This window comes from Populus alba, chromosome 13 (assembly GCF_005239225.2).
Source record: "Populus alba chromosome 13, ASM523922v2, whole genome shotgun sequence".
NCBI classification, from domain to species: Eukaryota; Viridiplantae; Streptophyta; class Magnoliopsida; order Malpighiales; family Salicaceae; genus Populus; species Populus alba.
The window spans coordinates 13,516,430-13,579,386 of NC_133296.1; the positions used below are offsets into that span (position 1 = coordinate 13,516,430).

Here is a 62,957-nt window from a genome sequence, read left to right on the forward strand (position 1 = left end):
CAATTGATGATTGGATTCTTGATTCTAGTTATTCATTTTACTGTACACCACACCATGAAATGATGCAAAACTATGTTGCGGAGATCAAGGTGTAGTCTATCTGGCTGATGGACAACCAATGGATATTGTAGGTATAGAAGATGTGCAAATCAAGACGATGAATCGATCTATATGGAACTTACAAAATGTAAGACATGTTCCTAGATTAAAGAAGAAACTGATCTCCCTTGGACAACTTGACAATAGTGGTCATTCAATTCCTTTTTCTGGGGGCATATGGAAAGTATCAAAGGGAGTAATGGTTTTGGCTCGTGGAAAGAAAACTAGCACCTTGTATATGACCACAAGATTTGCAGACATCATTGCCTCCATTGAAGCAGAAAATCAGGCACAATTATGATACTGAAGACTCGGTCATATGAGTCAAAAAAGGATGAAGATACTTCAGTTAAAGGAAAAGCTGTCACAGTTATACCTGATTTTCTGCTTCAATAAAGGCAATGATGTTTGCAAATCTTCTGGTCATATACAAGGTGCCGATTTTCTTTCCACGAGTCAAAACCATTGCTCCCTTCAATACTTTCCACATACCCCCAGAAAAAAAGATTGAATGACCACTATCATTAAGTTGTCCAATGGAGATCAGTTTCTTCTTTAATCTAGGAACATGCCTTACATTTTGTAAATTCCATATAGATTCATTCATCGTCTTGATTAGCACATCTCAAATACCCACAATATCAATTAGTTGTCCATCAACCAGATAGACTACACTATGATCTTTGGCAACATAGTTTTGCATCATTTCATGGTGTGGTGTACAGTGAAATGAATCATCAGAATCAAGAATCCAATCATCAATTGGACTTTGTACAGCAAGAATCAAAGCATCTTGTGCCTCATCAGTGGTAACGTTCGCAGAGTCAGCCTCAGGTTTTGTGCAACTCATGTAATGACCAGGTTTGCCACAATTCCAACATTCAACTTGCTTTCTTGGTCCAAACTTGCTTTTACTTCTGTATCTTGATTTTGATCTGCCTTTGAATAAGCCTCTATCATGTCTCCTCCCTCGAGTGTTGATGTTGAGAGCTAAACTTGAATTTTCACCCATATCTTTTCTGCGCACTTCTTCAGCCAAAATCAAATCTTGTATGTCAACATATTTTAGTTTGGATTTTTCGCTTGAGTTACTCACAGCTGTTTTTATACCTTCCCAACTGCTTGGAAATGAAGCTAGCAAAATGAGTGCATGATTCTCATCAAACTCAATCTCAATAGATGATAATTGATTTGTGATGGTATTAAAGTTGTTGAGGTGTTGTGTAACAAATATGCCTTCTGTCATCTTCAAGTTGAACAACTTTTTCATCAAGCACACTTTGTTATTTGCTGATGGCTTCTCATACATCCTAAACAAGGCTTCCATTAATCTTGCAGTGGATTTTTCTTTTGTAACGTTGTGAGCAATTCTTCTAGATGAGGATAGCTGGATAATGCCCAAAACTTGTCTATCAAGAATTCGCCATTCTTCATCTTACATATTCTCTGCTTTGCTCCCCAACAGAGGAAGATGAAGTTTCTTCCTATATAGATAGTCTTCAATTTGCATTTTCCAATATCAAAAATCTGTCCCATCAAAATTTTCAATTCCAACAACCTTTATTTCATCTGCCATTTTAAATAATTTTAGAATTTGAATATGACTTCACGGTTGTGTCTAGAATGGCAAAAAATGTTGGAAACGACTCTGAAATCAGCCAAATCGAACTTTGGATGGCTCCGATCTAATCAATCAACTTTTGGACCAATCGACGGTATAGATAAGGTCGCATGTCAGATGAAATTGTATCTGCACCATATTGGATCAAAACCCAACAGATGATGAATCATCCATGTAAGCAAACCGGGCCCACCTTTAATGACGTGGAAGAATCGTGCGTAATTATTGCTAGATTATTGTCAGGTGGCATGCCAGATTATTATGCAGAATGGCTGCGCTGGTTGATGACATGGCGAGTCAACCCGGTTCAGTTACGGGTAGTCGGGTGAAGGAGGAGCATGGAACACGTACGACGTGTGGGCAGTCCTGGCATCGGCGTGTTCGGGCATGCAACACATCGGTTCTTCACTGAATTTTCACCAGTGGATTTATCTTGTCTTCCCCTACACGATGGTATGTTCAAAAACACGTTTTGAGAACTTTTATTTCTGGGTTTGGATCAAACACCCTCCTTTTTCAAGAACAAACTCTGATACCATTTGATAGGAAATTCCAGAAATCAAACACACAAATTAACATGATTTGGCAACTTGCTTACTCCACATAGCTACTGATTTGTATTAACTAATCTTTGATGCAATACAAACAAGGAGGAGAAAAAACTCTTCTCTACTCAACTCAACTCACTCTAGCTCTTTCTATCTTTTTCACTCTGTTACATTCTCAACTCTTTATTGAGTCTATTTATAGACCAAGCTGGGAGCAAGGGCCATAAATCACAACATGATTTATGCCTGTGATTTATGCCACCATTTATGCCTTAAATTAAGCCTCCACCTTGTGCTAAGTGGAGATGAGTTATTCCCATTAGCATATAGTGGAGATGGGCATTGTTTGTCTCTATTTTACTAACAGACACATGGATAAGATTCCATATGCCTCAGCTATCGGCTCTTTGATGTATGCTATGGTTTGTACCAGACTAGATATTGCCCATACAGTGGGAGTTGTAAGTCAATATATAAGCAATCTTGGAAAACAGCATTGGGAGGGAGTAAAATGGATCATAAGGTACTTAAAAGGTTTCTTGGAAACCTGTCTTAGTTTCACAGCTAGTGGTTTGAAACTTGAAGGGTTTGTAGACGTTGATCTAGTAGGAGATGTTAATAGCGGAAAGAGCACTACAGGATATATATATAGTCTAGGAGGTACTGCTGTTTCTTGGAGTTTTACCTTGCAAAAGATCGTCATTCTTTCAACAACAGAAACTGAATATGTTGCAGTCTCATAATCTGCAAAAGAGAGTATGGTTGCAGAGTTTTCTAAAAGAACTAAGCAAGATGAATGAAAAGGGTACTCTATATAGCGACAGTCAGAGTGCAATCTTCCTTGCCAAGAATCCAGATCAAATAATCGTTCTTTCACTCGAGGACTAAACACATTCAGATCAAATATCACTTCATTCGACAATTGCTGAACGATGAACAACTAATGCCAAAAAAGGTCTGAAGAAGCAAGAATTCAGCTGACATGTTAATCAAAGGAGTTACACTTGATAAACTGAAGTTGTGTAAAACTTCGATTGGTCTTCAAGGATAAAAGATAATTTCATTGTTTGTCTCCAAATGGGAGATTGGTAGTAAAATGGAGACAAACAATGCCCCACCTCCACTATATGCTAGTAGGAACAACTCATCTTCATTTAGCACAAGGTGAAGGCTTAATTTAAGACATAAATTGTGGTATAAATCCTGCCATGATTTATGGCCCTTGATCTCGGCTTGGTCTATAAATAGACTCAATAAAGAGCTGAGAATGTAAGAGAGTGAAGAAGATAGAGAGAGCTAGAGTGAGTTGAGTTGAGTAGAGTAGAGAAGAGTTTTTCTCCTCTTCCTTGTTTGTATTGTATCAAAGACTAGTTAATACAAATCAGTAACTCCGTGGAGTAGGCAAGTTGCCGAACCATGTAAATTTGTGTGTTTTTGAATTCTAGAATTTCCTAACACTTATGGCATAAAGAGGTCATCATGGATTGTAATATTTAGACAGAATGCAGGCAATCCTTGAAACATTAATATTCCGAAAAGTAATAGCAGCAACCCAGAAAAATCATGAAAGAATGCTGATCTTTCATTTGGACAACAGCCAATGCATAGCAAGGCTAAAAGAATAACTTCTCTTACCTTTCAATTTCCTAAATGTTAAAGGACAAGCTTGGTGACAGCTTTGGTGCGGTGGAAGTCAATGGTGTAAAATAATAAATCAAGAATCGATTAATCAATCAAGTTGAGCAATTACCTTAACAGCTTCCAAATTCAAGCAATAAATTTGAATCTAAACTAGAGGGTTGAAACTGTCTACAAATTACAACACTCCAAGGAACAAACTTACAAAAGAATAATCAGAAAAAGGAATGGCAATCAAATGCAAAAGCCTCTTGGATCCATACCCCCTTCTTAAGCTTTCTCTCGACTTCAACAAGTTTGCTTGTCTCTAGAGGCAAGCAATTGGACTACAACTATCCATCTGAACATTCTTGTTGTCTGAAAGGCGACTTCAAATAATAAAAAAGCAAATTATAAAATAGGAGAAAATATTACCACCAATACCTCCTTTCTTCATCTATTCTGACTATGTGGAGCAGCATCCAACCTTTTTCACAGCTGATACATCATCTTTGCCAACATTAATAGTCTGTCCCTTGGGCAAGGCTGCAGGGTCATCCCCAACATCAAGAGCCTTCCGGCTGACTACATGATAAATCTGAGTGAGCACTTCTGTGAATGCATTTTCAACATTCAAGGACTCCAGGGCGGAGGTCTCCATGAAAAAAGTGTTCTCTCTCTCAGCAAATGCAGTGGCATCTTCCGTAGTAACTGCACGCAAGTGACGCAAATCTGCCTTGTTTCCCACAAGCATAATCACGATGTTGGATTCGGTGTGATCACGAAGCTCCTTTAGCCATCTCTCCACGTTCTCAAAAGTGACATGTCGAGTGACATCGTAGACAAGCAAGGCACCAACAGCTCCTCGATAATATGCACTAGTAATTGCACGGTACCTGTATCAATGAATACAAAATACAATGAAAACTGCCTCCCGTATTATATAATGAGTGGAAATAACACGCGCGCGCGCGCACACACACACTTCCATTCTCTCCCTTTCTCTCTACTTGTGTCAACACAAATAATACAAGAGCAGATTGGATCATACTCCATCTCTCAAAATGATGTTTTTATCTCCTAGGGTGGATGCAAAATGAAGATAGAAAATAAACACAGAGATTAGATGAAAACACTGGACTATCATATTTCTTGTTCTCAATTTAGTCTTTTACAAATCCAAAAATGAAAACTAGCAGCAACTCAAAAACAGCTATTTGTTATCAAAGGTGCAAACCTTTGATCCCTTCTTCAGCAAATTCTAAATCTCCAAAATAGACCAATTCAGGTCGTTTCAGGTCCTACCATTTTTGGCATGGGAATCCCATTTTGATCTTTTTGTCCATAACGTACATTTTACATTCATGCAAAAGCAAAAACAAAATTACAGATTAAGGCCATTAACTACACTACACCTACAACCAGAGCATATCATAACGAACTTGATCTCAAGTAACCAATAAAATGCACATTATGGCAGTCTACTAACACCCTTTACCATCTTCAATATGCAAAAACACTAAAGCATCAAAAACCAAAATCAGAAAAGAAAGAAAAAACAAAACTTTATAGCATAAAGCCATAAACCGCTTAAAGGCATACAGATCTGATAAACTCAGATGCAGATTTCACAAAACAAGACAAAACCCGTGTTAGAAAACTAGAAAGATCCATGATTTGAGATTAAGAAAAAAAAGATTAGACCTTTCTTGGCCAGCAGTGTCCCAAATCTGAGCCTTGACAACTTTATCATCAACATGGATACTACGAGTGGCAAATTCAACACCAATAGTGGATTTGGATTCCAGACTGAATTCATTTTTCGTAAATCTTGACAAAAGATTGGATTTTCCAACACCAGAATCACCTATTAACACTACTTTGAATAGATAATCATAGTCATCATCAGCCCTGTAAGCACCCATCTGCTTCGCTAAATTTCTTGTTTTTGTTATACGGGAAAGGAAATGAAATGGAGAGTAATAAAGGTTTGGCTTTATTGTGTTGTGGGGTTATATGCGGATCTGTGTTGTAGAGTTTTTGAATTTTAAAATGTTGAACATTCTTTGCTTTTTCTTTGAGGGAGGGAGGGAGCGAGGGAGGGACTTGTGTGTTTTGTATAGAAAAATGATAGATTTGAGAGAGAAAGAGAGACTCAAAGCTTTAACAACAAAATACTAAGGTTGAATTTTCCTTTTTTTTTTTTTTTTTTTTTCTTTTTATAATTATAATAATTTATTTTTTTATTTTAAATTAGTTTAGAATATATTTGAAATTATGGTAGTAATTTTTTTTGCATGAAAATATATGGAAATAATATTTTTTTTAAAAAAATTATTTTTTAACATCAACATATCAAAATAATTTTAAAATATAAAAAAATTAATTTAAAATAAAAAAAAAAACAAATAGACTCTAATTATAAATTTACATAACAATATAACAATATAGTTAACATTAAAATGGAAAAAAGTTTCATTAACTAATAACTAGTTACTGTTACTATATATTAAAATTATTTTCATAAATTTTCTTTTGGTTTTTACCATGAAATGGAGTATACAAAAACAAAAACAAAATTATTTTCTTTCCAATTCTTGTGAAACTTAAATTTGGAATGATAAACATGAAGGGTAAAGTCACTTATCAATTATACTAGAGTTTTCAAATAAAATAACTCCACCATAAAATAGTCTTGAAATTATAATGATTTTCAAAAAATAAAAATAAAAATAAAGTGTAAATTTGTTCACATTATATTTAATATCTCACAAGCAACCCGTGTCCATCAGAGTCATGCCTTCCTGTTAAAATATTTTTAAAATTAATATATATATATTATATATCATCAAATTAATAATAAAAAAAGAAAAAAAAATCTGAGGGCATATAATATTTTCTCCTAAAAGTTGCTTCACCACAATTCAAAAGAGACAGCGTCGTAAGATGAACAGTAAAATATAAAAAGATAGTTTTTTTTTTAACATTGTTTCTGATTTCTATGCATTCATTAATTTTATTTATTATTTATAATTATATTTCTTTTCTGGTCAATTTTTGAAAGTTCTTGATAAAATTTACAACTTACCTTAAATTAACCACTTGGCTTCGAGCCTTCTAGATATTTGAAAAGTTATAGCACAGAATGGCGGAATCAATCAACATACAGTATGAACATGGATTTATTTAATCACACCAAATAAATAAAAAAATAAAAAAGGTGTACACAGAAAGGTCGTTAGTTTTCCATTAATTGAAAATCCCATTACTAAATTGATTTCCAATCGTGTTCTCCATTATGAATTTTTAAATTTCTTAATCATGTTCAACGGTTCAATTTTCAACTTTTCTTTGGGGATCACACTTCCAGATGAAAATCTGATGTAAACACCAAAGTGGGATGCTGACAACATTGTTTGTCGTTGTCGTTTTCCTTTTCTTTCAGCATGTAACGTTCATGTTTTTCCATCTCTACAAGGCATAATATATCTAGAAGATGATTTCAAAGATTGGTCCTTGTACAGTTGAAAATTCTTGGAAACTTCGAAAAATGCTCTCCCTTTGGATTAACCTTTAGCTTGGAAACAGCAGTAGCAGCAGGATTCTTCAGTACATACCAATATGATGAATTTATCAGACATTATTGTTTCAAAACCAAAAACACAAGATCCCCTGTATTATTTGCCAGTTTGGTATTTTCTAGCATTACCTATATGGAGGCAGGCAAAAAAAGGAGTACAACAGGTACCAGCTTCTGGTGCACTCGATAGATTTCACTCCTTCAGCCTTCTACTCATGGCTTTACGCTTGTTAACTTCCAGATATCTTTTTCTCAACCGGATGGTCTTAGGTGTGACCTGCATGGGCAAAGATTGTATCAGACACGTTATGGAAAAAGGTTCACTGCCAAATGAAAATATACAGGGCCTAAAATATGCAGCTAAGCAGCATGTGAAGGAGCTCACGGTAGCAGAATTCAAAAGGAAAATGGATACGAAGTTCTGAACCAGTTCTTGAGAACCATGAGTTATATGCAAACTAAGTGTAAGTGTGGGGTCTGATATTCGAGACCAGAAACAATCAGAGCAAAAAGTTACCCCTGTGACCATGTCAACCAAGAATGGAAATGAGAATGTTAAGAGAAATGTACCTCAATAAGCTCATCGGAAGCTACATAACCAATGGCTTCTTCAAGCGTCATCTGCACAAAATTGTTTTGTGATGTTAATAATCACGTGTAGATCTGGGAAGTTTAAATTCATAGCATGCAAAAAGCTGCCTAAGCTGTCTACAGCCCTTCACTTTTAATGGACATTTCTTGTTCAAGAGCTTAATAGAAAGTGTCAAGACTGCTTTCAAAGTGTTGTCAGAGTTAAAATTGAAACATTTAAACTCAACAGAAAAGCATCAAAGTAGGTTTTCACACGTATGGTACTTGTATTCTAGAACAGGTTTCATAAAAATGATGTCCTAGTAAGATCCTTCACTCCCATCCAGATGCACTTTCAATTACTTTACTGTTATCTATAAAATCTGTAAAAATTAAAAAATTCAAGTAGGTCTTCATACATATGGTCCTAAAATCCCAAGACAAGTTCTATAGAACTGATATACTATCTGTTTAAAGTTCTTGTAAAACCCTTTTGCTCCTGTCCAGACGCATTTACAGTTAGTGCATGTTTGAGGAAAAAGAGTTAAGAATCACTTGAACAGGAACTCTTCATGTTTTTTTTCCAGGTTTTGTTTCTTATTTTTAAAACTTTCCAACAATTCTTTGTCTTTTCTCATTTTGTTTGTTTACTTGGGTGTGACACTTGCGCACAACCTGGATACCTGGATTATTCCTTCAGTGATTTCTAATTGTTCACTTCCTAACCATGAAGAAGAAGAAGAAGAAGAATTAGTTTCCAATTGCATACCAAGCGAGGTGGAGAAAGTTTCACATTCTCATCCTTGCCAGCAGCACGCATGTTACTAAGTTCCTTTGCCCTAACTGGGTTGACCTGTTTAAGGAAAAAAAAAATTAGTATCATTGAACAGTAAATGAAAATGGATAAGATGGGAGCCATAAATCCTTCTTACATCAAGATCTGTATCCCTTGAATGTTCGCCCACAATCATGCCATCATATGTCTGCAAAATAAAGGATATGAAAGTAAGCAGTTATGCTTATGCCTTTGAAAACAACTTTTAGCCAGTAAATGGCCGTTGTCCTAGGATAACCAACCAGCCCAAAACTGCACAGTGAATGAATTATGATATAATCAACTTTTTCATGACTCGTGTGCATTCCATGTCAGTCCCATTTGTGCCTGGAGCAATGACAAGATGGTAAAACCTTGATAGCATGAAAAATGGTTCATGAGAGAGATATCCTATCTATATTATTAACGGAATCTTTTGAGAGCACCTATTTTCAAAGGAGTACTGCATAGTTATTATGAATTAGGACTTCAAAAAAGAGTAATCTTAACAGAAATTAAATTTCTTTATGCATGTCTAACATGAGGAAGCATGGGGAAAATGTAAAAACATTTCTTCACTGGTTTCAGAAAAACACAGATTCAACAGTCAGAAAGATAAACAAACAGGTAAGTGTTTTCATTTTTGTAAGAAAACAACCTCCATCCCAGGACTAACAAAGAGTATTCCACGAGGTTCTAGACTCGTTAATGCATAGGCTGTAATGGCACCATAACCCATCGATACCTGTTCAATCAAGCAACCAAAATTAAATCAGGTCCAGAACAGAAAAATAGTAGTAAAAAAAAAAAACACAACTTCTTACTTCAATGACAAGAGCAAAACATACAAAAATTAGGTCTCCATTACCAACACATGATTCCTAGGGAAAAAAAGACTTATGGAATACTCAGACAATTAAACATGTTCCAGCATATAAATTAGGACTCTACCAGCAGTGTTTTAAAATTTCTCCATACCCCTTAGATGAGGTTCTTAAATGGGTATTGAAAAGCTCATTCCAGTGATGTATCAATACAGGGCACAAGAAACAGGATATAAGCAAGTCACGTAAGACCATTCAATGAAATTACTCCGCTAAGTCACCAGGATCTAGGGAGTGGATGTTAAAAAAAAAGAAAACACTAGGGGGGGGGGTGTGTGTGTGTAAATGACGAGCCAATAATCCCATCTTCATAAACAAGCCAGACCAATAGGGTCTACAGGAAAAATCAATGTCAAGGTTTATTTATAAGAGAAAGAGTAACAAGTACAAATAAAGCCACTAATGCTTAATAACACCAATTTATATGCATAAACATGAAGTATGCACAAACAAGGAGGTTGCTGATGCTCACTCAAAAAGGTGATTGATTGCCACCTAGCTAGCAAGTTTCCCAATACTATAAGAGTGTTCACATAAATATATAATGCCCCATGTAGTAGTAATGAGGAGAACCTCAATTGAATCATAAGACATTAGGGAAAAAGATCTCCACTCAATTATGATAACAGTTTGGCTATTATACAATTTCAAACAAAAAGGAAGGAGGAAGACATACCAATACTCCCTTTCTAACATTTCCAAGTGGGCCCCGATGTTTTGCATAGGCTGCAGTTAGCAAAATAAACCACATGAGCACCGTACAATAGAAATAGTAAATAAAAAAAGCTTAAGCAAAATATTGGGATATGGGGGAAATTTAAAACACTGCAGGCAAATTAAGCATTTAGTTCTCAGGAATTTTCTTCCAGTGCTCACAATTTATATAGAGATTAATGCTAGATGGGGAAAAACTTTTGAACTGTTGCACATTTTGTATGAATAGGAAGGTAGTTGAAAGTTGCAAGTTCTGCCATTTCTGAATCACATCGGTGAGTGTAATAGATGTACGGTAGCACCCACATTATGGATGTATTACACATGAAATTATTAGCATTTCTCTTGGATCAAAAACAATTCAATAAGTTAACATACTTGCTCTGAGTTGGCATTGAATGAGAATTGTGAGATCCCTGGCAACAGCCTGTTGCCAAAACAAGCCAACCTAACTCTAGAAAGACTTGAAGATTTCCCCTACATTTGTATAGCTGGACAACAGCCATGAGCATAGACAATAATTACAAGTGAAACCTCCCAAACAAGAATTTGTGGACTATATATGGGAGGCCAGCACAGAGAAACTAGGACCAGAGTCAGGTAAGAAAAAAATTTGCCACATCAATTAGGGATCCAATTACATCACACTAGGGATAAAACAATTTCCAAGAAAAAAGACAAGGAAACAGAATCTCAAGTAGAGCATACTCAGGAAAGCACGATGCATAAATCCAGTTCCACGTGTGTCACTGCTGAACACACTTCTGTAACCAACCAGGCCTCTGCAGAGCACAATAAAAGAAAAACACGGATGTTGTACAGTTAGTGGCTTGATATATAGTTCATAGTTGAATCAAGTATTCAGCAACTACTGTAAAAAAAGGCCCTCAATAACTCCAAATAGTAGCTTATATTACAAGTCACTAGGCCCATGATATCGAAAGGATTAAGTTGCAGAATAATTGAATCATGCCATGTGCTCAAGCAACCAATGATTGAACTTATGTGAGAATGTTATAGCACACAACATAAAAACTCAAGCATGGGGTATTTCAAACTGAAAGTACAAAGTATGAACTTATTGGATAAAAATCAATAAATTTAGCAAAATATGAATTAATTGGATAAAAATTAATAAACTTCAGAAAAAATGTATCCAAGTTCCAAGGGGCGCTAGAAGCTAAGTTACTCATATTTGTACATATGCACATATACCTACAATGAAATGCATAATGTGCAGAAGGAAAGTATAACCACAAAAAAAAAAAAAAAAAACCCCATTATTCATAATGTGTCCAAAAAATAAATGCTCTCATGCAGACAAGTTATACACCGACCTTGATGGACAAGTCAAGGACAATCTAGTCCTGCCAACATGCCCAGGAACAGGACCCATATCGAGAACCTCAGCTCGTCTATGAGATAAAGCTTCCATTATTAACCCCACATGCTCTTCATTTATCTGAAATAAAATCATATGTGAAAATCTCACAAATCCTGTGAAAGGAAACCATTACACATATAATTTTGAATTCTTACCTCAATGGTCACTTCTTCAATTGGTTCAAGCTTCTCCTTATTCTCAGTTTTATACCTGATTCAACAAAGTAAATTGTCCAAAATATATAAGAAAAGGGACATCACCTGGTTATGGTCCCCCCTATAGCAATGGAAATTAAATTGCAATAGTTGGTGCCTCATTTAACAATCAAACTCACATGACTCTAGGAGGTGAGACGGACAGCTCAAATCCTTCACGTCTCATATTCTCAATCAAGATCCCTGTAAAGCATAAACATCTGAAGTCAGAACCACGTTCAACAGATATTACACTTCATGCTATCAGAAATTTGTGACACATGAAAATGAAACTGATGTCATTGTAAGCCTTAGTACTGTGAATTTTTTATGCTTAATATGAAATAAAATAGCACCACACAATTTAGTGTCAAGAAGAACAAACCAAGTTGAAGTTCTCCTCTTCCCTGAACCTCATATGACTCTCCAATGCCAGGAAGCACATTGATGGCAAGATTAGTTTCAGCTTCAGCCATTAACCGATCACCAATTTTCCCTCCAGTCAGCTAAAAACATAAAAGAAACACAGAAGTAAAGAAGTACACAATTACTTCTTGTGCAGTGGATAACATCGAAACATAAATAAATATAATGGTTGCCCTAAATTGATGTCAAGCAAAACAATAGGGAATCAACATGACATCTTGTAAGGTGTTAAAAGAAATTCAACAGGGAAAACTATGATAGCATTATTGATGACACTCTCATAGTGCCATGACCAGTAACATCATGAAATTCCTTCTAATATCTTCCAAAGAAAAATCTAAAGAGATAGAAAGGCTTGAGGATGGGAAAGAGCAAGGGATAACATCTTGGATACTCTTATGAGCATCACTCCATAATTTGACAAGATGTTCTAATTTATGTGCATTTTTTTCTTTAGTGGGACAATGGGGAAAAAAGCTCTGTTAGATTGAAGAAGATACATGAATGCAACAAGTCTTCATTGTTAGAAGTACATGGGATGCTAATCCTTTATACCTATCAAGAAATCAAGTCTCCTATCAGAAAAAAAGTCCAAAACAAAGAGATCTTTATCTGCCTATTTGTCAGAAGAGAAGCAAATAAGCATGCTTCGCAAACAGGAAATTGATTTGTCAATCTACTTCCCAAAGTGGCTTTAAAATTCTGAGAAGTTCATGTAAGAAAAATCCAAAGAAGACAGTCCACAATTAATTAAAATATATATAAAAGTCATTTTCAAGTGTGATTCTCCACCTTATATGTGACACACACACACACACACACACATTATGACAGAATATATATATATATATATATATATATATATATAGATTTACAGACGTTACGTTACACATTATGACAGAAAAGAAAAGTGAAAGACTTACATGGGTTCCATCTCGACCAGCAAGAGGGGAGTCATTGACACCAAAAGTCATAGAAATGGTCGGAGGATCTAGCTCAACAGTTGGCAATGCAGTCATAACCTAGCAGATACCATCATGACTAATTTAGATTAAACCCAGCTGTTGGCCTTTTAATTGGCATGGTACTTATAAAATATCATCATTGTTTCATGTAAAGAAAAAATCAGATCATGCTAAATTCAAGAAAAGTATGAGAAATCACTTAAATTCAGGGGCAAAGACCATACAGATTAAAAGGCATACAAAAGCCTATATGATGGATGATCAGATAAGTATTAGCATTTATATTTAGTAGGTAGTTAGGGATTTAGTTTCCATATCTACTTAGTAATTCTATTAGGTTTTCCTTTTTTTTTTTTTTTGGGTGCCTATAAATAAACACCCAACCAGACATTCAGTTTGATTGTTGAACATTGAATAAAATAAACTTGAGTTTCTTCGAGAGAATCAGTTCTCTTTGTTTCGGTGATCTTATTGGTGGTTCTACACAAAAGGTGCTCACGATTATGTACATAATGCTCTAACTAAAGTATGAATGAAAGAAAGCCTTGGCAATCATTTCAATTTGTCATACATAAGGTAGTTGCTTATGCTACTTGAAAGAAAAGAAGTAAACAATAATCTGCTAACATGCAGCCATGAGCAGGTATGTAATCAAGAATTCTGTGCTAAAACAAAGTGGTATATATTCAGTTATTTTTCCAAACAACAAAAATGTTATGCATAAATGGCAAAACACCCCACTGACACTGTGCAAACAAACTAGCAGTATACCTCCACATTAGCTACCGTGTGGCCTATTACTGGACTAGCCATCCCAGCCATGGATATTATATCACCAGCTCCAGCGCTATCAATTAGAGCCATGCTTGTACCCTTCTTTTTCATTAGCTTTGTAACCTACAAGATAAAAGATGAAAGTTACAAATTATCACAACCACTAAAAAGCACAATTATACCATTGCTACAGTAAGTTATGGCATATTACATAAAACTGGTAATCATCTTAAAATACAATTCTGAAGGATTAAGTATCCAGCCTGAGCTATTTAAGTAATGTTATGTTCGGAACCAATGCCATCCATGCATTTTCAGCATAACTAGTTTACCAGATTTCATGATTTCAATGGAGTTGAATAAAAGTTCTTAATAATGCTAGTGGTGTTTGTCACTGGGTGGTAAGAAAAAAAGAGAGTTAAAAAATAAGAGATGCAAGCACTTGGGGTTGCTGAAACTTAATAACAGTTGGAATGGAATCAGAAATGGATAGACAAGAGAATCTTTACTAGAATTTATAAAAAATGAGTCCGAATACTGAGCACTGAAGCTTTTCATAACAACCCAAAAAGTGAAACTTTTCTTTAGGTTAAAAGGAAATGAAACTTTTTGTTCAGATCCAATGACAGGCTAAACTAAAGAAATAAATAGCTGCTGCATGAAGCTTCACGAACTATCTATATAGTTAACTTTTAATTATTTAAGAACAAGGCATTTCTTCAAAAGCATAAAAAATTAGATACAAACCTTTCCTTCTTCAATTTTAGTAACCCCAGAATCTGTGCTCCGTAGTCCATGAATTCTGTCTCCCACACGAACAGCTCCAGAAAAAACACGCCCAGTTAAGATTCTTCCAAGATAGAAATCTTTTTCCATCATGGAAACCTGAAACGCAAATCTAGTTTACTAATTGAGAACATGAAAAAAACCCAAATATTTAAGGTGGGGAACAACACTATAATGAGTTTGGGGAAAATGGCAACAAGATCCTTTTCTTTTCAAATGTAAGGAACAATGTGTATCTTGGATTCTTATCTAACAGGCTTTACTTCCTAGTAATCTAAACAATTTTGAAATATCTACAGTGCATCATTCCCTTTGAAAGATGTTGAATAATCCTAAGACTCCAGATTCATGCTAGGTTTATCTATCTATTTCCTTTTTTCCTCGTTCTTCATTTTTCTTGCAGCTTCAGCTAGTTATTTTGTGTACAGCTATCATCCTAATCACTTCTATTCACTTATTAACAAGTTGCAATGCTGTATGATTTCAACTAGGCCATCCAAATTCTAACATAGATTCCAGCATCAGTGCTATCCTAAATCTGCTCTTAGTTTCACATAATACATACAGAGAAATACCATCAACTATGTCTCTTGCTTATGCTTAATAGTTATTTTGTGTACATCTATCATCCTAATCACTTCTATTCACTTATTAACAAGTTGCAATGCTGTATGATTTCACCTAGGCCATCCAAATTCTAACATAGATTCCAGCATCAGGGCTATCCTAAATCTGCTATTAGTTTCACATAATACATACAGAGAAATACCATCAACTATGTCTCTTGCTTATGCTTAATAGTGTACGATGGGTGGGACAGGATGTAGGTTTGGATATTTGAACAAGAGAAGAAAAGAAATATGAAAATAAAACTAAATTCCTAAGATACAATATGCACCCAAACACGAGTGTGCATATAAGATACATACATGCAGGTGAAGGCCAAAACAAGAAATGCACAAGTGCACACAAGCATACATGCCACATTCAGGTGTTCAATTTAATGCATCTATTAGTGATGAACACCAACCAGCATCTGAAAAGGGGCATCGAGGTTAGCTTTTGGTGGAGGAACATGTCTTATGATGGCATCAAGCAATTGTGACATATTCTTCACATCAGCGGGAGGATCTTTGGTGAAGAAGGAGGATGCCCATCCTTCTTTAGCAGAAGCATAAAGAACAGGAAAATCCAACTGCTCCTCTAAAGCAAAAGGAAGTTATTAAATTGAGAGTTCATTCCAATGTATCAATCAAGATGGTGAAAAAATCATTTAAGTTTTCAGTTTCCCATTTTTCTGTCACCTGTAGCTCCAAGATTTGCAAACAAATCGAATACTAAGCTCTCAACTTCATTGCACCTCTCCTCAGAAACTGCACAAATGAGGACCAATAACACAAGAATCCATTTGCTAGTTAGAACGTTTTGTATAAAAAAACACAAAAGGATCAACACTGTGTGTAAGTAATAGATAAGCAGCTTGAAACTTTAAGTTTGCTTCTGATTTCCTATTTAAAAACTCCCATTACATGATGGAAAGATCATGTAACAGCAAAACAATCAACTTTTCATAAAATGAAATCTTAAAAAGAATTCAATCTAACCTGCAGGTCGATCTACTTTGTTCAAAAGTAGAATAGGACGTAGACCATACTTCAAGGCTTTAGCAAGAACAAATTTTGTCTGTGCAAGTGGACCTTCACCCGCATCAACAACTAAAATTGCTCCTTCAACCATCCCAACAACCCGCTCAACCTGTTATCATCAGAACTTATGAATATTTAAAATACAATACAAATGAAAAATAGCATAATTGACTTCTAAAATAAAATCAATCCTTCTACAACAACACTGCACAACCACTTCAGCCAGTAGACTGGGAATTCTACTGTATTTAACTCCTGAGACCCTAACAATAGTCCTATAAATAAAACCAAAAGAAGGCAAACCTCTCCACCAAAATCAGCATGTCCCGGTGTATCGACCATGTTTAGCTCATTCTCCTTCCATGAAATTGCTGTAACCTGCAAGCAACAATTCCTTCATCAGAAACAAGCATCAAATACGAAAGACTTCCACTTCACTGACAGTTCAAAACTAGAGGTACCTAACAAGCATAAAACTAAATAAATTGCATAAATCTTATTACATAGACAAAAATACTGAAGAAAAATATCTCCAAAAAAGGATTTTTCTGAAAATAAAAATGTTACTGAACGAAAAAACTGAATTGGGTAACAATAATAAAAAAAATTGAGCGACCTTTGAAGCTATAGTGATTCCTCTCTCACGTTCAAGGCTTATCGAATCCATGGCTCTCTCATGGGGTATATCAGCTCCACACTGCCTCAGCAACCGATCCATTAATGTTGTCTTCCCATGATCGACATGAGCTATGACAGCAACGTTTCTTAGTCTACTTGGATCCAAGGATGGATTTGGTGCTGTAGTGGCAGAGGTTGCGGAGGCGGTGGAGAGGAAGCGGGGGAAAAGGGTGCCGCGCGGGGAAAAGGGTTTTCTGGTGGTGGACCAGAGAGAACGGAGGAGTGGAGCTACCATTTGTTTGAGAAGTAAAGCGAGAAAAAATGGTAAAACAGACACCGAGGTTTTGGTGATGTCTTTGGTGTTTGAGATGTGGTTCTATGTAGGGTTTAAGAGTTACTTGGGATTTTTTTTTCCCAGGATTTTGAGACATGAAAGGGTTTTGGAGTACGGTTAATATTATTATTTTTAACCACCTCAACTCTTTTTTTTTTTTTCATTGGGTATTTTTACTTTCTATTTAATAATTATAGTGTGATTTTATAAAATTAATGTTTTGTAAATTATAAAATAATGTTTATAATTATGAATACGTGAAAGAATTAAAAAAATAAAAATACAATATAACATAAATAAAAGAAATATACAATCTACTATGGATTGCATTAATTACCCATAATATTTTTTTAAAAAAAAAATTTATCACTTGATTTGTTTTTTTGTTTATGATTAATTTAATTCTATTATATCAAATTGATATTTTGATTGAGTTTGATGTTTTGTTTGGATTGATTTTATATGAAATTCTTCTAATATTAATAATAAGTTTTAACATTAAATTAATATTTGATTTGATAAAATAAAATTTAATTTTATTAACTCAAATTAGTTAAAACTTTAAAAATCTAATTTTAAACTAAAATAAACATTTAACTATTTTTTAAGAAATAATATTTTTATCTCAACTTCTTAGCTTTTTTTTATTATTATTGACATCAACATATTTATTATTACTTATTCACATATATAATTCTTGATTTATTTTATTAAATACACGTAAACTTTTCAATTTAGAATTAAATTTTTTTTTAATGGTAAAATAAAAAATCAATCAAGTCCATTTATGATTAAAACATAATAGTTTCATATTAATAAAATCTTAAATTATTCACTAATTAATCTTGATATTTTATTATTTTATTTTTAATTTTACACTTTCAGATTTTTTTAATTTAATTGATAAAAGAAAATAAATGCAAGAAAAATTAATTGTTGTTGACAAAGATATTCTTATATAACAAAAGAATCAATTGATACCTCAATTGTTTTTTCACAGGCACGTCCTAAATTCTGAATCTTGGATGCATGCATTTTTAACTAAAGAAGAGGAAGGTTAGGAAATTGAGTTTTGATATTCGTTATTTTTTAAAATAATTTATATTTAAAAATATATTAAAATAATATTTTTTTTATTTTTTAAAATTTATTTGTAATTTCAGTTAATATGATAAAAACAATTCAAAAAAAGTTTATAAACGAAAAAACAAATACACTTGATAAACATCAGGGTCTTCCTAGATCTCGAATTCGTTCTTCTCTTTTATAACAAAAAACAAATTATAGATTTCTCCCATGTCCCTGCCCTCTCTGAAGAAACCTTTTACTATTCCATTCAAAGAGAGCAAGAGATTTGCAGAATGCTTAGAACTTCAGCAAGATTTCTGGAGTGCGATATTTGCTGTATTGTCCACCACTCTCATCACAGCCTTCTTCTGCTGTGCATAATTCATGTTTTGGTGAGTTTGATAGGACAGCTTCACATCCACTAGGGCGTTTTCGTGTAGATTGGTAATAACATTTAAGAGATCATAATCTTATATAGTGTTTTGATGCACAAATTTCACCATCCAATACATGAAAGCAGAAATAGCAATACTTGATAAGAACATGTTGCATTACAAGAAAGCAATAAAGGTCCAGAGAGAACTGGCAAACAGAAACTCTATCATGACTCTACCAAGTCATACAGGCTCATGACTTGGCAGAGTCATGAAGATTTCATTTCACATGGAAGAAACTGATAGCTGAAATTTGATTTAGAGAAACACACATGGTGGCCTACGCTTCTGTCTCTTTTTCTTCGGCCTCGGAGGCTGCAAAACAACCTTGATTGCAGCATCAAAGACAGCTTTCACATTCTGGGAATCAGACAACAACATTAAGTTAAGCTACAGTTGAAGCGATCAATTATTAGCAGTCCTACACGCGGCTACCTGCTAATAAAATGTGGAAACAATGGCCTGTGAAGCAATGTAAAGTTGTTGTTCCTAGACTGAAAAGCAAATAATTGGCATTAATTATAACTCACTGAGTCTGCTGGGCTGTGAGTGCAAGGAAAATGACTTCTAACTGAATTTTAATTAAGGCCAGATTGATGGCTGGGAAGTGAGAGGAAAATTAAAGAAAAGAGATACGGGGATCTTGAGTTGTTGGATAATAGACTTATTCTCTGACTTTATCATCAATTTTGATGTAGTTAGAGTATGGCTCTATTCATAATTCGTATAGAAATGTTAGCTAGAGACGTTCTTCTCTTTGTACTATATCTAGAAAAGGCTAACACAACAGTAGTCTAGAAATCGTAGTAGGTGGGCTAACCTGCTGAGTCTTGGAGCTGCACTCTATGTAGACAGCAGCACCAATCATCTTCTTTAGCTCCTCACCCTGCTCAAAGTGAAAATTGACGAGTTGATTCATGAAGTGGGGAAAAAACACTTGTTTTTGTTCAATTGATTTGCAAGAAAGAAAACCAGTTTGTCTGCAACTTGCCTGAGCAGTTGTGATTGGTGTAGCGCCGGGATGATCTATCAAATACTGCTTATCGTTTCGTAAATCTGCAGTCCATTACATCTTTCTGACATTAAATCCAACATGAGAGAAGAAAAAAACATAAAAGGTAATAAAAATGATCTTACCAAGTTTGGTTCCCACAAGCACGACTGGCACAGTTGGGGCATAATGCCTTAGTTCAGAAATCCACTGGGACCAAAAAAATGATAAAAAAGAGAAAAACCAAATTAAAAAATTGATTTTTTTTTTTTAAAGAATCAAACTCGATCATCCAAACGTGCAAAACAGAATTGACAGTGGTAAATCAAACCTTCTTGGCAATGTTCTCATAGCTAGCTTTGCTGATTAGAGAGAACGCCAATAAGAACACATCTGCACCTCTATAACTCAGAGGCCTCAACCTGTTATAATCCTCCTGTCCTGAATACACAAATTGAATAGACTTTAGCACCACCTGTTTTCAGAGATCTTCAGAATAGTTTAGTAGTCTCTTGTTCTCTGCTTGAAAAGTTAATGGCAGCTACAAGAATTAAACCCCAGAAAACAAAGCAAACTAACCTGCAGTGTCCCATAATCCAAGGTTAACTGTGCTGCCATCAACCACCACATTAGCACTGAAGTTGTCAAACACTGTAGGCACATAATCCTATCAAAACAACACCAAAAAGGGTATAATCACAACACGAAACATGGAAATTAATTAAAACATCATAATTACAAGTGTGAAGTCCCTTCTTCATGATAGGAAAAGAAGAAGAAGAAGAAGAAGCAGAAGGAGAAGGAGAAGAAGAAGCATGAGACATATAATAACGTTTAATCCTTACAGTAGGGAAGGTGTTGCTAGTGTAAGAGATGAGCATGCATGTCTTGCCAACAGCTCCATCCCCAACAGTGACACACTTGATGAACCTCGCTGTGCTCATTTTCCGGGACTAGCTAGCTACCTGATCTCCTTGTTTTCTTCACCCACTTATTCCATTCATACAGGAAGGTAAAGGGTATAATCAAGGAGTATGTATCTTTTACCTACCTTTCACAAATATCCAAAAAGACTCGAAAGAATGAGAGAGAGGGGATCTGCTGTCTTGGGTTTGAAATTTGAATAGGAATGGAGGGGAGGGTAAGGTAAGGTAGGCTTTTAATAAGGTTGAGCAACTATGCAGCACTACCCAACTTTAGCTGGACTTTCCTTGCTTTCACCATGATTGCACAAATGGCTTTCTGTTTCTTTAAGGGGAAGGCCGAGGGCTAAAGACACTAACAAAGGGAGTGTTTGGTGCTAGTGTTAGTTGGTTAAGTGTTGGACAAGGGAGTTATATTGAATCATGAATACTATGGAAAAATATACACACATTGCTTAGCTACACAAATTATTATCATGAATGTAGGAATTAGAGTAAGATACAAAACCCCAAGTGAAAAAGCAAGTCCTATGGAGTCGTTGGCCTGTGGAGGCACGGGGCCTCCATGCTACCAGGTCGATCTTTGGACATTTCGTCTCTTGATTGAATGATTCGTCGTCCATGACTCTTATGTGTGAGAGCTTCAGCTAGATTGCATGGAGAAATCAATGCACAGCAGGGTAACAGAGCAGAAAGTAGAGGAGAGAGCCACCGTTTTGTGGGTGTCACCATTATTAGTGGACAAATTTATAACCAAGGGTGTCAATGGGCTGGTCACAAGCATGCATTTGCACTCTAAAGCTTACTTTTGATAAACTAATAACATTTTCCATGGCATAATTAAGAAAATTGTGATACAAGCATCAGCTAATAATGGAGAGATTTATCACATGAGAAACGCTTGCCCAATTATCCAGTGATTGTTTTAAGTTGAACTGGATGGCAAGTGACTTTGTCCCTTATGATCCAACATTTAAATGGTAAAATCTTGGTCTCTTCTACCGCGGATTTGCATGTATCTTATTTGATTATGGATGAACTATTCATAGAAACTGAAAAAAAATAAAAAAAAAAAAAAAAAAAAAACCTAATTTTATGCGTGTGTGTGTAGAGATTGAATTTTGAAGTGGGGGAATATGTAATGTTTGATGTTGTTTAATAGTAGGTGACAAGTTTTCTTGGCTCTTTTTGGCATTGCTTTTTAAATAGAGGTTGGGTAAAAAAAATTTTTTAAAAAATTGGGTTTGAAATATATATATATATATATATATATATATATATATTATTTTCATGTATTTTTAAATAAAAAAATATTTAAAAAAAATAACTACTATTATATTTTCAAACATAAATAAATTAAGCCTTCATGTTGCTGTATCACAAGAATGATATTGAAAACTTGTTTTAAAAAAATTAATTATCCAACAACTCCGAGAATCTCATTGTTAGAGTTTTTTTTTGGCGTCAGTTCGAAATTTCAGCCTATTTTTTCTTATGCAAGATACTTAAAAGTTTTAGATAAATGTTGGGTAAGCAAATTGTTGTTATATTGCTTGATTAATTTTAAAAAATTGAAGTGATTTTTCCCCATGTAAGGTATATTAAATTCTATTTTTAAAAAAAATATGGAGAGATGCCTTTTTTAGATGGAAAACTTGGTACTTTTTGCAAAAGAAAAAAAAATCTTGATTTTTTTTATAAAAAAAATACTAAATTGTTGATAATGCATATATTTGTCTTAATAGATATTGAATATTCCAAGTATTATTATTTCAAATTCCCTACCTTATATCCTCAAATATAATCTAAAAAGCTCGAAGTATAAATTTTATTTTAAGCAAACTATATATTTTATTTTATTCTAGATAATATGTTTCTACACTATAAAAAATTAATAAATACAAACGGAAACACCAATAAAATATTTTTATAGGTAAATTACAGTAAATTTTACCAACAAAATATTATTTTGCTATATCCATCATTGTAAATACCAATGAAACTATTACAACGGTGTATACCGAGGAAATTACAAAGAATAAAAATTTTTTTTAAAAAAATAAAAAAATATAATAACATGTCATTTATATAGATGCTTTATTGATGATATTAATAACGTTGGTAAAATCCGTTAATAAACCCGTCGGTAAATTGTTACTTTATCCCTGACACTGCTCATTGTGTTAAGCTCCAAGTAAAAAAAATTAGCATGTTTTTCTCGTTAGTAAATCTATAGGTGATAAAATTACCGATGAGAGTTTTACCAATAAAAAATTTTATTGGTAAATCTAAAAATTTTAGTAGTTCCATTGGAGACTTTCTCCTATGAATAACAATATGAACATTTAAACTTTATTTTTATTAATCTAACTATACCATCTATATATCTCTAGGGTAACACAATTTTTTGTGTGACACATTTGTGGTATAATTCTCTCTTAATTGCTTTTACGGCTCGCAAAGCAAAGTAATTAGGTAATTAATTTGATGTAGTTGCCGATTAAAAATTTAGATTTTTTTTTATTTTTAATTCTTTTAGTCTATGCCAAACCAATCTAGATTTTATAACCATGGATTCATGATAATGATGATGATTAACAAATAGGGTCTTGCCATGTGGCACTATTAAGCAATATTGGAAAAAACAAATTTGTACATAATTTTTTTTTTTCCTGTTATGAACTATTTATTTAATATAAGCCCATGTTGGCTCATTGAAGAATAATGCCCGTAATTTCCTTGAATGTCTAGATTTCTTAAATAGCCAAATAAATAATGATTAATACAGGCTTAATTAGATTTGTATAATTACCTATTATAAAACTACCTTTGCGACAGGTTTAGTATTAATTACTTATACTTCTTAATCTTCATATGAGCTACCTAAACCCTAATCAACCACTCTAAACTACATCCCTTTGTCTCTTTTACGGTGGCCTGCCATCTTTTCATGTGCCCTAGACGGAGATTAGACTATAATTTGTTCTTCATCTTCTTGTGTAACATATAGTATTCATATATTTATACAAACATCTCTGTTCCACTTAGCATGTAAGGCTTGATTTCCTTCCTTATTTCTATTCGTTAGTGCACTAGGGCATGTATTGGTTCTTTTGGTGAATAGGGTATGCGTTGATTGGTTTGATTTCTTCGTTCTTTGATGCTCTGCTATTGTTTTTGTGTGGTTTCTTGATATAGTGTTTGGTTTTTAAGGATGCAAAGAGGTGGAGACAGTAGCAACCGTGTCGCGATGCATCAGGCTTGCGCATCGTGCAAGCATCAACGAAAGAGGTGCGCGGAGGATTGCGTCCTGGCACCATATTTTCCGGCGGAGAGAATGCGGGAGTTTCAAGCTGTCCATAAGGTTTTTGGTGTTAGCAATGTCATTAAATTAGTGAAAGATGTCGATAAAGAGCGACAGAAGGAGACGGCGGACTCGTTGGTGTGGGAGGCGTCTTGCAGACAAGATGATCCCGTTTTAGGTTGTTATGGAAAGTTTAAGAGAATACAGGAAGAACTTGAGCTGTACAAAATGCAACCTCCATTGCCAAACCAAAACATATTAAGGCAGCGACAAGGCGGCGCCGCGTGTAACAAACAGCCTCTGCTACTTGCATGGAACGCTACTCATGGGATAAATAATAGGGGCGGCGCGGGCATTGGAGGAGGATTTGCTAACAATAACATGGCAAATTATTGCCATGACAATTCGAGTTTGATTGTTGATTCAGTCCCACATAGTTATCCCTGGCAGTTTGTGCGTGGCCAAGACAAATCAAACTCAGAAAGAGATGCTACCTCTCTTCTTCTTCCATTCCAGCCTTCGCCGCCGCATCCCTTTCCGGTCAATGGATTTAATCAACAACAATACTACCATCCAGGTAATTATATATCTATCAACACACATGCGTGTAAGCACGAGTGAGTACGCTTGCATGCGTGCGCACACACAGGTATTTGGTGTAATTACTGTCAGCAAGTATTTTCTTGATCAGGAAATAACATTTGTGGTTTATCCTCATATATTTCTCTCTGGAATCATTAGGGTTTAACTAATTAATTTCATAGTGATGAGATATGCATGCGACTGATCCCTTGTGAAGCAGTCCAGAATCGTTTGTGATCTTCTTTACTTTTTATCATGTATTTTTAAATAAAAAATATTTTAAAAAACAACTTTTACATATATAAGATCATGCTTTAACTTAGAATGGGCTGTTCACAAATCACAAAAGGATTCTATCATTGCAGTATGATAATTTTTTTCCCTGAATTCAAAATGGGATATAATATCATCTGTGTTTTGTGTTTAGGACAATTTGGTTCATTGAATGGCAAACCAATGGACAACACACTCTTCATGGGAGAAGAAGATGGACCATAGATCCTTCTTGCTAAGCTTGGGCATGCAGAAGAGAACACAGGAGGATATATTTTCATAGTTAACCACCTTGAACTGGCCAAGACAGCAGAGTTTAGCTCCTTTTCCTACCTTGTCTGAAGGCAGAGATTTCCTCATTGTTCCCTGCGTCCTCTCTACTAATCTTTAATTTATTTAGTAAAAAGAAATATGTATGTATAAAATAGAAATTCAGAAGAGTTCTGTTTTTTTATAAATATTTTAATGTTTAAAAACATGGATTATTTTCATGTAAACAACATTAATTAATGAAAGAATTAAATCGAACCAGATTGATGCACTTTTTTTTTTTTTTTTGCCAAGTCTTTGAGAATATAGAAATTCTCAGGAGTCAGAACTATTGTTTGATCTTTAATTAAACCATATGTATTAATTGATATATTACATTAAAGTTGATATGATTTTGTTTTTATTTTCATATATATATATATATCATTCTTATTTTTAATATCATAGTGAATTATTTTATACGGAATAATTTGAATGAATAAAGTATAAAGTGATGGAAAATATTTTTTGAAATTTGAATTAGCAACGAAATAACTCTAACTCTGTTGATTAATTCTTTTTAGGGAAATTACTTTAGGGAGGCAAGTCAATTCTTTTCAAAAAAGAAATTGGAGGGATTTTTTAATTTATCAATAAAAAATATTATTGCTTAATGCTAAACGATTGATAATCATAGAAGGAATTCGGCCACAAGCAGCAAAAACTTTCCCTCATTATTAGAAACCGATAAAAAGAAGAGAAAAAAAAATCTAGAAAGAAAATAGGCAGTCTCATCCCACTTACTCTAATATTCTAATATATCCAAGAACAGTTGATGATATATTATTATATAACTGATAAGCATATATCAAATGAAATATATTAAAAAAAAACCTCCAAATGCAAAAGACGAAAAGCTTGACTTAAAGAAGTCATAAGGTCAAAACTCACTTCCACTCCCTCAAAAGTTCGAGTTAGACAAGAGAAGCCACAGTCCATAATGTTGTAATGCAACCCCTATTGAACTTCAAAATCTTCCAAGAATCATGGAGGCAACCCCCCTTTGTACTAATTCCAACAACTTGTTTCCTTTTATCATCTCCTTGTATTTCCTTGTACCGTCTGCTCACTCTTTTTCACCTCTTCTGGGCATCCACCCTTTAGGTACCTCTCTCTCTCTGTATATAAATTATCATTTTTGCTTCTCTTCAAAACCCAGATCTTCAGTTTTCTTATTATTGTCAATTTCATATAAAGTTTTGATTTTTTTTGTTGTTTATGCTAAGTTTGATGACTTGTGCAGATGAGAAGTACTTTGGTTCACAGGTCATAAAGTGCAAGGATGGTTCAAAGTCATTCAGCAGAGACCGTCTTAATGATAATTTCTGTGATTGTCTTGATGGGACCGATGAGCCTGGTATTAAATTACTACTTTATTTTCCATTTGCACTATTTTGATTGAGAAGAGTGGATTTGCCATGGGCGTTTGACTTACTGACTCATAATTGACATGTGAAGCTTTGGAAATATGATTTGATTTTGTTAGTATGGTGGTGTCACTGGTGTGGCATATGCTTGTACAATGGTAAAGTTTGATCCTTTAGTTGATGGGTCTAAAATCTTTGCTTTGTGTTGATATTCCATATTTGCATTGGGAATTCAAGAAGTTTGGCACTTTGTTCAGAGCAATATCTTGTTGTCTCAACTTCATGGATGATTATACAGATTGTACAAATTGAATGTGTGACTCTTCCATCCCTCTCCTTCCATCCTTACTATGCATGAGCCAACATGTTTTGTTTTTTGATTATGGGTTATATTCTCTTAGCATTCCATGCCTTCTCGCTCAGTCATGTTGGCTGTGATTTTGATTTGTATGCAGGAACTTCAGCCTGCCCAAGAGGAAAATTTTATTGCAGGAATGCAGGAAGCACACCTAATTTTATTTTTTCATCCCGTGTAAATGATCAAATTTGTGGTAAGAATAGGAGAGGAACTGCTTTCTTTCCCTTCCCTTCTCGATCCAGATATTTACCTGCAGCTTCTATACGAGATATTTTCACCCCATTTTAATGATTAAGCATCTTGCATTGATTTTTGATTGTCTAGTTACGACTTTGGGAGGCATTCTAGTGAATCATTTGTTTTGATGGTCTACTTGCCTCATTAATGCACTTAGCATGATTACTGTGCTAGTTTCTGCAATTGGATGACTTGTTACCTAGAACCTCATCAATTTTTTCATGGTCTATCAAAGGATCAACTAGAGTTATGGAATATTAATGATACGACTCTCGATTCCTTTTTTCTTTTCTTTTGTTTGTCTTGCTAATAACTGATTTTGGCTCAAATGGTCTGGTTGGCGTTCAAGTTATCAAAGATTGAGTAGCACTGCTTAGTAGTTCATTTCTACTCATTGATGTATCCTACATGAAGTTTACCTTTTCATCTGGTTAAATGGAACGTGGATTTGCTCTCATGTCTGTGAATATCAAATTATTAACCTGTAGATTGCTGTGACGGAAGTGATGAATATGATAGTGGCATCAATTGCCCCAGCACCTGCGTCATGGGAGGAAATTTAGAGTACAGGGCTGGAAATTATATCCCACGTATTGATATGAAAGAATCGAAAAAGGGACTTATTTCGGAGGAACTATTACAGAAGGCTAGAGGTATAAGCGGCAATGATACACATATTGTATTAAAGTGCATGGAGAATAATATAATAAATGAGCTTGCACTTATTCTTACCAGGATTGAAGGTGATAATCATCCTACAGGTGGTTATCATTGGCTGTGTAGTGATTTACAGAATATTCAACCGGCGGATCAAGTCCAAAAGAAGGCGTTACCATTGAGGAAAACAGCAGCATCCCCCCCAATGTCTCCGGTAAAGCTCGCTCTTCTGCACTTTAAGTTCTGCCTGGCATCTCAAAATTCTAAATTCCCACATCATGGTTTATGCATTTATCCTTGATCCCATATCACCAATTGCAGGTTCCATAGTTTTGTTCCAGTTGTTATTGCAAGACCAGCCTTTGCCTAGGGGCATTTTTTCTTTATACAAGACATTCATCAACGGAGCTTGACAGGATTTGAACTTGATATGGAGGTCGATGTATAAGTTACACTAAATATACAAGAGCATATGTTATTGAGGAAATAACAGGTTATGTCAAGCAATCTAATGCATTGTATATACTTAACATGGGTAAGTTTAAAAGGCTTTGGTTAATGAAATGACTTGAGCATGGATGCTCTTCAAGATTTTTCATATTTTGTAGCACACCTCTGAATGAGATCGCAGAGGCATGCCGGATTTAGGCTTATCTTTGGCTCTTGTTAACAGATGGAGTTGCACTCCAACATTTTTTTTCTCCACCTTTTCCTCTTTTTTTTTTTTTTTTTTTTTAGCTTTTATCTGCCATGAATTGCCCCTGAAATATGCTATTTCCCTGCCATGAAACTAGTGAATTTTCACTAGTTTCTGAGGCCTAGATGAGACATGGAATGCTGGTTCGATGGAGTTATTTCCTCAGCAAAACGATCCCATATAATAATTATAATAAACATGTGCACTAAATGCACTATGATCTAATAAACTATGAGCCAAACATGTCATCCGTTCCGCAAATCAAGACTCTCTGAGTGAACAAAATAAATTGATATGATATTATGATGCAAAACAATGTTATATATTGGTTATAATAAAACGTTTACATCACACTAAAAGAAGCAAATCACGAGTACCGCAGTTTCTAATATAGACCACCAAATACCTCCTTTTCTGGCTTTTTTTTTTTTAATAATTTTATAGGAACTGTTCTCTAACAGACTACAAGCATATTATCCTGGACACCTACATCACCAAAAATAGCTCGAGTTCAATTAACACTTTCGGTAACATTTTCCAGTCCGCTGGCAGATGACAGCAAAAATCAGCCTGCTACCAATTTGATTCAGATCTTACACAAACCGACTATCATTTTGATGTCTCACTGGAGGGTTCCTCTGTCCCAGAGCCATGAACCAGCTGCAAATTGAATAGTCGGAATAAGACGCAAAAAAACAAATAGAAGAAAACACTGCAGTAAAAGCACTAACGGGGATTGACATACCAACGAGCCAACTCGTTCATATGCTTCCATTACTTTAGGATCTTCCTCATCTTCGTATCCAAGTTGTAATATACGTGGTCCATTCACAGACCAAAAGGTTCTTAGACCTGCCTCCTGCAATATTATGGAAGGATGCGCAAGAACTAAGCTGATAAGAGCATTATAAAACACCAAAAACTGATTTCTCTGATTAAAAACCAAAAGGAAAAAAACAAAAAGAAAATACAAGGAAAAGGAAACTGTATTAATTTTAACTGAACAAGAGTTTTTACATAAATTGGATGGTGGAGATTACAAGTTACTATACCTCAGGGGCAGTCTTGCTAATTCACCTAAAAAATATCGACTTAAAAGCAAGGAAATAAATAAGTCATGCCAGATTTGTCTGCAACTGTGTGGCCAGACAACTAATTGAAAAGTTGTTTAAATCTAAAGCCAGCCGTTCAATAGGGTCTAATGTGAGGCTCCATAGTTTGTTTTTGAAATTTTTGAGCTATTCAAAGTCTTCTTGCTCATTGAATGGTAACACCAAAACAAAATTTGACCTACACACTTCCTTGCAGAAAAGGAAAAACAGAATGCCTGTAATTTTACCTGTACTATGATCAAGTAAATAGATTCCAATGCTTCAACACGAATTTCAGGATCATCCCATGGTTCGCGCTCAATCGAGAGTGCACTGCCAAGCTCAAGAGGCATTTTAGATGTGTCTTGTTCACTATATATCTGGGAAGACAAACCAGATTAATGAAAAAAAAAAGTTCATGAGCTTTTTCAATATACTAAAACAAGAAACCGGGAAGACAGAAAAATTGCGATCAATATAGGCAAAGAACTATATACATAAGCATATGTACATGCATGTTGACTATTATTAACAATTTGCTATCATGCATCTCTCAACTTATTTGTTGGACACAAGATTGCAAATTAGAGACAGTGGGAGCTTTTTTTTAGTACTTCAACGGTTCCTTTTCTCGAGAATCCAGTGACAAAGAGGGTGTGGCAAGTTTGATGTTAAATCTCTTTCTACACTATATGAAAATATTTGGCACATAAGCATCCCAAAGAGAGGTGTTTTATGATGGATAGCTCATAGAAAATCCATATCACAAGGGAATTCAAAACTGCCAACTAGTTTTGCATGTGTAGATATGCTGTAGAGGATATAGATCATTAGTTGTCAACTGCTATAATGCTGCCTTTAACCATGTAATTATGAACATGAACTTATATTTTCAAACTGAATCGATAATAGCATAAAACTATTTCGTGGGTGATGTGCCTAGAAATTGAAACATCTTGTGGGTTATGTGCTTCAACTAACAACTATTTTTTGGTTCCCCTCGCACTCTCTACCAGCACTATGGTTGAAACATGAAATAAAATTTAATTACCTTCTTTTCTGGTTTTCCTCCCTATTCTATTCTATGGTTGAAACATGAAATAAAACTTAATTACTTATGAAAAAGCATGCATCACTCTACACTAGTGTTTTATTGAAGCATAGAACTTAAAATGAGTGACAAACTCTATAAGATCAAGACAGAGGTAACATAGGTACCTTTTTACCAGCAACAGGAAGAAGTAGAGCTGGCCAAAGAAACTCAGATATCAAAAGAAAATTCTGAAGTTGATTCTCAGCTTCAAAACAACAGTTGCGGAGGGTTCCAGAGACCTGTAAGAAAAAGCAATCCCACTAAGCAATGAAGTTTGACTCTATTTATCTTGGTGGCATTCATCCATTCAAGGTCACCCTGAACTAACAAGGCAACAGATAGGGTACCTACAAAAATACTTCTATTGGAAATTGAATTTAAGCACTTTAAGTATTACCAATCTCAAATCCGTCCTAAGGTATTGGAAATTTTTTTCTTACATCCTAAACTCATCAATAGGGGCAGCAGCAACAGAGAACAACAATAAAAAGAAGATCAGCACTGGAAGGATGGAACAATTTGCTACCATTGGCTAATACATCTAGATGAAGAAGTTCTTGAACAAAATGAAATATTTAAACATGTCAAAAGAAGAAAAGGTTGATAAATATCTAAAGAAAATAAAGGGCTATATTGTAGCATTTCTCCTAAATATGGGTCCCAAAGAGCACAAAAATTCCGACACATATAATAACAGGTCACTTGAACAAATCTGTAGAAAATTTTGGCCAGATAGAATTCAAATTTAGAGTAATTCATCATTATTAGAAGAACAAAGAAATGGAGGACTTGGACTAAAATACATCCACATATCAGAAATTGCTTGCAAAATTCGTCCCCTACATTTTTCCTGCATAAACAGATACCTAAAATGTTGAAGAGAACTCTAAAAGAAATCTTAGTAGTTAGAATTAATAATTTATGCATACCCCTTTCTTCCGTAATGGACTTGTTGAATCAAATTGGCGGAGAATCTGCTTCAGCAACCCTCTCTTAGAGTCTAGTAACATCTTCCTTCCAGCTTCTTTCTTTGAAATGTTCACAAGAATTGAACCAACATGATCAAATGGATCATCTGCCATAAACATGGCATTAAGCGCCAAAAAACCATTGCAGCATACAAAAAAGTATGCATATAATAAAAGACATGAAGCCACAGAGTAGATGGATAAGCTAAAGAAAAACAACTTTGCTATCCATTTTTTAAGTATGCTATACACCAATTAAGTGTATTGCTAGAACTCAATTTGATAAGTAACATGTGAATATATGACTTTAAATTTGGATACATACTGAATCATATAATAAACTCAAGTTGATAAGAAGCAAAACAAACCTCTAGTTTCATCAGAGGATCTACCAAATGATCTCACCAGCTTCATAACATATAGTCCTTGCATTTTCTCATCCTCAATCTAGTAAGCAAGTGAAGTTAAAACCATTTCTTGTTACTTTTTTTTATATGGTGATCATGGGAAACAAAAGACTCATCTCCCCAGAAAGTGTAATGAAGAAACATTATGAGAGCCGTTAATTTCCAAAATCAAGAATTACAATTTAAATTTTTTTGCTGAAAAGTACCTGAAGCAAGGACACAATTCCAGAATCCAATTGAGTGAGGTTAACCAGTAGCATCACCAACAACCGAGTTATGCTACTATCTGGTTTATACAATACATCCATTGCTGTTTTAATCATTCCCATTTCAACCATCTTTGTAGCTAAATTCGAGTTGAGTGAAAGATTTATAAGAGCTTCTGCTGCAGGTTCAGAAACCTCCTGAAACATATTAGATAAAATTCCATCAATCCAAAGTTTATTCTTTTCTCAGGCCAATAAATAAACACAAACCTATGATAACCCTACTAATGTAAGACTTTGCTAAGTGCATCATGCCATCATCTTTGCAATCCCCGCACATTTGAGGCCAGCTGCTCTTGAGAATGCCGGGGTAAATGCAGTCCCACTTTCACAACTGCACTTAGAATCTTCCAAAATGGAAACGCACGCACCTAACAGCACTATGAATGAAACTCAAAACATATGCCTAAACCGGACAACTCAAGTAAGTCCTAACCCAATAACCACTAGGCCAATCCGACGGGATTATTAACAGCAATGTTACATTCAAGAAAATTATCAAATCATGTAACTTTTGCAATTTGTAAATGATAATTGATATTAGCGACCTTTTTTTCCTTAAGTAGCTGAGATAATGAAGGAAGCACAGTACTGGCATACATGGAAAGAGACAGTAACCCATCTTCGGATCCAGTTAAGTCTCGAACAATTTCAACAGCTGCCTTCTTCACCTATAAATATTTTTATTCCACTAATTAATATACATCAGAGAAAAAATAACCCGTGAAAGAAAGAAAAGGAAAGAGCAGAGGGACTCTTACAGGTGGGGAAGGAGAAGACAGAAAGCCCACTAGTTCTTCAAGCTCTGTGGCCATGGCTACTCTGCTGTCTCTACGGTTGTTGTCTTCGGCAGTTCTGCTGTCTCTACTAGCTAGGTTGGGCTTGCTTCTGCATTTTAGCTTAGATTTTTCTTGGGTTTTGTTTGTCCCATGAGGGGTTTTAATTTAAGGAAAACTACAAATCAGTCATTAAACTATACATATGATTTCATTTAAGTGCTTAAATTTGGAAATTAAATAATTTCATACCCATTGTTAGAATTTTAGTAATATTATGACAACAAAAATTAAAAGAATAAGTTATCATGTATATTTCTTTTTCGTATGTCTACTTTTACATTATTAAATTCTAATTTCAATTTCAAGTAAGTAAATAAAATCATGCATACTTAAATATTTTTATCATCTTAAGAAGTGATTTTTTTGCAAAATTGCTCAAATATACATGTTTTTTTTTTTACATTTGTAATAAAACTTGTTGTCAACACAAAAAAAAATATTAATGCTGACACAAGTAAATATTTCATTAATTTTTATTTATTTATAATGATGTTGGAATAATATGGATTAATATTTGGTAGTATTGAGAAAAAATTATTGGATTTAATTTTGATATTTAACTTCTACTTTCTTCCAAAAAAATGAACACAAATAATATTAATGATAAGGATTCTAATCCCAAAACTAAATATCAAAAATAAATTTGAGACAAATATAAGGTATTTATTAATAATAAATATTTATTATTTTGTGTATGATTGAAATTTTAGCAAGAGTTTTAATAGTGTGTTGTGAATCTAATGGAAAGTTATTATTAGGAGCTTAGGTACTGTTTATTTTTATTATTTTTTTCTTATTTTGATATAATTACTAAATATAAAAAAAATATTATTTAACTATATTTTTAAATAAAAAATATTTTATAAAACAACCATTACTAAAATAATAAACATTATCTTAAATTGTCGGAGATGATATCCTGACAAGTGCAACATTGGAAGTGCAAGAGTTGATTTAACCAAATTATTTCTGCAGGGACTGATTTGATATAATGTCTATAATAGAGTGCTTGTGGCAATGTTTCGCCGGCCAAAAAACCTTAGCTGGTCCACTGCTTGTTTTTCATGCCCACGGCCACAACCTGTTCGATAATATTCCCAAGGCGAGATTTAATTTTATTTCAGTTTGAATCATTATTTTGATTCATTTACAGATGGCAAATCTAGCAACAAAGCTGAGCAAATCTCTTCTTCCTTACAGTCAAATTCTCCTTCAGTTTCGTACACTCTCTACCTCACATACACCACTTGAAGAAACCCTCAAAGCAGCTGTTGAATCCAAATGCTACTTAAAAATCCCTGACCTTTTCGACTCCTTAAAACAATCTAACAACAACCCAAGTCCTTTTTCTTTCCTCTCTACCTTCCCTTTTAATCTTAGGACTCAAGTCATTGATGAGATCATCCAATCTTTGATCCCCATTAGACCCCGCTTTCGAAACTCTATAGTTTACAGCTCTCTTCTCTCATATACCCTTCAAAATTCAAATCTTTTCCCTCTTTCTCTTGCTATAATCCAATGCACTCTTCGTTCTGGGTGCTTACCTGTGCCTCAAACACATGTTTTTCTCTCTTCTGCTTGGCTTGATCGCCGGCGTGAAGGTCAGTCAGTTGGTGACATTCTACTGGAAATGAAATCTATTGGGTATAATCCTGATTGTGGTTTGTGTAATTATATTGTGTTGTCTTTATGTAATGTTGATCAGTTGATCGAGGCAGTGAAAGTCTTGAAGGGTATGAAACAAGTGGGTTGTTTTCCTGATTGGGAAAGTTATGGGATTGTTATTGGTGCAATGTGTAGAGTTAGAAAATGTGACGATGCAATTGAGATGATGAAGGAAATGGTGGTGAGAATGAGCTTGTGTCCTAGGCAGGGAGTAGTGGTGAAAGTATTGGCAGCGTTGAGGGCGAATAGAGAGATGAGGAAAGCTGGTGAGATGATTCAGTTCTTGGAGAAGGAAGGGTACGGTGTTGGGTTTGAGAGTTATGAGTTGGTAGTTGAGGGATGTTTGGAGTGTAAAGATTTTTTTTTGGCCGCGAAAGTTGTGATGGGAATGACAGAGAAAGGGTTTATACCTTATATCAAGGTGAGGCAAAAGGTGGTTGAGGGATTGATTGATGCTGGTGAATGGAAGCTTGCTTGTACTGTGAGAGAAAGATTTGCAGCATTAAGTTCATAGTTTCTTTTTTGGTGTTTGATACTGAGGCTTCTTAGAGAACTGAACTTGTGCATCTTCTGTGATGGCTCATATAGACTTCAGTTTTTCTTTTTGTTAGCAGCACCAACATTTTATCATCTCGAGACAGCTAATCCATGGCGGCCATTCGGTCATTCTCTCACAAAATGGACAAGAGGGTGTTGGAGTTGAAACTTACTGGTGCGTGTTGTTACCAATGCATAATTTTGTATTTACTTAAGTTACTGTATACAGACTGACGCATTATTTCTTATTTCTTGATGAATCATGCCAATTGCATGATCATATGGATACCGAGGTTGGATTTTGGTAGTTAAGAAGTGTTCAATGCAAGTTTTCTATTTGTTGCAATTCAAAATTCTGCACACTGAATAATGCTAAACTCACATAATTAGCTTCTCTCTTTGTAGATGAATTTGAATTTAGCAATTCTATGGTGTTCCCCTTTATTTCACTTCTTCTCTGTCCCAAATCACTAGTGGTAGGTATTGGAGTTCGTCCATGTTCCTTTCTCTTACAGAATAAGGATTCCCACATTGTTGATATTGTTCATTTCATTGCTTATGTGTGATTCTATATACCACAAGTATCCATTGGTTAGTAGTTGAGATTATTTCTGGAGGAATAGTGCCCCCAACCTCCTATCAGTGGGCTATTGTTTTGCCTCATTTCCTGCATTATACAGCTCCAAGCTGTAGCTCAAGGCAAGTAGTTTAATTAACTATTTTTTTGTTTGATTAATGCAACTCAAAACCATTATTCTCTAAAATAAAATAAAATGAAATGAATCTATGCATCAGTTTGTAGTTTCCCCATCCTGCATCTTTTCCACTCTGTTTTCGAAGGGCACCCAAGTGAGATTAATGTGACTTAATTAGCTGACTGGGTTTCTATCATCTTCTTCAGCTTGATGTCATACTCTGTTTGAAATCTGAATTGTCATGAAGCTTTTGTTGATTCACCATCAATTTTAATTCCCGTCAGTCAAAAATTAAAATTTTGCTCCTGTGCATTTGTTTAAGCTGTGAGGGAAGGAGATGGGATGTAATCAATCTTAGTTTCTCAATTTCCCCGAAAAACTAAAAAGACGAGGAAGAAAATCTAAGATTTGCTGATATAAAGGAAGATATGCATAAAATTTTTTGCAAAGACAACTTTTGAGAGCAATGTTCAGGCGCATGTGTTACTGTAGAATATTGTTGCTTTAATGAAATATATAAACCTCGATTTATTTCAAGATAAAATTCTAGTTAATAGTAAAATATTAAAAAATGAAATAATAATCGATCTATCATTTAATTTTTAGTTAAATATGCAATGCAATTCCCGAAACTATTTCTCTCTCCAAAAAAAGCTTCTTTTTTTTTTTTCACCGCTGCACAAAAAAAAAATATTTTGTTTATTTATATATTGACAAACATCCAGCACATAAACAAGGCATGCTGGCTCAATTTTCCAAAATGTAAATCCTTTTTCTCTCTCTTTAAATCACAGACAAAGAAGACATTAGTATGTTTAGATTGCTAGGGAATAAAGAACAAAAGCTGGGGAAATCAAGTTAGAAACAATAACTGTGCATTGAAAACTTATTATTCCTCATGGACCATTTTGTCATCTCTATTTCATAAATGGCGTAGTTGTCTCCCACTTGTGCTTTTGCCACGCATTTGCAGTAGCATGCTTCCAGTGAATCTCAATTATTAACAAGTTCAGCTTTCCACTAACATCTTTTCTTTGAATTACATATGTAAACAGCATCATGAAGCATTTCGTTAAGCAAGCATCCATCATGTTACAATTTGGATCTGGTTGATACACTTAAAGGACTGCCTACTACTTGACTGGATAGCTGGGCTCCATGGCAATGCCACAGATACCTTTCTTATTTCCAGAACCACGTCTCATCCTTATGTAGCCTGATTCACCTCAGTCTCTGCCCCAAGAGTTTTTCACAAGCCACTATTTTCTACCCCTAGATTCACCATAACCAACTGCTGCCGCTCCATGGTTGAGTTGATCCCCACAGGAGCCACTGAAGATTCCACTGGAATAGAGTTGAAATTCAAAATTACCAGTGTCAATTGCAACAGAGACAGGTTGCTGGGCAACTGCAGCTTGTTGTCTATTCTCATTATTGGCAGGTACTGCTTCGTAACAACTTTTTTCTGACAGGCGCCGTCTTTTCCTTTGTAAGGGTAGTCATTTTCAGTTGTGATTCCACCAATCTGTTTGATGTATTGAAATGCTATCTTCATGTCTCCGCCTTCACAGCCCTGGGTATCACTGCTAACGTCACATTCCATGAGCTCTTGTGCTGACAGAGATACTAATTTTCCTGTCTTGATTTTGTTGATGCCTTCCACAGCTGCCACTGCAGAGAATGCCCACCAACTTCCTGTGTTGGAAAGAAACTAGCATCAGCTTTTCTTATTGAAAATGATTTGAGATAAGAATTGACAATTAGCAATTAAATGAACTTGAATGAGAAAAATTCATACTACATTGACCTTGATCCTTAACAGGAGTCACAGCACCTTTCTTCCTCCAATCTACTGCAGCTGGCAACTCTCTGCTATTTTCGCACCCCACACCTCTTGTTTATCTTTTTAGCTGTATGTCTATTACTCCAAAAACCCAGGTAGGTAAATTTGAACTCTTCATTTGTTAGGTCTGCAAATTTGTTGTCAGTGAGCCTAAAGGATAAGTTTTGAGAATTGATGTAGTCAATGAACTGAACATTAGATTAGTATATTCCAAAACGCAGTGACCATTCGTCTCTAGCTCATATTCCCTGCCATATTGGGCCAGCCAGTCTTCAAATCTCTGCTCTATATCCCTTGGGTCATAAATTGGGGTCACCTTGTTTTCAGACGATGATACCCTTGAAGGTATCCATAGAATGCACAAAACCATTAGAATCAAGCCACAGTTCCTCAACGTTATTGGTGCCCTCATGGCTAGCTTAAGATGTTGATAGAGTATAGGGGCTTATAAATGAAGATGTAGACTGGGACATGTATGTTTTTATTATTATTCAGATTGGTAACGCAAAGAAGTCAATAATTTATGGTAGTTCATACCTTTGTTCAAAGTATTTCAGTTGCGTTTCTATTTTGAATTCTAATCATGTCTTTTGTACTTCTCTCTTCTTTTTTTTTTTTTGGAAAAGTGTTTTAGTTTCGTTGCCCCACTGGTTACATAGCGTGCAGGGTAGACTATTGTTTGCTCAGGTCTAGCCTCTTCATTGTATCTTTATGCGCCTGAACTTGCTTGAGCTGGTTTCGGTAGTGCAGATAGGACCAGATCTGGCATTATTTAAAAGAAACCTTAGAAAACTAAGAAAAAGGTTTTGAAAGTTATTATCTAGTCAATGTCTTGTGGCATTAGGGTCTTGGAAGGATAATTTAGCGACAAACGTCTAACCTTTTACTACTACTTTTGCCTGAATTCAAACATTATAGAGTTACAACTCAAATCTACACCCGCTATCATTGGAAGGTTGGAAAATTGCCAGTTTTAGCTTTTCATTGAGGAATGGTTTGTAAACAAAAAGACAGAAGTGCAATGACTGTAGAATTCATAGTTCTTGCTCTACTTCCGCGTCTATTGATGGAGTTTGATCTTGTTATTGCTGTGGAGAATGGAGATGAGGATGTTTGACAGATGGTGTTGAATGTCGTATGAATATGTGAGGGTTTTTGTTTCCTTCTGTAATTGACTCCCCATTTTGATGGTGAAACAAGTTACAGCCATTTCCCAGTTTCATTTAACTACATGCAGGTTCATGGTTGCATTGAGCAGTCACTGTTATTGTATCAATTTCCCTGAGACATCACTCTATTGAGTCAGGCACATGCTAAGAACCTGACTCTGTATAGTTGAATGCATCAATTGTTCATCTAACCTTGTTTTTTAGGTGCATAGGATGTGGATTGCTCAGATAGTGTGATAATCATACGAAAGATAGTACTCCTGAAAATTGCCATGAGAAAAGGGGAAGCATGAAAAATCATGGAATCATCAGCTAAAGGAAATGGAGGTTATGTGGCCACAGAAATTTTGTCCCCAAATCTTTAGCCTCTTCTTTATATGCGGCTTCCATTGGGGGGGAATGCAAAAGGAGAGAGGAGCAATTAACATAATTAGGATTAAATTTGTCATAAAAATTAAATGTATAGGGAAATATGAAATGAGATTAAATGTTTAGGGAAAATTGTACAAAACTAATTCATTATGAAAATAATTAAAAAAAATAGCATTGAAAAGAATTATGATCAAATTTAACATAAAAATTAAATGAAAATAAATGTCTAGGGGTAGAATTAAAAAAAAAATCAATCAAGAAAATAATTCAAAACAAATGGAAATTAAAAGAATCAAATGATGAAGGATGAAATTAAAAATAAAATCCAATTAGAAACAATCAATGTAAATAAGAGAAGAGGGATTGAATCAAAAGAAAAAATAAATTGAAGAGTTGATATGAATTTTTACATAGCTAGCACACGATCCGAGAAAGAAAGAGCAGAAAAAGAAAAGAAAAGCAATTTCGAGCTAAACCACACTGAACTATCATACACACGCCATCCATAAAGAAAGAGAACGCCAAGATGTGGTGGAATCACGGTTACAACAATCAAAGTCAGCTGCATGCACCATCAAAACGCAACTTAGTGGATAACACGCTGACACGTGCGAGGCACGCATTAGCGACATTTTCATTTTTTTTGGTGCAAAAATTAAAAATGCTCTTAGGACTAAACAATATTAACAAACAAACCATGATAAGATTACAACTAAGCTCCTGAAGCCAAGGCTATAGAATTTAAATTGTAAGGGTAATATAGTAATTTTATTATTCTATAAATCTTGAAAATACAAAAAACACCCTTGTGTAGAAGTCATTGGATTATTTTAAAGGGTTACATTAGTAATTTCACTGTGCATTTAAAAAATCAATTACCAAAATAATCCCACATAATCATCAAAAAACATTTATATCGAAAAGATCCTTCTATTAAAGTTAATCATTCTTTTAATCAAAATAATATTATTTTTTAACTCATTATTAACCCAACTAAATATAGATCAAGTTTGGTAAAGTTAATTAGTAAGTCAACCATAATTAGCCGGGTTAATGTGTTTTTATTTTGGAATTGAAATGAAATCAAAGAAAGGTTTCAAATCGTGCCGGGTCAACTTGCTAATCCAAGCAGGTTCAGTGCTCATAGTATGGAGATAATGTAAGTTCACTTGCTAGGAAGTTTCTTTTTCACGATTTGCACGTCAGGAGCAAAAACCCACCAAGCAGAGGAGCCAAATTAACATCTCAAGAGTTCAAAGCATAGTTATTAAACCCAGCCCGGGGGTTGACCTAGCCAAGGAGCCGGGTCTCGGGTTTCATGGGTCAACTCGGGTCAACCCGGGAAAATTAAAAAAAATTAAAGTTTTAATATTTCATATGAAAAAATCCATGTAAATATAGATTATACATATTATAAATAATGAAGTTTAAAATAATATTTAAAAAGTTTTTTATCCACATTAAAAAGATATTATGTTAAGTTTTTAAGTTGAAGTATTTAAACTAAAAAAGTTTTTTATCCCACATTGAAAAAACATAACTTTTTTCTTTGGGAACATAGAGTATATATACTAATGGGTTTCAAATCCCACATTAAAAAAAACATAACTTTTTTCATGAGAACATAGAGTATATATATAAAAGGGCTTCAAATCCCACATTGAAAAGATACTATGTAATCCTTTTAAGTTGAAGTATTTAAACCAAAAGGTTTTTTATCCCACATTGAAAAAACATAACTTTTTTCATGGGAACATAGAGTATATATATGAAAGGGCTTCAAATCTCACATTGAAAAGATACTATGTTATCCTTTTAAGTTGAAGTATTTAAACCAAAAGGTTTTTTATCCCACATTGAAAAAACATGATTTTTTTCCTTGGGAACATAGAGTATATATATTAATGAGTTTCAAATCACACATTGAAAAAATATAATTTTTTTCATGTGAACATAAAGTATATATATGAAAGGGCTTCAAACCCCACATTAAAAAGATACTATGTTATCATTTTAAGTTGAAATATTTAAACCAAAATTATTTTTATCCCACATTTAAAAAAAAAAAAAAAACCCGGGTCTCGCCCGGGTTTGGCCGAGCTGTTGCCACAGCTGGTGTTTTATTAAACCTGGACCGGTCCAGCTACTGGGTCGACCTGCCGGGCCGGGCCGGGTTTAATAACACTGGTTCAAAATACTCGTCGAAGTATATTTTTATACTGCAGAGGATTGTGGTTTCCATATCTGTTGTGTATAACTGTGTAGAACTTGTGGCTTCATGGCGCATGCATCTGGTAGTATTGGTTTCTGGTTTCATTGCACCTCGCAACGCTCACGAGACTCGACGTCAGGAGTTGGAGGTGACGACGCCATTGTTTATACACGAAACCTCCAAGTACAAACTCTAATTTTCGTTGCTGGATTTGGATTGTCCCCTTGAGGGATAGTGAACAGGTTAAGGGTATTTTCAGACCAGTTTTTAAACATTAACATCGATTTTTTTGTTTTTTTTTAATTGAATCGCCGTATGAAGATCATCGAAGTCCAGATCAATGTGTTAGAAAATAATATGAATCATATTTTAGGACCTCATCTAATAGCTTAAGTTTTTGGGTTGAATTGATTATTTGACATGGTATCAGAGCCTTGATGATCAGGCGGTCACGAGTTCGAATCTTACTATCTCTATTTATTTGATAAAAATTACATATAAGATAATATGGGCCTGTGTAAGTTTTAAGCTCAAAGGACTTTCACTTGAGGGGGTGTGTTAGAGAATAATATAAATCATATCCTGGGACCTCACCTAATAATTTAAGCTTTTGGGTTAAATTGATTTTTTGACACGATAAATATCAAACCCGAAAGATCACATGGGAGTAAACCTAACTCACTCATTACCAACCGGTTTAAACCTCCAAAACACGAATCTTGGTTCTATAAGCAACTCCCTGCCTATTATTCTATGACTGCTTGACAGGCTACATTCATGCTTTCTTGTTATAATCTAATCAGTTGATTATTTGCTAAGAACTTTTCTAATCGTGTGATATAATACATGCTAATTGTTATTAATATCATGACTCCATTTTCTAATCAAAGTTTCTTGTTCACAGATGAGAGAGAAGGAGGGAGGGAGGGAGGGGGAGGGGACACGATCACATGCCATTTTTATTATCAATAGATGCCTGCATGAAGATTGCCTGATTGCAAGGCACTTAATTTCTTGAGGTAAAAGGCTTCAGAAATAAATAAATTTAAAAAAAAAAAAAAAAACAGAGAATTCCCTTAACATCTCTGTCTGATAATGATTAGTGCATCCCATAAAGTTGAATTAATAAAAACCAACATAAATTCGAGGCTCCATGGAAGGTGCCTAGCTAGAAGCTGTTTGTACGTAGATGTGGTAGCTAAGCCAAGTTATTATAGAAAATAAAGAGGACACAGTGCCCTACATGTGGGTATGGTTTGGGGACAAAGCAAAGAAAACTTATAGCGTGCAAAGCAATTCACATGGTCTGGGACTGACATCATCCCCTTGCTTTTCCTATTTTAATTGTTTTTTAAAATATATTTTATTTAAAAATATATTATTTTTTTATTATTTAAAAATTATTTTTGACATCAACGCATCAAAATGATCTAAAAATACTAAAAAAATATTAATTTAAAATAAAAAAAATTTAAATTTTTTCAAAAATATTTTTGAAACACAAAAAAAAAACAGAGCCGTTCCACAGTTAACTTCTTTATTTTTTTGGTTTAATATAATAAGTTAATAAGTTACGTAGGAGATATAAAAATAAATTTTAATGTTAATTTATATATTTTTAAAATAAAAATATAAAGAACATAATCATTTTATCTATGTCTTTTCCGTCCTAGAACAGTATTTGAATTCCGAGTATTTATAACTTGTTAATTTTTTTAAAAATTTCTATATGGTATTATAGCTTGTTTATTTTTTTTTATTTTTTTTTTTTCCAACCATGCTGTTTGTCTCCATCTCTACTGCCTCCTCCTCCTCAAAATGTCTCAATCTTCCCCTCCTCCGACTCCTCTCTACCACTAGATTACTCTCAGAATTAACCATGACAATTATTTTCCCTAGAAAGCTCAACTTGTTCCCTACCTGTATGGCCAAAAACTCTATGGCTTCGTCGATGGTAGCTCTCCTGCTCCAACATTTTTATTAATGCCCCCACCAGATTTTGTCTATCATTTTTTTTTTTTAGTTTAACGTGGGTATCCGGGCCAGCTTCCGTGCACCTCGACTAATCCCACGGGTCCTGAAGTTAACGACCATGTAAGCCTCCAGTGACCATCATATAAGCAACCTAGGGCTCGAACCTGAGACCACAGAGAGAGCAAACCTCTTGGTCTCAGGCTCTTACCACTAGGCCACCACCTAGATTTTTATTTGAACAAGATGATGAGTTGATCTTGAACACCCTTATCTCTTCTTTATCTGCACCTGTTCTTCAACAAATTGTTGGCCTTGAGACCTCTTGTGATGTTTAGATACCACTTTGGAGAAAATATTTTTTATGATGTTTAGATATCAATTGAGTATGTTTGAAAACGGGAGGTATCTTCATTCTAGATTATTTTCAAAAAGCTAAAAGCTTTACTTATGTCACTATTAGACATCCTTTTAGTGATTCTAAAATCACATCATATGTTTTTTCTAGGCTATCCACTGAAATGATTTTTTTTTTATTACCTATTTAATGCATTTTTGTGTTAAAAAATTATATAAATTATATCTTGAAGTCTCATCTAATAGTTTAAACTTTTGATTTGAATTAGTTTTTTTGACATGGTATCAGAGTTTTATTGACTAAACGGTCACAAGTTCGAATCTCACCACTCTCATTCTATTTGATAAAAATTAAACACAAGATAATGTGAGTCAATGCACATTTCTAGCTAGCTCAAAGTACTCTCATTTGAGGGGATATGTTAGTGAATTGTATAAATCATAACTTGATGCTTTGCATAACAATTTAATTTTTTAGATTGAATTGGATGTTTGACAATTTAGAGCTCTATACCTTTCATAAGCTCTATGGTAATTTGATCATAGATGACTTATGTTTGGAAAAGGTTGTTATTTCATCTGACATGCATCAACATCTCTTCTATTAATATGGTTTGGGACTGACATCATCCCCTTACTTTCCCTCTTCTTTCAATAGCTTAGTTAAATACAAACATAAAAATTTAGTGAAAACAGGCTTCACTCTTTTTATTGTTACGGACAAGGTCTTTTCCACTACCGCCTATCTTATCAAAATATAGCCATCTTCCATCACCAAAATAAGTGCCTTTTTAAGCTGCTTTACAAACAAAATCTAGTTATAATTTTCTAAAAACACTTAGTTGTGCTTGTTGTCCTCATCTTCAAACCTTATAATAATAATAATAAAAAAGATAATTTTTTTTTTCCTCTCACTGACTTCTTGGTTATAGAACAAACACAAAGGTTATAAATGTTTAGACCCTTCCACTAGTTTAATTTTGATTTGTACTAATGTTTTTTTAGATGAATAGTTCGACTCCCATAGTCAAAACCTTTATCGATAAATTCTAAAGACCCTCAAATGGCCATGGCCACACCTTCTTCAAAACCAACTATAATTTTTACTCCTAATCCAATGCATTCTCAAGTGTCTTAAATTGCCATGTTTTTTAAACATAAAAAGATTTGTAGATGATATTGTAGCTTTCAACCTATTATACTTCTCACCACAACACCAGCTCTTACAACTTCAAAACACTTATAAAGCCTATACTTTTAGCAATGCAGTCAAATTAATTCTTGGAATAACGTCAAGCCATTAATGAACAATTCATAACTCTTATGCAAAATAGCACATTGACTATAGTCCTTTCAATTTCTAAGATGAATATAGTCAGTTACAAATAGGCATTGAAAATAAAAATATTAGGTAAATAGATCACTTGAGAGATGCAAACTCGTCTTGTGGCCAAAGGATACCACTAACAAGATATCCTTGATTATGATGAAACTTATAGCCTAGTTGTCAAGCCCATTACAATTCCTCTCATTATTTTTATTGCTATTTTATCAAATTGGATTATTCATCAATTAGATGTTAAGAATGCCTTTCTACATGGCATTATTGAAGAAGACATCTTCATGACTCAATCTTCAAGGTTCAAACATTTATCTTTCCCTAACCATGTTTATCACTTGAAGAAATCCCTATATGGCCTGAAGTAATCCTCACAAGCATAATAATCTTAATTTAGCTCTAAACATTTTTGAATTAGGCTTTATAGGCTCCAAATATGATACTTCATTATTTATTTATAACCATTGGTCAATTCAAGTTTATATCCGTATATACGTTGATAATATTGTTATAACCAGACAAATTAAATATTCATTACCCAACTTATCAATACTATTCAACCCATTTTTGCACTTAAAGACCTTGGGCCATTGCATTATTTTCTTGGAGTAAAAGCTTGCTTCACCTCAAATGGGTTATATCTATCCCAACAAAGTTATATTTAGGAACTTCTTTAAAAAGCAAATGCAAAGCCCATCTCATCTTCCATGGTATTTACCACCGATCTCTTCTAAAATCATAGTGATCCATTTTCTGATTCTTCCATATACAAAAGTATAGTTGGTTCCCTCCAATACCTAAGCTTTACCAAGCCATATTTTCCTTTTGCAATAAGCAAAGTATGTCAATTCATGTACGAGTCGACTAATTCTCACTAGAGTGTTGTCAAAAGAATTCTTAGGTATCTTCAACTCACTCCTCACCATGGCTTTCTTCTTTAATGGTATACGTCTCGTCATCTTCAAACTTTCTTAGACTTCTACTCGGTCGATTGTCCTGATGATCACAACTTCGTCATCAATTACTATTTTTTTTTAAATCAAGTATTATTTCATAAAACTCTCGCAAGTAAAAGACTTTCTCCCATTCAAGCACTAAAGAAAAATATGAGACCATTACCAACACCATTGCTAATTAAATTTTGGTCTAGTTACTCCCAAGTGAACTTAGTCTCAAGCTGCCTCAAATTTCAACTCTTTGGTGTGACAATATCAATACAACATATCTCACAACCAATAATTTTTTCACTCAAACAAAACATATCTCCATCAATTATTATTGAGGTGTTTTAAGACAAAACATTGGTTGAAAACTGAGTTTTTTTTATTTAAAAAGTTAGAAACTTGACTTACCAGCCAACTGAGCTAACAATAGATGAACCGGATATGACACATCATCTATTGCTATCCTTTGTATTTTTTTTTTTTTAGTTTTTTTTTTCTCTTTTTTTGGATTTACATTTAAATACACTATAAAAAACTTAATATTATATTTTAATTATCATTCAGTCTTTCCATGTTTCTAAAATAATATAATAGATTTTTATGGGAATTTATTTTTCTTTTTTAATTAGTATGTACCTAATATATGAAAAGCAATGCATAAATATTAAATTAAAAAAAATTATATTTTCACATTTTTAATTTTAATATATATAATTTTTTTGTAATTTTATCACATTTATCATTTATGTTTTTGTCTTCAATCATATATATAAAAAAATTATTTTATTTTATTTTTAATACCATGATGGATTTTTTTTTTAGAAAATAGTGCTTATAATTTTAAAAATATGTTTTTGTTAAAACAATTGAGAGATGGATCAATAAGAAATGGAGTTTACATTGGAGAAATATTATTTTTTTTTCTTCTCATTTCTCATTTAGAATGATGAAATTTTGTTTTAGCAGAGTATAAATTATTATTTTGATTAAAAAAAATATTTACATCTATCTAATTAGATGAAAATAATCAAATATATCTACAAGACACAAGAACAAATATATATGTTAACCTACATAAAATTATTGTTTTATTTTATTAAATACATGTTATAATTTTACATCATCTTAAATTATAAAAAAACATCATCTTAAATTATTTTTTAAATCAAACTATAATTTTACATATCATTTACATTCGCTTTGAACTTCCAGGCAATGCCTGGGTTGCTTTTTTGTCATTTGTCAAGAAAAGATAACTAGAAAATGAATGAGCCATTGATTGGAGTTGTTTATCTTCAAAGGGTAAATGGTAATTTTCTTTTTTTTTTAATGATGTTAAAATAATGAGACTATTATTGTAAGGGTAAGGGTACCCTTCTGAGGGAGGGTCACTAAGGGCACGTGGTCACTGATTCCGCTACCTATTAAACAACTAGCGACTTTTAAGTAATACCGTTGAGACACAACACAAACACAACCTCCTCACAGCTGTTGATAGTTGTCCGATCTTCCCCCCCATGTGACCCCACTGCATGCCCCTCTCCCGCAGAGAGAAATTAAGTTTTCTTTCTAATAATATATACTTTCATGGGAACACATGAGATCAAGAGATTGGCCTTTTAATGTTGGTGTTCTTCTTCTTCTTCTTGTCGTGTCTTTCTTCCCCCCTTTTCCTTGCCCTCTCTCCAGCATCACATTGTTCTGTTTAATTTTATAGTCTTGTTAATCATCATCACCATCATCATCACGGCAACAACTTGTTGAACATTGCTGGCGGATCGATGGTTTTTATATGAACATATACGTGTATGTATATGTCAGTTTGTAAGAGATTGTTTTTGAAGTTTCTCTTGATCTTTCTTTGATCGTCTGTTTTTGTTTTTCTTCTTCTCTGAATTGTGTCATTTGGGATTGTTCGTCATATTGCTGTTGTGATTACATATTAAAATACAATACCAAATGGCACAATTACCTCCGAAAATACCAAACAATATGACACCGAGTTGGCCTGATTTCTCTCATAAGAAGTCATCTTCCATTTGTATCATGGGGACATCGCCGCCCCACGATGCTAATGCGGTCATTCCTACCGTTACCGCTAACACCACCGCTACTGTCGCATCGCAAAACCCTTCGTGGATTGATGAATTCCTCGACTTCTCGCTGACGAGACGTGGGACGCACCGGAGGTCGGTGAGTGACTCCATTGCATTCCTAGAAGAAGCACCGACAATGCTAGAGGAATGTCGTTCCACGGGTGCACCGGGATTGGGGTCACGACATAACAGTAGCAGTGACTTTGACAGATTTGATGATGAACAGTTTATGTCCATGTTTAACGATGATATCTCAAATGCTGTGGCAGCTCCTAATTCAAGCTCCACACCTTCTTCGCCGTCTGATCATAACAGCATCAATGACGAGAAAGAAGCTACGCTGTCTGAGCAACATCAACAGCAGAAAGTGAGGAATGAGAATGATGAAGGGCAAAGTCTATCTGAATGGGAGACACCAAGTACCGTCCCAAGCGCAACCAATTCTGCTACTACTTCTAATGAAAAGAAAATCGATCCCAAGAGAGTTAAGAGGTAAGCATAAACATAATAACAAAAGGTGATTTTTTTCATTTTCGGAACACAACGATATTCTGTATTTTTTTTTTTTATTAATTAAGTTAGCAAACGTGAATTGTTCAAACCCTCCTTCTGATCTGCAATTTAATGCATTTCTGTGATAATTTTGTGTATTTTAAGCTTTACTTTTAGTTGGTTCATCCACTGAAAGAATCCCAAGCCATAAATATTACTACTAACATGCAATCTTGTTGCATTAATGTCTGTGTCAGTTAATTTAGGTATTTTTTTTTTTATATATAAATCAAGATGTCTGGGCCAGCTTGCGTGCACCACAACTAATCTCTGGACTCACTGAACATCCTGCAAGCCCAGTGAGCATGTAAGGCACCGCGGGGATGACAGGCGTATACAAGTGGGGCTTGAACCTTGGTATGGAGGAAGGGAACAAGTCTCTTCAACCACTAGGTCACAACCTCATGTGTTAATTTAGGTATCTTTAACATGAAAAGAAAAGGTCATCTCAAAAGTTCTAAATTAGGATAGGAAGGACTCAAGGATTAGCTTGAGAAGAAATTATTTTCGGCCACTAGATAGTTTTAGAGAAAGAAAAAAACTAGTGCTCCTAGAGTTATATACGTGTGTATATACTAGACAATAATAATGTTAATTTAGAGCCTTTATGAGAAATCATGCTCTGGTAATTAACTTAATTTGAGCGATTACACAATTTAATTATTATTTTTTTCGCTTTATCAGAATCCTGGCAAACAGACAATCTGCTCAAAGATCACGAGTGAGGAAACTGCAGTACATATCTGAGCTTGAACGCAGTGTAACATCATTGCAAGTATGTAGTTTTCATTTATCCCTTTAATTGTCTCTTACAACTCTTCATAATTATTTAGCTAATTATTCTGTATGGTTTGAATTCTGTGCTTAATGAAGGCTGAAGTCTCTGTGTTATCACCAAGGGTTGCGTATCTAGACCATCAAAGGTTGCTTCTAAATGTTGACAACAGTGCTCTTAAGCAAAGAATCGCTGCACTGTCTCAAGATAAGATTTTCAAAGATGGTAATTAATCTCTTATACTTATCCTTAATCTCATCTTGATCAGGATACAAAATACTTTAGCAATAGTTTCAGTCCTACGTGCACAGGTTAATTATAGTGATCAGCTAGCTATATATATCTTGAGTGAGCTATAATAATCCATTTCATAATTAAAGCAACTGTTAATGCATGTTCACAAATATTATTCAACTCCATTATTTAATACATAGCATGTGAATCGATCCCCTTTTGTTCTATATAGTATTAAGGAATCAAATTATAATATATGATCAATTCTTAAGATTTCAGAAGTGGGATTTATAGTTGTTTAATAAGTTTTGTTCAATTTTCTCTGGGGGGACCAGAATTGAAATGGAAACTAAATGCAACAGCTACACATTAAATAAGATGATATTTTCATCATCATCATGCTATTATAGACAAGACAAATTCTTATACTATATCTATTGAAATTCTCTCAGTACTTGATCCACTGATAGTTAATCTGCGCACAAGTAGCTAGCTAGCTAGCCTTGAATAAAATGCATCTCGTGGTAGGTTGCCCAGTTCATTTATTTTACAAGATAAATGTATGGTTGAATGGCTCTTCTGGAGGGTGGAGAGACTTAATTCACAAGGGACAGCCAAGCCAATTTTAAGTCCTTAACTGCTATATATAAATTTCTTAATCCACAGGTACTGTTAATCGATCTCACATGGGTTACCAAGGCAGTACAGTTTCAGAAAGGAAATGAAAAATCCCATTTAAGTGAACCCAAATTGTAATAGATCCGGCTACAATCATGAGTTTTCGCGGTGATTTTCTATAATGTGACTGGTTTGGTCTCCACTAACCTTGCATATGCAACAATGTTTCTTGCTTGCCATGCTCAAATGCATTGAATGTTTTGAATTTGGAGCACTCAAGCTTGATGGTCACAATATATGTTTAATACTGGATTGACCAGACTAGCTAATTGATTTGGAACAAATGCAGCTCATCAAGAAGCATTGAGGAAGGAAATAGAGAGACTGAGGCACGTTTATCAGCAACAAAACCTAAAGATGGATAAAACGAACAGCAGCATCAACCAGAACAAATGACCCCACAACTCCTACAACCGAAAAAGAACGGCAGCTTCTTCGACTGTAGCTCCTCTCAAGTGATTGTTTCAAGAACGTTAATAGTGAAAAGTAAATCCTCTTTATCATGGGACAACAGGAAAATGGTACAAAGTGACATGATTTCATTATCTGACTAGTCCCTACAAAACAATGAAGAAAATTTTGGAGCATCTTAAGCATCCAAAAATTTTTCTTGGATGCTTAATTAAGTGGGATAGGAATATTTTGGTGTTTGAAAGCAAAGGTAGGTAGAGTTCATTACTCACTTGACCATGCTCGGAAAATTTACTGGGAAAAGATAGTAACAAACATTTTGAAGAGCTGGAGCTAAGATTTGGATCTCTCCCGGTGCTGCTGCCAACTAAGCTGTGCATTCACGTGCAGTGTTCACATCTTGCAGGGACCCCTCAAGATTTGCATGATTGGATGGCTAGCAGAGAAAATCATGTGCATCTGTGATTTAAAAGAGCCCAAAGAACAAAAAGAAAAAAGAAGAAGTAGCTGTCAGATAAAAAGAAAAAAAATATTATTTTTCTTGCTTTAACTGCTTAGGAGGAGGGTTACTATGGCTGGTGATGATGATTCTTTTTCATATTAAATGTTGTTTATTCTTTTTATAAGTCATGTTGGAAGGCAAAGTATGATGGTTTATGGGTCTGAAAGAAGGAAGGGTGGGCTGTCAGGGAAGTGTTTTTTGATACTTACTTTGATGTCAGAATTTTTTTTCTTTTTCAATGTCATCTTTGTTGTAATAATTTTTATTTTTCAAATTATTACTAAAAAAACTGAATATATATATATATATCCCAATTGTATATAGTAAAATTCGTAAAAAGTTGTGCAATATTGTATGTGATGGATGGTTTGATCGTGGATCCATTCTGAAGTTTACATCAACATTTATCAGACATGAAAAATAATTATCAGCATTGTCGGATTTCCATATACGAGATCGCACTTGAACCATAAATGCTTGGAAATAATTTTCTGACAATAGGAATACAAGTTCCAGTTTTTACTGGCTTTCCCATTAATTCTCAGGTCCTGCTGCTACCCCTCCCCTTGCTTTGGAGCTGAGAATAAGAGTGTTTGGACAGAAGATAGATGATTCAGATTTAAGTGTATCACAAAATGGTTTGAGATGAATCCTTCTTGGAAACTTATGACCTATATTGTATTTTAAACAAGTCTTCAGTAATCTTAACAGCTGGGGTTTTCCAGACTTCACAGTTTACATGTTAAAAGAGACATTGGTGGCATGCCCTTGTTCATGTGTGGCTGGATCTTGCTGCGTTTCCTTACTGTTGTCCAGATCAATCATTCTGTGGCAGCTGGATCAGGTTGCTGCTGCTGTGGCTGCTCTACCTGTGGCTGATGCTGCTGGTCCTGGTGGTTCGTCTGCTGCTGCTTCTTCCGGGGTTGTTCTTATTTTCTCGCGGGGACAAGTACAAAAGAGCAGAAGAACAATTGTGGATGTTCCAACGGTAATTCCAAAGAGTCCCCGGAAGCTGGAAAGACGTAGTCTGTCAGTATGGTCATCGGATTCTGAGGCCAAACACTTGTACGAGGAGGTCAAAGAATTATCAAGGTCTTTAATGCCCCACTTTCTGCTACCTCCACAACTGCTTCTGAAATGTCGAGAAGATACGGGGAACTTCTTGGAAAAACCTGTAAACATAAGATCAAGTAATCTTCTAACAATACTGAAAACGCTGTAGAATTGAGAACACATGGAAACAATGAGACGTTAATGGTGAAACGATACTCACAAATCCAAAACCGCCAACTCTGTATGTTGGTCCTGAATTAATGAATCCCTTGCAATGTTTAGCTAGCAAAACTTTGATGCAAGGAACCTCAAGATATGCTGCTGCTATATATCTCTTCACTAACAAGAGCTTGAGCATAACCATTTCCTGAATAAATCCTTACAATATTGTCAGGGTGAATCTTTAATACATCTCTCAAATCTGCCACCACAGAGGAGTCTCCATCACACCCAATCTTTGCTCCTGTCTTCCTCAGTGTCTCACGTCAACAGTTGCCGGACCAATCCTTCGAGCAGCAAAGATGGATGTTAAACTAGAGGTGAAGCTTTGAGTGAGAACTAATGCAAGAAAAAGCCACACCACCATCACGATCCGAGACAAATTGCTACGCAATTTACCACCTGCAAGTATGTGAAACAAATATTTTTATTAAACAACATGGTTCCCTTCTTTAACAAACAAGCACACCAAGATTTTGTAGCTTCTTCAAATATCAGAGAAAACAAATAGTTAGATTTCCATCCCTCCATGAACAATCAACAGTATGCTATAGATTTAAAGCAATGAAACTATATCAAAGAATCATCTCAACCTAATAGCTTAAGCTTTTAGATGAGGTTGCAAGATATGATTTATATTATTCTCTAACACATCTCCTCAAATGAAAGCTCTTTGAGCTTGAAATTTACACAGACCTATATTACCTTGTGCTTAATTTTTATCAAATAAATAAGGATATTGGTGAGATTCGAACTCGTGACCGCTTGGTCATCAAGGCTCTGATACTATGTTAAAAAATCATCTCAACCCAATAGCTTAAACTTTTAGATGAAGTTTCAGAATATAATTTATATTATTCTTTAACACACCATTTTTATCTGTTTTGTTTCACAACTTATCCTAACAATAGCAAGATAATCGCTGTAGTGTTCCTCAATATCCTATGATAGTTTCTACATGTTGCACCTCTGATGAAGGTAATCCCTGCGATAAAAGCTGTCATTTTCTCTGTTAGTCAGTGACATGATTCTCCCTAATAACTAGAACATTGCTGATTTATTCCATCATTAGAAACAGTAATATTGAATATCGGCATAAGGAGGAAAAAATCTCAAGTTATAAGGAAAAGGTTAGGACCTTGAATTCATATCATATGCTCAGCAAATCCTTTTGGCTTTCTCCATTAGTCGATGCCATGGTTTACCTCGACCTTGTCTTCTTGGCATGTTGCTGTCTGTAAGAATTGGTCCTGTATCTCTAACATTTTCCCAACCAAAATCATTTTGTAAGCATGTTCCCAGCAACCAAACAATCCATCTAAAATTAATGAATAAATTTAGAAAAAAAAAATCACTTGGAATCATTAAAACGAAGTGAGCCAAGAGAATTTAAATACAGATATAACCATCCAAATTTTACTTATAAATACATATTCCAAGAAATCTTCTAAGATAATCACTAACCAGGATCACTGCGTTTCCAGTGCTTAATGCTCATAATCTCTAGGTGTTGCTACTATAGTGAATCTGACGTAGCCAGAATCAATAAGGTCAAGATTGAAATGAGATTTATAGGAAAATAGTTTGTTATCTAGAGATGAGTAGTTCGAGCCCTATAAATCTCAGGGCTATTAGAATTTTATATAATTATTAATTTCAGGATCCGTACAATTAGTTAAGGTATACACAAGTTGACCCGAAATATTAATTAAAAAAAATTGAAAAAGGATTTAAGAAAGAGCTGAAATGAAAAATATTTAGAACGATTCTAGATTTACAATAAGTCTTACAAAGAAGAATAAATCTGAATAAAATCCTCAATAATCAAGCTTGTTCTTAAACAGCACAGTACTGGCTAGGAATGGTGAAAAATATCAAATATTTTAAATCTTGATTATTCATTAAAATAAAAGCACTGTCTAAGAAAAGTTTTAGAATTATGATGTTGTGTTTGTGGGTAAATTTAGCATTATGTTTTTAAATTATAAAGATCATATGAAACATTAATTTATTATAATATTTTTAGTAACTAAATTAAAAAAAATAAGAATAATATTTTAAATTGGAAAAAGGTCACCTTGGTTTAGTATGATTTTTGTACTTGTAATTATTTCAATGTAAAATCTTAATAAATATTAACTTATATAATTCACACCATATGGGCCGATGTGTGTAAATAGCGGGATTTTCAAGCACACTTAGGACATAAAACGAGATATTGGGCCAAAGCTCAATAATACGTAACCATCTTCTCAGGTCATAAGCCCATACTAATGAAGAGTGGATTTTGTTACCAAAACCTGGGTCCAAATCAATGTCTTAAAAGCCCATTACCTTCAACTAACAAAATACACTTGCTTTTAGACCATTGAAAACAAACACGAAATAACTTATTTTTGATAAAATATTTTAAAAGTAATGTTATTTTTTTATCTGACATACCTATCACCAATAGTTTGTAGACTCAACTCAATTTAAAGTTCAGGTTTTATATTTTGATTGAATCATTATATTTTAAATGCATCATCAGTTCGTTTAGATTAATTTTTTTAAATTAAAACAATATTATTTTAGTTAAAAAAATAGAAAGAATCAACGGTTATAATCAGATTTTTTAACCAGTTCATAACTAGTTTTTTTTCCTTTTATTCTTTTAACCTGACCCGATTTCAATCTTAAAATCAACTAAATTTTAAGTTAACCTATTAAATGTAGCTGAGTTTTAAAATTTTGATTTTGTTTGCTTGCTCTCCAAGTATCAATTGACGTTTGATTTCCTGCCTCTGTCCACTGTTGTACTCTTCTGTTGATTTGTCTTTTCACCACTCCCCGTGAAATCAGACCATGATAAATACAAGATGGAAAAATAAATAGAAAATCATGATGGGACTGAAAAATTTAAAAAAAATAAAATCCTAATTCAATAGGAGAGAAAATAAAATCTCCCGCGTGGCATGTTTGGCTCTGCCGTTGCATGTGTGTTTGGCTAAATTTTAAATTTTATTTTTTTTGTTAAAATTAAGTATAGTTTGTATTTTTTGAATCGTTTTGATGTACTGATATCAAAAATTATTTTTAAAAAAATAAAAAAAATTATTTTACATGTATTTCAGCACGAAAAGCTATTTGAAAAGCAACCGCAACTACATTATCAAACACACTTATATTAAAAAAATACAAAGGTATAAACCTGTTTGAAACCGTGTTTTTAAAAAATTAAAAAATTTTTTATTAAAAATTAATTTTTATATATATTTTTTGTATTGTTTTTATGTGTTTATTTTAAAAATAATTTTTAAAAAATAAAAAAATATATATTATTTTAATATATTTTAAAAATAAAAGGTGTTTTTAAAAGTAATTATAACCCTATTCCACCAGAGAGTCTCGAGAGTAAAATAATGGCAGGCAACAGCCCCTGTCCTGTTCAAGCAGCAGAGAACGCCACCTCACTCTATTTTTATTTCAACTGTCAAGCAATAAAGAGGGACGCCATGCCAGCCTGACACACCTAGCTCTTTCACCAGAAGGTAACTCTCCCTTCCACAGTAAAGTCCAGTAAAAAAACAAATAGTATTAAAATATGTTTTTTCTTTATTTAAATTTGGTTTGATAAAAGTAATTATTTTTGTTGTTGTTGGTTTGGAAATGCTCATAACATTCTTCTTTCTGTGTTTTAAAAAATAATTTTTTTATTAATTTTAAATTAATATATTTTTAATATTTTTAAATTATTTTAATGTGCTCATATCAAAAATAATTTTTTAAAAATAAAAAATATTATTGACATGCATTTTAGCATGAAAAGTTATTTGAAAAGTAATCGCAACCACCAAACAAGTTTACTAGTATTGCGTTTTGAAAGTGTTTTTAAAAATATTTAATTTTTTTTTACTTTAAATTAATTTATTTTTTATATTTTTAAATCATTTTGATATGTTGATATCAAAAATAATTTTAAAAAATATATTATTTTAATGTATTTTAGAATGAAAAACACTTTGAAAAGCAACCGGTACCATGCTTCATATAAAATGTGTGATTGGTTAAAATTGTGGTTTGAGTTTTTTTATCTAAAATTATATCATGATATGTTTAGTTAAAATTATGGTCGGGATTGATGTCGTACATAAAAGGACTAAAAAAGACATAAATTAATTTATTATATTTTTAAATAGAAAAAATAACATTTAGTACACACAATAATCAGCATAGAAAGAAAATTGTTTATTTTTTATTAAAAAAAATTATTGCCTCCCCAAACTTGTTGCAATGTCATCACGAACATAATCCATATACAACGCTCTATAGTGCCCACATGTTTGTGATCATGGAACCGCATCTATTAAAATATCATTAGGAAAAAAATAAGGTGGCGATCAAACTCATTAAATGCAACATCTTGGATCGACTTTCTTAAACTGTAGTTATGTACTGTTATTGATGCGACAACAATTTAAGCGTATGTTTTATAAGGAAACACATACATGTTTTGCAAGATTCTCCACATTTTCTTCCAAACTCCTAAAATAAGTTTTATTACACATTATAATGATGAATGGACATGGTTGAATATTTCTTCCTGACTTTGCGGTTGTCCTCGTCGATGAAATTCTGGAAGATGATATCTCTCACCTCTATATGATCTTAAGTAATCGTACTCATTTGGATATCTCGTATCAATGAGATAATACTTCCCTGCATCAAGATAATGATCGTTCAAAACTTATTTCTTATTGTGGATAAAAAATAAATTTATTCAAATTTAACAAAACCCCAATTTTTTATTTTTCAATACCTTCTGGTGGCTTCAAAAATCTTATACTTGGATTGTCAATCACCTCAATAAATATTCTTGTATCGTGTGCATTACCTTCCCACCTAGAATGATTTAGTGTCAAAAAATAGTTTAGGATAGGGATTTGGGTCAGAAATAGGTAGTTTTTATTTTTTTTTCCCTTAAATGATTTGTTGACAAACTTCAATTATTCTCAAAGGTTATTGGATCTCTAATTAGGTACAAAATAAGGCTAGTGTGTTTTATCCGTGTGAGATTGGAATGAGAGAGGGAAGAACAATGGAGAGACCAAGAAAAGATCAATGAGAGAAGAAGACCAAACAAGGTTATTTTTGAGAAAAAGAAATATTAAAGAACTCTAAAACGCGTGGGGAAAGTCAGTCTTTTCAATGCTGCATTAAATGCTTTCAGGCTCCGTTTAGATAAAGTCAAGCTGGCCAATCTTTGGCATCATCTCCGTTTTCATTGTTTCCTTTTCCATTTTAGTTGGCATTTCTGTTATTTGATTACATTGTCACCTCTTCTTTTCCCCAGCCAAAACCCACACTAGCAATCAACATCCACTACACTAGCAATCAACATCGACCATTGTTTTTCTGCCTTCTTCAGTGGCTGAAGTGGATCACCAGCACCTCTACCGTCGACGGGTCGCCAAGCCAATGAAAGTTGAGAAAGATTTTTCATCTTGAAATGAAGCTAAGAGCGCATCTGGTCTTCACGAAAAAATCAACGGGTTACGGGCTCATCTCATATGTCCGATTCAGGCATCTCTCTTATTGACGTAGAAAATAATGCGGGGGGACGTGGAACCGGACAAGATATTTTTTGCTCTGGGTTTGTTACCGAGTAGCATGAACGCCTTTCCACGTGTTTGTCTGGACGTGGTCTCATCAAATGTTATTTTACTATGCACATAGGTACAGCATTATAGGTAGATCCATGTGAATTCCACTTCCCCGTGATAGAATTAATGTCCTCTGCTATTATTTTTTATGTTGGATAGAGCAAGGAGAGCAATTGGCTAACTTTTTGGTTTTTTGGGTATCCTAACACACACTGCTATGTATTTTATTTCTTTATTTACTAATTTAAATATAAATATGAAATGGTTCATCGTGAACCCGAATTTGGGAGATGTTAGGTGAGAATGGAAGCTCACCTACTTGGCTATAAAAGAGCTGCCAAGCCTCTGCAGGAAAAAAGGGCATGCACTGAGGGAAAATCCAGCATGTAGAGAGACATGCGTTGAGAGTCAATATTTTTAATTGTATATATTCAATTATTTTAATGTATGTTATAAAAAAAATGTTTAATGAAATATATTTGATCATCAACCTTCAAATTTAGTTCATTTACTAGAAAACATTTTTAACTCATAATTCATAAAATATTCTTGATTGATCAAAGTTTTCTTATACGTTCCGAATATAAGAGAAAATTTAAAATATTTCAGAAAAATAAAAAGTATTTTACACAAAACAAAGGAAAGGGAAAATCAAGATACATGGCAGTGAAACACCCCCCTCCATAAATATATTATTGTTCAAGGCAAACTAAGCAAGGGCAATAGATTCGATGTGCTTTCCTGGGATGCTCGAACTATACATTTCTTTTGTGTAAGGAGTGTCACTCTCGGCAACATCGAACAAAACAAGACTCTTCGAACTACACAAAACTCATTGAGAAATGGATGAGATTTTTGAAGCACAAAAATAGAAACCCTAAACATGTTGTCTGTGGGAGCAGGGGCTCTCTCTGGCCCTTTGTCGCCGTTGAAACCAACCATTCTTCCTCTATTCTAGGGATCCTGTTCTTTTCCATGGATGCAAATATTGCAGGAATTTGGTGTCTGCATGCTAGCTAGCTAGCTACTTCCTTCACCAAAAAACAATAGCTACTATTTACAAATCTTCTAAAAATAATAAAGCACTTAGATTTCCCCACGCCTCCTATGCATCAGTGAATAAAAAGTTTTTTTTTTTTTTTTCACACGCCTCACGATACTCATTATTAATATATTATTATTATGTTATTTCTAAGCATCAGTGAATAAAAGTGTTTTTTTTTTCACGCCTCACTTTACTCATTATTAATATATTATTATTATATGATATTATATTATTTAACTATCTTATTTTTTTCCGTTTTTAATTTTTTTAGTTTTTTTAATGATTTTTTTTGTTTGATTTAGTTTGTTCGTATTAAATTTTTTCTATTGGCTTGACGGGTTAACTTGGTTTGATGAATTAACCCAGTTAACTTTAGGTAAACCCGTTAATTTTTACATATATTTTTTTCAGAATTATTTTTGTTGATTTTATTTTTTTACTATTGAAACTGGTTGAAAATTTAGTTTTTTTATTTATTTCTTTAAAACACTATAGCTTTCCTCAGGTGTTTTTTTTTTCCGCTTTTGTTTCCTTTTTTTTACATGTTTTTTTTTTTCATTTATTTTACCCAAAATTGACTTTTTTAAAATAAAAAAAAAATAATCTTTGTCGTTTTTTTTATATTGATCTGGTTGAAAACTTAGCTTTGTAGCTTTTTTCAGAAAAAAAAAATGCTATGGATTATTACAATATTAGCTTTGTTTTTTTCTTTTTAATTTTTTTTGTTAAATTTTTTTATTTAGTTATCAGATTTTCATGATACGGATCTCGAGTTTGATGAGTTGACCTGATTTGACGAGTTATTTTTTTCATTTAGTTTAGTTTGTTAAAGTTAATTTTCTTTCTATTTAATTATCAGACTTTCATACTTCATGATACGTATCCTGAGCTTGATAGGTTAACTTGGTTTGATGGGTTAACCCAATTAATTATGGGTAAACCCGTCATTTTTTTTCTATTTAGTTATCAAACTTTCATTACGCGAATCTCAGGTTTTACGGTATAACCTGGTTTAAAGGGTTAACCCAATTAATTCATTTTTTTTTCTTTTTCTTCATTAGTTTTTTCCTTTCTGTTGATTTTTTTTCTTTATTTTTTTTAATTAGTCTATTTAATTATCACACTTTTATAACACGACCTTATAGTCAGACCCACATCCAATATTCTTGAGTCCGGTGTTTCCAGTCAAGCTCACTTAAACTTAAGTCATGCAAGTTTAATTTTATTATTAATATTATAAATATTACTTATAGGTCAGGCGTTGCAGCCAAAACCCAAGATTCTTGGGTATGACCTTGCAAAAAAAACCCAAGATTTTTAAATTTTTGTTTTTTTTTTTAATATTTTTATACAAAAAATGACCCGCGGCATAGCACGAGTACCAAGGCTAGTGTAATATAAACTTCGTTGCCATGTTTTCTGAACAGCAAACACAATCAAAAGCAAGTTTGAGTTGCTTTAGCCCAATCTGCGGTTGGAACATAGTTTTTGTGGGTCCCAACAATTAAAAAGTATGGTTAGGAGCTAACCAAACACAATAAAATGATGGTTTAATATAAATGTAGAAGTTACCACGTAAACAAACATGTTCTTACTTTTTTAATGAAAATAAAAGAAGCAGGATACGACGCAATCCACCTAGTTGAGCTAGTAGCTAACCGGAATTTTGTGGTGGCTTTTTTAAGGGTTTTTTGTTTTATCGAATCATAACAGTTCAAATCATTATAGTTTTAATTTAGATTACTGGCTTGATTAAATTTTTTTAATGTAAAAATATATTATATGATTAAAAAAACCCAATAGCATGGTTCATCACATTTGACATTTTTTTATAAAAATTATTAAGATACCAAAATATTAGATTGACATGAATCAGCATAGGTTCATCTTCTATCAACCTAGAATCCAACCATCACTAGAGTAGCCGGAAAATAAAGAGATGTTTTATGATCTCAAAAATCTATTTTTAAATAAAAAATAACTAAAAAATCATTAAAATCCTTTATAAATTATCTAATGACCCTAAAAATCTAAAAAATAGGTTCAAAAACTAAAATTTTATCTAAATTGAAAAAAAAACTTTCCAAGTCCAAATCTATCCTCTCATTTAATTTTTTTTTTTAGAAAAAAATCAACCTCAACAAACTCTTCTCATTAAATAAAATCTATTAATATCAATAATAATAATTTTTGTTGTAGTAAAGTGGCCAAAACTGACAACTTTCTGTCTCCTCTTCGCTTTAGAATGATTTTCTCATTACTTTCTCTTAGGGGCAAAAATGTAATAAAAAAAAACTTTCATATCAAATTACAATTACAAGGATTAGATGGTACTTTATCCAAGAATTTTAGATTTATCATGTTATTTCTACTTGTTTTATATTTTGATTCCTTGTCTTTTAAATTTGTCTATCCTTAAAATACTTTGATAAATTGATCAATAGTTTGGCCATTAAAAGTTAAGATTGAAAAGAAAATTTGAGGATGAAAAAAAAATAAAATCCAATTTGAGGACCGAAAAAAAAAAGAAAATTAATCGGTGGAGCATATACTAAAATGCCTTAATGTTTTAGTTTGTTTAGTAATTGTGTAGATAAATTATTTGAAAGCGTTATAATATATATATTTTTTATTTTTATTTCTAATATATAACTATGCTTTCAGCGGCTAATGAGGGATCCAAAATTAATTGAATGAGAACCAATCCGTGGGGCAGGGATGGGATTGCAAAGTGTAATGAGGAAACGTGCCAAATTGAACGGCGTATAAAATACAAGGATCCTTCTGATCACTCCAATTGTTTGCTTGCTCTCCAAGTATCAATTGACGTTTGATTTCCTGCCTCTGTCCACTGTTGTACTCTTCTGTTGATTTGTCCTTTCACCACTCCCCGTGAAATTAGACCATCATTCCCGAGGCTTTAAGGGGTGTTCCGCAGTGTATTAGCTGTTAATTTTAAAAATATTTTTTATTCAAAAATATATTAAAAAAATAGTTTTTAATATTAATATATTAAAATGATTTGAAATATAAAAAAAAAATTTAAAATAAAAAAAATTCAATTACTAGGTAACCAAATTATAGAGTTTTTTTCATTTGTTATTAACTGTTATTTAAAAAAAAAATATATTAAGATAATATATTTTTTAAAAAATTATTTTTAATATTATCATATCAAAATAATTTAAAATAAAATAATTAAAATTTT

General features: G+C 33.7%; 9 protein-coding genes across 11 annotated transcripts; 4 read left to right on the plus strand and 5 right to left on the minus strand.

Moving 5' to 3' along the window:
- Positions 1–3,970: 3,970 nt before the first annotated feature.
- On the minus strand, positions 3,971–6,027 carry LOC118050431 (ras-related protein RABA1f). Its single transcript, XM_035060778.2, has 2 exons — positions 5,590–6,027; positions 3,971–4,781 (listed from the first exon to the last, which is right to left on the minus strand). Exons 1-2 carry the CDS (start codon positions 5,808–5,810, stop codon positions 4,352–4,354), a joined length of 651 nt encoding a protein of 216 aa, XP_034916669.1. The 5' UTR covers positions 5,811–6,027; the 3' UTR covers positions 3,971–4,351.
- Positions 6,028–7,427: 1,400 nt separating this feature from the next.
- LOC118050432 (uncharacterized) lies at positions 7,428–17,677 on the minus strand. Its single transcript, XM_035060779.2, has 19 exons — positions 17,239–17,677; positions 16,926–17,000; positions 16,581–16,731; positions 16,281–16,349; positions 16,007–16,179; positions 14,938–15,075; positions 14,188–14,313; positions 13,375–13,473; positions 12,411–12,531; positions 12,166–12,229; positions 11,987–12,041; positions 11,785–11,909; positions 11,156–11,229; positions 10,410–10,459; positions 9,508–9,594; positions 8,968–9,018; positions 8,805–8,888; positions 8,036–8,086; positions 7,428–7,742 (listed from the first exon to the last, which is right to left on the minus strand). Exons 1-19 carry the CDS (start codon positions 17,533–17,535, stop codon positions 7,659–7,661), a joined length of 1,974 nt encoding a protein of 657 aa, XP_034916670.1. The 5' UTR covers positions 17,536–17,677; the 3' UTR covers positions 7,428–7,658.
- A 1,413-nt stretch (positions 17,678–19,090) lies between these two features.
- On the minus strand, positions 19,091–21,423 carry LOC118050434 (rac-like GTP-binding protein RAC2). The gene is made up of 7 exons (XM_035060780.2): positions 20,913–21,423; positions 20,647–20,734; positions 20,399–20,508; positions 20,214–20,277; positions 20,068–20,132; positions 19,897–19,962; positions 19,091–19,436 (listed from the first exon to the last, which is right to left on the minus strand). The coding sequence occupies exons 1-7, from the start codon at positions 21,009–21,011 to the stop codon at positions 19,335–19,337; spliced, it is 594 nt and encodes a 197-aa protein (XP_034916671.1). The 5' UTR covers positions 21,012–21,423; the 3' UTR covers positions 19,091–19,334.
- A 2,781-nt stretch (positions 21,424–24,204) lies between these two features.
- LOC118050435 (LOB domain-containing protein 2) lies at positions 24,205–25,081 on the plus strand. Its single transcript, XM_035060781.1, has 2 exons — positions 24,205–24,871; positions 25,059–25,081. The coding sequence occupies exons 1-2, from the start codon at positions 24,205–24,207 to the stop codon at positions 25,079–25,081; spliced, it is 690 nt and encodes a 229-aa protein (XP_034916672.1).
- Positions 25,082–26,287: 1,206 nt separating this feature from the next.
- LOC118050438 (glucosidase 2 subunit beta) lies at positions 26,288–28,782 on the plus strand. Its single transcript, XM_035060787.2, has 6 exons — positions 26,288–26,562; positions 26,702–26,815; positions 27,281–27,376; positions 27,909–28,073; positions 28,156–28,291; positions 28,399–28,782. The coding sequence occupies exons 1-5, from the start codon at positions 26,445–26,447 to the stop codon at positions 28,257–28,259; spliced, it is 597 nt and encodes a 198-aa protein (XP_034916678.1). The 5' UTR covers positions 26,288–26,444; the 3' UTR covers positions 28,260–28,291; positions 28,399–28,782.
- Positions 28,783–29,050: 268 nt separating this feature from the next.
- LOC118050437 (uncharacterized) lies at positions 29,051–33,506 on the minus strand. Its single transcript, XM_035060786.2, has 9 exons — positions 33,361–33,506; positions 33,148–33,270; positions 32,540–32,737; positions 32,295–32,373; positions 31,888–32,033; positions 31,084–31,197; positions 30,114–30,245; positions 29,520–29,633; positions 29,051–29,434 (listed from the first exon to the last, which is right to left on the minus strand). Exons 1-9 carry the CDS (start codon positions 33,412–33,414, stop codon positions 29,384–29,386), a joined length of 1,011 nt encoding a protein of 336 aa, XP_034916677.1. The 5' UTR covers positions 33,415–33,506; the 3' UTR covers positions 29,051–29,383.
- Positions 33,507–34,472: 966 nt separating this feature from the next.
- Positions 34,473–38,712, plus strand: LOC118050436 (pentatricopeptide repeat-containing protein At1g06270). Of its 3 annotated transcripts, none has more exons than XM_035060784.2 (3): positions 34,473–35,815; positions 37,391–37,776; positions 37,907–38,712. In XM_035060784.2, exon 1 carries the CDS (start codon positions 34,592–34,594, stop codon positions 35,615–35,617), a length of 1,026 nt encoding a protein of 341 aa, XP_034916675.1. In that variant the 5' UTR covers positions 34,473–34,591; the 3' UTR covers positions 35,618–35,815; positions 37,391–37,776; positions 37,907–38,712. The 3 variants fall into 3 exon arrangements, with proteins under 3 accessions (XP_034916675.1, XP_034916676.1, XP_034916673.1); XM_035060785.2 differs by having other exon boundaries at positions 38,001–38,712; XM_035060782.2 differs by having other exon boundaries at positions 37,391–38,712.
- LOC118050439 (senescence-specific cysteine protease SAG39) lies at positions 37,469–38,590 on the minus strand. Its single transcript, XM_035060788.1, is given in 5 exon segments — positions 37,469–37,797; positions 37,800–38,030; positions 38,134–38,218; positions 38,220–38,416; positions 38,419–38,590. Coding segments are annotated over 5 exon segments (1,014 nt in total).
- A 9,450-nt stretch (positions 38,713–48,162) lies between the features above and the next one.
- LOC118050401 (basic leucine zipper 34) lies at positions 48,163–52,099 on the plus strand. The gene is made up of 4 exons (XM_035060752.2): positions 48,163–49,130; positions 49,875–49,965; positions 50,064–50,190; positions 51,167–52,099. Exons 1-4 carry the CDS (start codon positions 48,502–48,504, stop codon positions 51,271–51,273), a joined length of 954 nt encoding a protein of 317 aa, XP_034916643.1. The 5' UTR covers positions 48,163–48,501; the 3' UTR covers positions 51,274–52,099.
- The last annotated feature ends 10,858 nt before the right edge of the window (positions 52,100–62,957 follow it).

Coding starts and splice junctions, on each gene's coding strand:
- LOC118050431 (XM_035060778.2), bottom strand. CDS start 5,810: ATGGGTGCTTACAGGGCTGATGATGACTATGATTATCTATTCAAAGTA. Junction 4,782..5,589: donor GACACTGCTGGCCAAGAAAG/GTCTAATCTTTT, acceptor TCATTGATACAG/GTACCGTGCAATTACTAGTG.
- LOC118050432 (XM_035060779.2), bottom strand. CDS start 17,535: ATGGTAGCTCCACTCCTCCGTTCTCTCTGGTCCACCACCAGAAAACCC. Junction 16,180..16,280: donor TGCAAATCTTGGAGCTACAG/GTGACAGAAAAA, acceptor CTTTTGCTTTAG/AGGAGCAGTTGGATTTTCCT. Junction 11,230..11,784: donor TCCTTGACTTGTCCATCAAG/GTCGGTGTATAA, acceptor TGTGCTCTGCAG/AGGCCTGGTTGGTTACAGAA.
- LOC118050434 (XM_035060780.2), bottom strand. CDS start 21,011: ATGAGCACAGCGAGGTTCATCAAGTGTGTCACTGTTGGGGATGGAGCT. Junction 20,509..20,646: donor TGGATTATGGGACACTGCAG/GTTAGTTTGCTT, acceptor TTGTGTATTCAG/GACAGGAGGATTATAACAGG. Junction 19,963..20,067: donor CACCAATCACAACTGCTCAG/GCAAGTTGCAGA, acceptor CACTTTGAGCAG/GGTGAGGAGCTAAAGAAGAT.
- LOC118050435 (XM_035060781.1), top strand. CDS start 24,205: ATGCAAAGAGGTGGAGACAGTAGCAACCGTGTCGCGATGCATCAGGCT. Junction 24,872..25,058: donor ACAACAATACTACCATCCAG/GTAATTATATAT, acceptor TTAATTTCATAG/TGATGAGATATGCATGCGAC.
- LOC118050438 (XM_035060787.2), top strand. CDS start 26,445: ATGGAGGCAACCCCCCTTTGTACTAATTCCAACAACTTGTTTCCTTTT. Junction 26,816..27,280: donor TGATGGGACCGATGAGCCTG/GTATTAAATTAC, acceptor ATTTGTATGCAG/GAACTTCAGCCTGCCCAAGA. Junction 27,377..27,908: donor TGTAAATGATCAAATTTGTG/GTAAGAATAGGA, acceptor ATTAACCTGTAG/ATTGCTGTGACGGAAGTGAT.
- LOC118050437 (XM_035060786.2), bottom strand. CDS start 33,414: ATGGCCACAGAGCTTGAAGAACTAGTGGGCTTTCTGTCTTCTCCTTCC. Junction 32,034..32,294: donor ATCCTCTGATGAAACTAGAG/GTTTGTTTTGCT, acceptor TGTTTATGGCAG/ATGATCCATTTGATCATGTT. Junction 30,246..31,083: donor TTCCTGTTGCTGGTAAAAAG/GTACCTATGTTA, acceptor TTGTCTTCCCAG/ATATATAGTGAACAAGACAC.
- LOC118050436 (XM_035060782.2), top strand. CDS start 34,592: ATGGCAAATCTAGCAACAAAGCTGAGCAAATCTCTTCTTCCTTACAGT.
- LOC118050401 (XM_035060752.2), top strand. CDS start 48,502: ATGGCACAATTACCTCCGAAAATACCAAACAATATGACACCGAGTTGG. Junction 49,966..50,063: donor GCAGTGTAACATCATTGCAA/GTATGTAGTTTT, acceptor TGCTTAATGAAG/GCTGAAGTCTCTGTGTTATC. Junction 50,191..51,166: donor AGATAAGATTTTCAAAGATG/GTAATTAATCTC, acceptor GAACAAATGCAG/CTCATCAAGAAGCATTGAGG.